Raw genomic sequence first — 72,089 nt, 5'->3', positions numbered from 1 at the left:
TTAGCAGACCTCAAAGCAAGCATCAGGCACATGTGTAGGTGCCCTTAATACCCATGAATCAAAGTCATAGACTAGAAGAAGGAAGCCACGATTAGGAAATAGAAGGCCTGGTTGATTTTTCCATTGGCAAAATCAGAATCTGGCTTTGGCGCTTTCCCTGTTATATGCCTAGACTTACCATAATAAACTGAGAGATGGGGATAGATCCTGCATAGCCCAGTGTCTCCTATCACCAACCACCACAATCCTGTGTTGGTCAAAGATACCTCATTGCAGAAAATATCCATGACGCTCACCTCACTGGAACTAAATAACTTCAGTGCACCTCTTGATTCCCACATGTACTTGTCACACTGAACCTATTCTTGTCCTTTAAAACCAAGTACTCCATCTTCCTCTATCCTTCCCTGGTTCTGAACTGGTTTTACTCCTGTGATTACCCAGAAACCAATAGCACATGTGCTGCTTCACTAAAAAACAGAGCATGCCCTTGTCCCTGTCCTAGGAAACCTTTAATGTTATTAAGGAAACCTTTAATGTTATTAGAAAGACAGCATAGTTGAAAAATGGAAAGTGACAAGAAGATGGACTTTACCACAAGGCTATTCAATCGTGTGTAGTGTATAATAATAAATAATGTGATAGTGCTCCTTTGTGTGGCAGGTGAAACCATAAGCGTTACAGACGAATGTGCTGAAGAGAAGACAGGCCACAGAAAGAAAGAGAGTGCCTGGCAAAAGGGACAATATATGGAAACAAAAGTGGGCCAAAAATTAAAAGGGTGAACTTGGGTATGAAACATCTTTATCTGAACTCCTCTCCAGTGGCTAAACACTGTCCTATATCCAATAGGTATTGCTTTAGTTAGGGTGTAGAGCTCTTCTCTCCCATTTCCATCCACTGCTTCTAAAAGAAACTCCTCAGACAGACAAAGGACATTGAAGATCCAGACTTTTTCAAAGCAGTGCAACTACCTCTCTTTCTCAGTATTTAACTGCTGACATCTTGGTTGTTGAATCTCTCTTTTCTGAACTTCTCTCATTCCACTGGAACTAGTTTCAGTTCTACCATTCTTTCCCTCTAAGCAAGAAACTAATGTTGCCTTCAGTCTCTCTTCCTAGGTCAAAACTGACCCCTCTTTTTTCATTTCTGCTGAAGGCTTTGAGGGCTCCGTTTCCTTTTGTTTTGCACTTTCTGTCTCATTTGCCCCTGTGTAAAATGATACTCTTCTAATCTGGAAGCAGACGACACACTCCCTGCATTTGGCTGGCACACATTTAAGTGAAGACACAAAGCCAGTCAGAGAAGAAAAGGACCCTCAATCTTTCATTCACCCCTTTTTTTATGGAGGACTGATGGCTCCGATCTTGGACCTTATTCCTGTCTGTAATTTTATTTGCAGATAAAATGCCCTGTGTTTGTACATGAACATGATTGTTCCTTCAGCCCAAGAATTGTGAGGTCAGAGGGCAGTGGTTATTCTGTCAATATACCTCCAGTGCTATTGCAATCAACAACACAACCACAACAAACCACCAGAATTCATTGATTCTACATTGGTCTTTCTGACCTCAGTCATCCTACTCCGGGGAAATCTATAAAATACCTTCAAAAGCAGGCTTGGGAATAAAAATCCATAACCTTACAGGATGCTAAAAACAATGCTCTAACCACCGACAGTGGCTTTATGCATCATTGCAGTCTACCTGTGGCTTCTACTAACCTTCATGGGTAATAACGTCCCCTTTGAATGGACTTGTTCTATATAATCAGGTTATATATTCAACTTCAGATGCTACTTCTGATCACCTGTCTCTGCTCCTATTTCACAGCCATTCTTCATTTCTTATATGACAGCTTTCATTAACATGGAGTTAAACACAAACGTCTGTTGGGAAGGGGATGGGCACTTCTTAGTTTAGCCTGTGTCTGCTTCTTTCTCAGACCTGAAGAAGGGTTCTTTGTGCCCAAAAGTTTGTCAAACATCTCTCCCAACTATATAGTCGGTCCAATAAGAAAACTTTGCTCCTTGTTCTTTACTTTAAATAGGATGTGACTGCCTGAATGGGATGCTGAGTGTTGTAGACCAAACAGAAGTGAATCCATGGTTGTCTGGTTCTCAGACACTTTCTTTTCCCTCCTAGATTTCAGAACTGGGCCACAGACAGCTCCAGCTGAGACTTTTTCACCCCTAGCAGGGGTGAAGGAAGAAATGACTTGTTTGGAAATGTGTGTTTTAAAGTACTTTTTTGGATAATCTTAATATAGCTACACAGCCTTGTATTCTTTCATTAGTGCTGCCAGCTCCCATTGTTTTGCTGGCTCATGTATTAGCTGTGTGTTTCTAATAGCTCTAGCTGCTGAAGCCTGAGAGTAGTGTGGTGACAACTTTTAAGGTGTTCCATGATGGCTCGCAAGCCATGAATTAAAGTCTCATGCCAGACTCATGCCAAAGTTCACAGCTTAAGCATCCAAGCACTAACTGGGTACACAGTTATTTGGGCTGGAGAATCAAAGGTAGCCAAAAATGATGCTGGCTATGTCATTGCCTTGTACGCTGTTGGCTACTGAAGCTGGCGTGCCTTAACAGCATTGGCTCAATAGAGTCTTGGCTTCAGGTGAACTTTTGACTTGAGTCTTATGATCAAGAGACCTTCAGCTTTCACTTAAAAACACTTACAGTCCTCCAAGGTGCAGAGAAAAGACTGGAAAAATATAAACCCTTGAACCTGGAAAACAAAAGGCAAGTAAAAACACTCCAATTAATTGTTGTTAAAAATCTTTTAATTGGTAGAGGGCCTGATGTAAGATTTTTAAATATTTGATATGGTGAAACTGCAATACATATGTTTGAGACAAGTAAATAGATCCACTATAGCTCTGTTCTAATTAAGAACTAAAATAATGCAAATATTTGATCATCAGTACAATGTCCTTCATAACATTTTTTCAACCAGCCCAACCAGTCCAGCACATTAAAACTACAGAAGATGAACTTCCATACTTTCAACTTCATTTTTTCCAGTGATGTCTCAGAAATCTATCGTCTGCAACCCCACGAATAAAAGATAAACCAATAAACCAAACTTACTGATGGGGTTTCCCTAATTAATCAGGAAACCACAGTGTTCTCGACAGTGACTTATTTACTCATATAAAATAGAGAGGAATTTGGGGGTAAGACTGGCAGTTTACTGGCATTGTTACCTCAAAAGCCGCAAGTGCTTCCTCCTTAGTTTTAATTAACCTGCAGGTAAATTGCGAATACTATACTTTGATGTACTTCCATTATGTACCACTAGCAGTGACTGCTTATAGCTCATAGTTTATTGGTACCTATTTATTTAGGCAGAGGACGGCTGGACATGATGATAAACACATGATGATAAATTCTCTGTGTGTAGTTAAGTTTCAAAGGTAAACCCATCTTTTTAATAGGCTTTTTATTAAATGAAGTTCAAATAATTATGCCACAAAGTAGAAAAGTCCTAAGGTCCTAATTCTGGGCCACAGCATCCTTTCCCATGGGAAAATAAATGGGAAATGGGAAGGAAATCCTAAGTATATCTTTATGGATTCCTTCCTTCTTTATTTGTAGAATATGGTTCCCTTCCTGAAACATAATGGGCCACAGATCACACACACTGTTCAAGCCTTTGAAGAGCTGCAGGGGGGCCCACATAAAGGCTCTCTATTTCGGACATCTCTGCTGCTCCAGTCTTACTACAGACTAACTTGCCATATGTGTTCTGGGATTCCCTGTTTGTAAACCAAGGAGTTTTGGTGGTATCTTTTATTGACTGTATAGTTGGGAGAGATGTTAGACAAGCTTTCAGGCATGAGGTCCTTGCAGAAAAGGAAACATAACTTGAGCTAAATAGTACATATCACAATGGCATATGTATAAGTCAATTTATATAAATGTTAAATGGAAACCCCAGAATAAATAATACCAGCTCCTCAGCCTCTCATAAATTACATTCCCCAGCCATCTAACCATTTTGTTGCCCTCTGCTGGACACTCTCCTATTTGTCTATGGGCTTTCTGTAGTGGAGGGCCCAAAACTGGACACAGTATACCAGATGTGGCTGCAGTAGTGCAGAATAGAGGGGAAGAATCATTTCCCTCAATCTGCTGGCAACACTGCTCCTAATGCTGCCCAGTATGCTGTTAGACTTCTTTACTGTTGGCTCATATTAAACTTATTGTCCACTGTAACCCCCAGGTCCTCTTCTGCAGAGCTGCTGCCCAGCCAGTCAGTCCCTAGTCTGTACCGGTGCATGGGATCATTCCATCCTAAGTGCAGGACCTTGCACTTGTCCTTATTGAATTTCATGACATTGCTTTTGGTTCAATCTTCTAATTAGTCTAGGTCTCTCTGAATCATAACACTACTCTCCAGTGTATCTACTACTCCACCCAGTTTGGCGTCAGCCTAAAATTTGCTGATGGTGCACTTCATCCCATCTTCCAGATCATTGATGAACATATTGTACAAAACTAGCCCCAGGACTGACCCTTGGGGCACTCCACTTGATACCAGCTGCCAATTAGACATTGTGCCTTTGATTATCTCCTGAGCCTGACAATCCAGGCTGTTATCTAGCCACCTTACAGGCCATTCATCCAACCCACGCTTTCTTAGCTTATTTGCAAGAATGTTGTAGGAGACAGTATCGTGAAGATACTGTACCAGTACCAGTATCAGAACCTGTACTCTCCCCACATCCACCAAGTCAGTAAACTTATCATAGAAGGCAATCTGGTTAGCCACGTATGACTCACCTTTGGTGAATCCATGCTGATTGTTTCTAATCACTTTCTTTTTCTCCAAGTGCTTAGAAATGATAAATTCCTTCAGGACCTTGTCCATGATTTTTCCAGGCACTGAAATGAGGCTGACTGATCTATAGTTCCCTGGATCCTCTTCCTTCCCTTTCTTAAAAATGGGTTCTATATTTGCCCATTCCCAGTCATGCAAGACCTCTCCCAAATACCATGAGTTTTCAGAGATAGTGGCCAGTGGCTCTGCAATCACACAGCCAACTCCTTCAGCACCCTTGGGTGCATCCCATCCTGCCCCCGTGGACCTGTACACATTGAGCACTTCTAAAAAGTACTTAAGCTGTTCTTTCATCACCGTCAGCTGCTCACCTCCTCCCCAAACTGTGCTGCCAGGTGCAGTAGTCTGGGAACTGACCTGGGCTGTGAAGACTGGGGTAAAAAGGGGGTTGAGTGCTTCAACATTTTCTGCATCATCTGTCACTAGGTTGCCTCCCCCATTCAGTGAGGGACCAACACTTTTCCCTGATCTTCCCCTTGTTGCTGACATACTTGTAGAAATGCTTCTTATTACCCCTCACATCCCTTGCTAGCTGCAACTCCAATTGCACTTTGGCCATCCTGCCTCCATCCCTGCATGCCTGAGCAATACTTTTATACTCACTCCTCCCTTGTTGTTTGTCCAAGATTCCACTTTTTGTAAGCCTCCGTTTTGTGTTTTAGCTCATTAACAAGTTCCCTGCTAAACCAAGCTGGTCTTCTGCCATACTTGCTAGTCTTTCCATGCATCAGGATGATTAATTCCTGCACCCTCAGTAAGGTTTCATTAAAGTACGACCAGCTCTCCTAGACTCCTTTCCCCCTCAAACTGGCCTCCCAGGGGATTCTGCTCATCAGTTCCCTGAATGAGTCAAAGCCTGTTTTTCTGAAGTCCAGGATCCTTCTCTGCTGCTCTCCATCCTTCCTTTCCTCAGGAATCTGAACTCAAGTCATCTCAAGGTCACCGCTGCTCAGGTTGCTATTCACTACTACATTCCCAACCAATTCTTCCCTGCTTGTGAGCACTGCCCCTAGTTGGCCTGTCCAATACTTGCACCAGGAAATTGTCCCAAACAATATCCAAAAACTTCCTGTCAATGTCAAAAGCAGCTTTAAAAATGAGAGAAATGCAAATGAATGGATAACCTAATGAGTGAAAGAGCAAGACCACTGAAGAGGAAAAAGGGTCATTATTACTCATGAAGTGTAGAAAGCTTAGCAGAGATAGCAGGTAGATTATAATGACAGCTAATATCTCTGTTTAGTCCCTGCTTTTTAGTGTCCAGTATGAATTTTTGTTCCCAAATCCATTTACAGGTATTTTGTAGATTGCCCTTGAGTAGGAGGATTATGAGGTCAGACAAGAAGTAGTGGTTCCATGGAAAGTGTTCTCCTGCTAATATTTGTCTCTTTCTGTCCTTTATCTTCTGCCTGTTAGGTTTCACCCACATAGATTCCACGAGGACATTTGGTGCACTAAATAAGACTGTACCAGCTTCTGGGATAGGCAAGTGTAGGATCCATGGATTCTGATGGGTGTTTTGTTGGGGGATATTGACTGAAGTGGCAGTGGACATGTGTTGACAGGTTTTGCATATATTGTTACGTCTAGGTTGTATCCCATTTGATGTCCATTGGTCAGCAAAGTTTGCTTCTGATGCTGAGTTGGTTGAGTGTGTGAGGTTGTTTGAAAGACAGGGGGTAGAGGCTTGGGATTATTTCACTCAAGGTTGCATTGTTTGGAAGCACAGGCTATAATTGTTTGATGATTTGTTTTATCTGTTCCAGGTTAGGGTGGCATGCAACAACCAGGGGTGTGCAGTTAGTGGGAGTTTTCTATTTCATTGTAGAACAGGGGTGGGCAAAATGTGGCCCATGGGCCAGATGCGGCGCTCCAGGCCATTCTATCCAGTGCACAGGGCCCCAAAATTTTTGAAAATTAATATGTATCTGCCTCTAGCTGCCTATCATGTGGCCCTCGATGGCTTGCCAAAACTCAGTAAGCAGCCCTCTGCCCAAAATAATTGCCCACCCCTGTTGTAGAAGGTTACCGCGAGCTATTTGACTGAGTTGTTCAAAGACACGATCTATTTCTCTGCTGGAGAATCCTTGCTGAGTTAAGGTATGTTTAAGGCTGGTGCAATGTGTATCATGAGTATTCTCCTCAGAGCAGCTCAGTGGTATCTGAGGGCCTGACTATAGAGCATAGATTTCTTGTTGTGTTTCAGATTATTGATGGTTTTTGGCCACGGGTATGACGGTCCATGGTTTTTTTGTATATTTTGGCTTGTAGATTGCCATCCCAGATGTGGACTGTCGTACCTAGAAAGCTGATATTAATGTATGAGTTTTTCAGGGAGAATTTGATAGAAGGGTGGTAATTATTTAACCTGTGTTTAACATTCCATCACTGACTTGAGGATGGCTGTGCTTAGACAGCAAATATTTAAACTAACTTCAGACTAACATAGTTACTGCTGTCTCTCTGTTGGAAGTCAATTTTAAGTCCACGTGTTCAATCTAGGTGATGAACAAATATCACCTATATAATGTAGATATAGTGCAGGTTTGATGGTGCAGTTTTCTACAAAGTCCTTTCCCACATGGCTTATGAAGAGGCTGCCATTTTAGGCTGCCATCCTTGTGCCCGTAGTTTGAAGAAAGTGTTGTTTGTTGAACATAAAGTTGTGGGTGTATATTTGTTGGACCATCATGGCTACAACCCTACTGTTGGTGAAGGTTTTCCAAGGCTTTCAAAGCTCAACAGATTCAAGTATCATAAAAACTACTCAAGCATTAACAAACATAAAAGCTACACTTGATGAGAAAGGGAAGTGCAGTGTATGATAGGACCAGAAACAAGCTCAGACAGAGGAAGAGGAATGTATTTTTGCTATCCAATAAACATAGCCAGTGTGTTAAATGGAAAGATCTTGTTCACTCTACTTCTTAGAATGAATCCACATAAAGACACTGTCAGAAACTGACATGATCTATACCATCTTTGTGGATCATGGAAATAAAAGTTGTTCCTTAACAGTTGCTTTTTATAAAAGTACATTAATAAGCAGGTAAATAATGTCTATGGGTGGACATTTGCAGAAGGGAGGCAGCAGGGACCAATTTTCCAGTGGAATTAATATCAGTATAGCAACTGAGTGATGGGAGCACTAATGTTACCACTTCGGGTTTTATATTGTATTCATTTTTATAAGTTTAACTTCTTGTCAAGCAACCAGAGGGCAACCAGAGGGTAAAAGGAGGAATTATTAAAGTTTGTTGGCCCAGAACACTACCCTTGCCCTTGGAGAAGATCCAGTCCTCCCCAATCCCTGGACTGCTCCTCAATACAAAGCCTCTATACTCAGGCTTTGCATGCAGGATGAGAGTTTCACATATTTCTTTTGACCTCTATTTTCCCTTGTGATTCTGAAGTGCACTGGCACACGTCACATACCTTCTAGTTACAAAGACACAGATTAAACGTTATCACCCAAAAGTTTTCTTCTTGAAAGGGGCAAGGATTTTTTAGGGTATCTTTTATGGACCAACTGCATAGTTGGGGTAGAGTTAGACAAGCTTTTGAATGCAGGGTATTCTTCATCAGGTTCTTGAAAGGGTCATCAAAATTATACTATTTTAATAATAAAAAGAGGCTAAATAGAAAAGGAGCTCTTAGATAACTGTGGGCTAAACTTTGAATCATCTCATCTGATCAGGGAAGCTTAAAAAAAATTCTACCAGAAGCATAAAGGTGAATGTAATTTTAAATGAAGGCCTTATAAAGATAGGCTTGTATATCACTATGTGGATGGTACATGCATTATTTCAGCTAACTGTAAAATTCAGCTGTGACCATAACTTCCACTTCAATAGTGTGAAGAGCCAACTCTTCATTTGCAAGCAGACAAAATTGAACTCAGTTATTTCAGTGATAAAATATATACCAGTAATTACTGTTGCACTTCAGCCGTTCATAAAGTTGTAACCAGCTGTTAACCAGACTTGCCACAAAAGAGCAGACGTACAGTTGTAAAAAGGGAAATCAAACTGCGTCGTTCCGCCTGTTTACAGTATCGACATTCTATACCATTATGAACTGCTTCATTGTTCACCTTTGAATTTAGAAATTGAAGGCTGGCATTTTTCATGGTAATTCTGAGACACGACTGGTCTATTTAATGACCTACATATAGCCAACTATATGTTGAGGTAGGTCAAGTGAACTGAAATTTCTGTATTTCCTGTTAATATGGTGTGGTTGTAATGCAGTGACTCAGTGACTTGGCAAAGTGGAATTACTGACACATATGCAAAAATAAACCCACTGTTAATGGGGGGGAAAGACTTTTGCAAATCTGGCTTTCAGTCTGAAGTTCAATGATACAGAATTACACAAATAAAGGAACAAGTTGATCATTGCCCACTTTGAGCTAATCTAAGACAATCAGTCTGATTACATGGTAACCCCAAGACGTTTTCAGTAATTAAAAAAATAACCTTGCAGGTACAGGTGAGATTATAAAACCAGATACATTTAAAGATACTTTAAAAACATGGTTATTGAGACACATTGGTAAGACGGAGTGAAGAGTTATCTTATGAGAAATAAGAAGAAACGCAAAATTAAAGGATATAAACATAGTTTAAAGAGTGCAATTATGAGGCTCTCTTGAATCTAACACAGGCTGTGTAGGCTGAAAAGGTGACGTGAGGCAAAATGAAAAACAAAATGCAGCTCTTGACCATTTCCTCATATAATTAAGTTAGCCTAAAATGGATGTGTTTATAATTCATGCACCTAGGTTAATTGCAGGTAACATTGTTTTTCCATCACAAGAGGCCTTCTTTGTACTAGGAAGGTCCACACTGGCACCAGCTCTACACTGTAGATGTCAGCTCATATCGCTGTGTTAGGGTGTGAAGAGGCATGATCTAGAACCAGCACAGGTTTCAGAAGCCTGCAGAAGACATAGTTATACTACCAAAAGGATGCTTTTATCAGCAAAGTTTTTTTGTTTTGTGGAGGGTTTATTAATACATGGGAACAATATGAAGCTTTTGCTAGTACAGTTACATCCCTATGACCTTTTTGGCTTCCTGGGTGAGCATAGCGCCAAGTTAATGGATTGGCTTTCCTACAGCAGTAATGTAATGGAGACATTGCTTGACATATTCAGAAGGCAACCTAAAGTAGCATAGAATAAATGTAAACTTGGAAAAATGGAGACTTCCTTATGATCAATTGGCATCACATACAACTAAGGAAAAAGCAATTAACATCAAACTAATTAGGGAACTTTTGTACCATGTTTTTTACTATTTAATAATGAAAGTTCAAATGCACCTTTATAACATATTTAACTGGTATATCATCTCAGAGCCACATAGCTTATATTAAGTTATACAGATATCATACTGTGGGTAGTTATTCTTTCAAAGCAGGAAAAAAAAAACAACAGTTCCAGATTTTTACATTAGTTGTTGTATACTGCACTCCTTACAGCTTTACATTTCTATTTCTATTTAATAAATACATTTAAATCATGTTTTCCTAATCAGTTATGGTGGAGAACAAAGTAACATATGTCTGCATCTACTAAACTTTCCTGTATTATAAAACATTAAAAATACTGCCGCATCGTCCTCATCCCATGTTACCAAGATACTCATTTCTGGAAAGGGTAAAATAATTGTATGGCAGTAGGATACTAATTTAGGTCATGTCTGTTGAGACATTTCTTGTAAGCACGAGATAACAAGCTGGTTAAAACAGTGTTAAAAGAATTTAAATACAAATTAGTGTTTTCCTTTTTTCAGTGTCATATGCATGCAACTGGTGGAAGTCGTCTGTTGCAGCCTAAGTGCTAAAATTTTTCTAAGATGTATTTACATTTTTATTTATGTCAGTGGATGATGGAATGGGAGCTTGCCTACAAACTGATCACTCTACAAGATGCTGTTAATTTATCTGATGTTAATATATGAAGTGTCAAGTCATGTGTGAAGAACGACCTTAGGGATGTAACTCGCTATTATGCCATGAAGCACAATGCCTGGCTTGGAAGAGGTTCAGTTACCTAAACTGTTTACAACAAGCTTATCTTTCTGTCAGCCAGGTAGCACTAATACAGGGGTGGGCAAAATGCAACCCGGGGGCTGGATGCAGCCCGCCAGGCCATTCTATCCAGCTCACAGGGCCCCTAAAAAGTTTAGAAAATTAATTAATCTACCCTGGGCTGCCTGTCATGAGGCCCTCAATGCCTTGCCAAAACTCAGTAAGTGGCCCTCTGCCCAAAATAATTGGCTGCCCCTGCACTAATAGCATTTCACAATTACAATGCTAGTGGATGGAATCTGGCTTCTCCTACCCAGTGTGCCTCACTGGTTTTTTCTGCCAGGAAGCAGTCCAAAGCCACTTTCAGAAGGTGAAATACAAGTACATGGACTGCTGCTCTGGGTGGGAGTAAGTCCTGGGTTCTAGCCTGGCACTCATTCCTGAGGGGGCAGAAACTTTCCCACTCCTCTCCATTCAATGAGTATTAAAGGCAAGAGGCAATCACTCATGTGCTCAATATGCTATGGACTGGCCAGACAGGGATGGGGCTATTTACCCAGTGTATGTGCATAAGTGAGAAAATTGTAACCAGACAGAAACCCCATTACCAGCAGAGAAAGCTCCTCCCATGGTTTAGCTGAGACATTCATACAAGAAGCAGCAGGTTTGAGTTCTACACCTCTGTGGATGGGGATTGAATCTCTCTTGGGCTTCCCAGCACCGTGCCACACATCAAGCTTCCTTTTGAAGGTGGTTATTTGGGCAGCCAAAAGAGGGAGCTCCATGGAGCAAGGAGGACAAGAACAAGCTAGAACGTGTGTGTGTGGTCCAGTGAGGTGACTGCTGCTCTGGAGGCGGGCTCTAGCCTGGAACTCATTCTTGATGGGGCAGAAACTTTTCTACTGCTCTCCATCCAATGAATATTAAAGGCAAGAGGCAATCACTCAGGTTTAAAAGGAGTGCATTGGAGGGGAGAGACTGAAAAATGCCTAACCTAAGGCAGAGTGATTACAGTACTTTGCTGAGAAGTCAGAGAAATAGGTATAAGCCCCCTTCTAGGTAAAATGTACTTTGAACCCAGGTCTTCTGGTTTCTGACCAAATGCGCTAAGCTACTGGAACTAAACACAGAATAGCTTTCCTTCTCCTCTTCCTGGCCAACACGTAGCCTGCTGAGCACACTCAGTAGCTCTGTGGATGATCTGCACAGGTAACATTACAAACAGGGCAGAAGTGCCAAAAAGCTGTGCGTGTTGGTAGGTGAATGCCATCCCAGAGTATAATGGGGTAAAGGAACATTGCCATTACTTCCTAACCTCCTCCTCAACCACAGAGGTCTGACCCTGCATCTCCAGCTTCTTAGGAAAGTGCTGCCACTGGACCATGGGTTGGCAAATACACTTGCATTTCTTTATCATTGTTAAACAGTATCAAGACTATTTCTGCCCCACTGAGAGGAGGAGTCAAAATTAGAACTCACACCTTCTCTTCTAGGCCAACAACTATCTCATGGAGCCACACATATAGCTGCTTCCTAGATACACATATCTCTATCTCCCTCTCTTGGCTACCCAAGGGTTGTCTTCAACAGTGAGGGGTATGGGCACTACCTAGTCTGTGGCCTAGTTTTGAGCTTGCTGATCAAGTTCTCTGAGACACGTTGGGACGGGGTGGGGGTACTAAAACCAGGATCTCCTACTTCCTGGGCAAGTGTGCTAAAATAGGGTTACTGGACTGAAATACAGGAGGACTATTGACCTCATCTTTGGACTCTTTCCTTATCATACGGTAGTTTTTGCCCATGTTAAACCTCAAGGCTTGCCTGGCCTTAACATATCTGTGGATGGGTCATGCTTGCCTACTGAGCAAGGTACTGATAGGAAACTAATGGGTTTTTTTAAACAGTCTTGCTGTTCCACTGATCAAAGTAACCTTTCTTAGGGCAAGTTTGCTGTCTGGTATCTGCCCCTTGTCTCCATCTTCCCTTTTTACAGCACTGGAGACTCTTTAGCCATTTTCAAAGTCATAGATCCACCTGTGGAGACCATTCGTCAGCAGCAAAGGTTTTGGCTTTAGTTAAGCAGGAAAGGGAAGATGAGTCAGCAAAAGCTTTAGGCTCCGTCTCTGCTCTGTGCAGCCATAACTTTGGAAAAATATTTTCTTCTTCATTCAAAAACAATTATGTAAGTATATAGCAAGAATTATATTCTGGGCGTGTTGTATGTCAGAAAATATGGTACTTAGAAGCATCAAACATCTTTGTGGCACTAACTCAATATTCTCAGAGTAAAATCTTTAGAGAAGGGAAACATGCCTTCCCTTAGAGACCCTACTAAGCAAAGGCTATTCCCATTTTTGCTTCAGTTGAAAATAATTGTTTAATTTCCAAGTTTGTTTCTATGCAGCCAGCTGCAAAATACATGAGGAACAATATTTCAAAGTTTAGTTTGGGAGTTTGGGTATTTCCTTCCCTTATGTGCATCTGACCACTATTACTCAAATATAGAAAATGCATTCAGTTTTTTGTGGCTGCCTTGAAGATCACAGAAAAGTACTTTTCAAAAACTTTAATCTAGAACAAGTAAAAATAAACACTTTTTGAAGAGAAAATTCTGACAAAAAATATTCATTTTTCTCTACATTTTTCCAAGACTTTTTTTTTCCACTGGAGCTGTTTAGTCAACAGCTGAGAAATATCCCACTGGAAAGCCTACCACAGTACCTCCGTTGGAGAGTTATTTGCACACTTCAACCTCCCATTCTCCCTTATAAACTGTAGGGGAATTTCTGTGTACCTTTCATGAAGCACAATGCTGTCCTCTCTTAAAGAGAGGTAGCACTTTATAAGAGTCTGTGGCTATGGTGCATCACAAACACTGTCCAGGCAGAGCCCAACACATGAAGAACGAGGATACGAGGCAATCAAACTACAGCTCCTATAAAATCCTCATGCTGCATCTGTAAATCAAAATATTTCAGTTTTCAGCCAGACATTTTTAGCGGCAATTAAACTGTAAAGTTTTAATTCTCTGAAAATCCAGCTTTCCTCTGAAAAACAGTTTGATGGCAAACATTTTTACCAGCCCTTTAAATATCATGTGTCCTGATGATCTTGATATAGTAATGGAACTTTTCCATTTGTCTCTTCCACAGGAACTCAGTCAGCAGGAAAAAAAAACCTATGCAGAACCTTCACCCACGGAGACAGCTGTACAAAAGCTACCTAATAAGATCCTGCTATTGATTTGTGAGAACCCAGTTCTGAGAAGGTCTCACTATTTCAATTTGAACTGTACTCCTTTGATGCGAGTCTGGTTAATCTTGATTCCAAGTGTTAACCTATCCAACGCTAATAACTTAGGTTTTACAGAGCATATTTCTAGGCAGGGGAGAAATTTGTTTTCCAAAAGGCCACTGGGAGTTAATTCTGAATAGCTACCTTCATCTTAAGCAATCAGTAGGACCCAATATAATGCAGTCTGCTCGATGCTTTGTTTGACATAACTTGTACAGAAGCAAGAAAAAAATTATTTTTATTTTCAGAAGTATACAAAATACAAACTCTTCATTGTACAAAATGTTAAGACCGCAAACATTATTAAAACTTGAAAGAGTTTAAAAAACAAACTGGTTATTAAGCAAACATATTTTTACCTGCTTCACATCAGCTTGTTTATATCAACAAAGAACAAAAACACAGTCTGTCAGCAAAAACCTCACTATCAATTTCACCTATGACAATCGTTCCATTATTCCATTCACTCACAGTCACTTAGAAAAAGGAGGTAATTAAAAAGTCAACGCCACGATAACACTCTGCTAAATTTACTTTAAGAACTCAGCTGTTCTTAAATACCTGAGTTTGAAATGAAAATGACCAGCATTTTAGGATTTTTCCCCTAGTCAAAGCCCATTTTTGATACCCCAGGAGAGACATCCATATGAATACTTTAGATAATGTTAACAATGACCATATTCACTGAACTCTCAAAATCATCTTGGTCAACAAATAAGAATGTGATTTTTTTTCATTACAAAGTCCTATAATCTGATACACTGAATATTTACTGCATCTCTCCTATCAGATTTCTTATGAAATATAGTGTTTTTGGGTAACAGGCTAAAAACAGCAAGTACTGTTAAGAGGCTTCATTACAATACAGCCCTACAGATATTCTTAATCCAGAAATGATTATGTACACACTCATAGTATGACTGTATCTACTTCAGGCACCTCACCTGAAGCACAGCTAAATTAAAACATAAGGTGATTATGGTGTTACTCTGAATACTGTACTAATTTACATTACATTCTGGTACTAAAAAATCTTTAAAAGTATTATAAGCGTGTACAAATAATTAGTTTCAATTTCAAGAGATGCACAAAGATTAACTTGAAGGCCATAAAATAGTGGAGTAGGACCCAGCTCTACAGGATACCAAATACCCATAATTTTCATGTCTCAGAGTACCAAATGCTCAGCATCTCAGTCAGCATTCATTCCATCATGTGAATGGATACAGTATGTTATTCACCAACATTTAAAACAAACAAACAAACAAACCAACAAACAAGATATAGAAAAACTAATCATTGTATAAAACGGTTTCCACTGAAAGCCCTCAGTGGAATACTTCATGTCTTTCCCCAGAAATTCTCTTTCCTCTTCTGAGCTCGTTCCAGAACCTGAGATGCTAGTGAGCTAGAAGCTGCAGAGCGAGCAGAAATCTGGGACAATCTGTCATCTGTAATGGAAAAGACAAAGAAAAATAAGTATATGCTAAATCCAGAATTAAGACATAAATATTTAAAAAAATAACAAAACTGTGGGTAACTTCTCAAATACAAAGGTTTAGGATACAATGTTTTACAGTAATGCTAAAATTAAATACACATTTAAACTATTATTTGTTAACTTTATTGTTGCAAGGGAATCTAATGAGAAAACTGTAAGGTTACTGGTGGCAGTTTTCAGGGAGTGTCAAGGCTGCAGTTTTCACTGAAATCCAGGAGTTGGACACCTAATTCCCTTAGGCTTCTTTGAAAATTCTGGCCATTGTGCATGCTTTCCTGTTGAGAAATATTTTCAATATTTCAAAAGGATTACTGCAGAAATCATCACGCCTTTATGAAGTGTTTTTCCTAGAACTCATGAAGTTGTCCCACCAATTTAAATGAGATAACCTAGTGAGGAGGCTATGGCTAAAACTACCAGAATTTTGCCCCAGTACAGAAAATGATGTGCACACACACATGCAGCTATTACTTCCCATTTTCTGAACAAAGTGACACGTTTAAATAAGAGCAAAATAAGCACATTAGAAGGTGCCAGCAGTTTTAATTCTGAATACAGGATCCACTTAAAATAGATTTCAAAATTTAGGGTCACATTAGCAGGCTGCCTCGAGCATGATACACCACCGTTTTTCCCTACTGCCGTTATTGCAAATGTTGACATTGCTCTATTAAAGGTGACCATGATTAGCAACAGCTTTAGATGCATCAGTTTTCCTCCCTATTATGAAGAACCAAACCATATTGTAGCTTTTCAGAAATCAAAACAGATATTGGGACCATAGCCCTGAACAAACTACATTTCCCATGTATTTAACTTAACTTATTTAATTTTTACTAGGCTCTCTAAAACTAGCTTTAAATTCTTAAAAGACTTTACCTGAAATAGTCTAAAGCATGTTCCCAAGTTGCACATACACACCAAAAAAGCTATATGAGCAAACTGCTAATTGCCACTGTGCACACTAGTATGTGATTGGACTGAATCCCAGTTTTGCAGGCCCAACAACAAATTTGCACATTCAAGATTTCTGCCAGTGGGCACAGTTGAGTCTATTTCTCAAAGTAAGTTCATACTTAAGTCCCTGTTTTTAGTAACAAATTTTGAGTTGCATACCAAGCTATCATCTAAAGCATGTGGTGAGTTTGTGGGAAGCTGAAAGCAATTATAGGATCTAGCATGCTTTATGTAGATACACAGATGCATTGCTGAACATTCTGAACAGCACAGCCCACACACTTTCCAGACAACTGCAGTGACTAAAATAGAGAATTGGCTTAGTCCTCAGCTGCTGCTCACAAGTGCAACTCAATGCAGCTGGCATAAAGGAACTTTATGCTAAAACTTATAGAAACCTGGCTGGGGCAATGGCAACGTCCCAGCTGAGAACCACTGATGTAAACTAAGGCAGTACAACAGTGGCTCTCAAACAGAGCACTACCATTTATGGACATGCTACTTGGCTGGGGTGATCTAGTTGGGGATGGTCCTGCTTTGAACACAGGGTTGGACTAGATGACCTCCTGAGGTCCCCTGAAGTAGCTTTGTACTAGGTGTCAAGAACCCCAATGGGCCAATGCAGCTGCCAGTGATCACCAGAATCATAGAAAAGTAGGGCTGAAAAAGACCTTACTCAAGGCAGAATCACCCCTAACTAAGCAATCCTAAACAAACAGGCATCTGAAGTATTCTTAAAGAATCTTCACAAACCTTCTGGCACAATTACGAGACATAATGCCCAAAACCTAAAAAAACACCAGGGCAGGGGGCAAGAATAATGCTGAACAAAAGGAAGGGAACACAACAAAGGAAGTGTTAGTCCAGCTCTGTCTTACTGGACGATTGTTTAATGCTATTCAGGCCTAAGATGGGATATCATGAGATTTGATCTCAAGAGAGTCTGGTACTTTTTATTACTAGTTGAATCAAAGACACCTGAACACAATAGTAACTAGCTGTGCACCCTAATCTGTTTCAGACTGAAACTAAGAAATAAAAGAACTTGTAAAAATGCGTGGGAAGGAATTACGTTTGAGTTTGAAACCAACTGGGCGCATCTACAGGAGACATTTACTGTGCAGTTGACTAATTAGCTGTGCAGTAAATGTCTCGGCATCTACACATGCGCCACTATTAGGCTAGAGTAAACTAATGCACTCCATAGCAGGATAGAATTTGTATGCCACCCCCCACCACCCTGAGCAAGTAAGTCTGTCATGGGGAAGATGTATGGGGGAGGCAGAACAAGGCTCCCACAGTGAGGAAGGAAGTGGGGCAGAGGCAGGGGCAGGAGGTGGGGTAAATAGAGCCCTGGGGCTGGGGCTGGGGCTGGTCCTGAGAGGCTTGGAGCCCAGGCAGATCATTCAATGGCATGGGTGGGGGGGGCCGAGTTCTGCCACTGTGCACACCCCGGGGGCAGGTATAGGGGGCATGTGCCCCCCCGATCCGTGTACAGGGCAGAGGTTGCTGCTGCTGCGGACTGTGTTGCCTGCCCAGTTGTGGGAGACACGTGGCATCCTGCAGCTGTCGGGGCACCGGCAGTGTGGTGGAGCATAGCTCACAGCAGCAGCTGCCTCTGCCCCACACACAGCAGACTGGGGGGGCATGTGCCTGCCCCAGGGATGCACATAGTGGCAGGAGCCTCTCCCCATGCTCCTGAATGAGCTGCCCACGACCTGCCCCACTCCCCACCCCCCGCAGGGGCTTCGATCTGCCCCCTTCACCCTTTCCCTCCCCTGTGCCCCTTCCCATCCACGCATTTACCTGCTCAGCTGGGCACTGCTCCACACACAGCCGGACTGGGCTGAGTTCCCGGCCTCTCATCTCTCTCTGCATGCGCCCCTCCCCCTCCCCAGTGCTGCTGCCTGGAGCTCATGCCCAGTCTGCCTATGTTTGAGGGGGCTAAGCCTCCTTAGCCCTGGCCTTCTACTGCCTATGCCTGAATCAAACCAGCCAGTTATCATCAATTTAATTTTTAACCACATTTCCTTTTATTCATGGTACAACATATTAACCAATCACCTTCCAGATAACTAGACTGAGGAAAATACTTAGATTCTTTTATTGCTATTTATGGTGCAGTTATGAACAAAGGTTTGGAAGTTTGACCCAAATTTGGAATGGCTGCATTTTTTCTTGGAAACAAAGACCTTCTCATTAGGTTTCAGATGAACAGGGATATTCATATAAATGATGCACTTTAACTTCCATAAAGAAAAATACCTTCATCTTCATAGTTTCTTTCCTGCAGAGGTAACTGGAAACGCTTCATCTTTGGACTCGCAACATTCCCTAAGAGAAAAAGGTCATAGGTTTATTTTTATACATCTCAAAGAGAGCTCTTCCTGTACAAGTCTGGAATGGATGACATTTTATATCAAAAACTAGATTGTGGGGGGATCTACATGAGGCACTGACTGTGCAGTAGCTGAAAAATACTGTGCAATAGCACGTCAGAGCACAGACACTGCTAATACACTATTGCACAGTATTATTAGACTACTGCACAGTAGCGTTGCCTAAAAGATGTTTGCTAATACAAGTACTAAATGAATGCATGGTAACAACTGCACAGTTCCACTAGCAAATGACTGCATTTTGGATCCTTTGCCTTTGAGGAAAGACTCCTGGCCGGTTATCAAACCTTCTGATGGGAGAGCTACTCCTGCTCCAGCACATAGCACTGCTGCGCTGGCAAAAATCTAATACAAGTACTAAATGAATTCGAGGAAACAACTACACAATAGCTTCTCGTGTAGATTCACCCACTTACTTCCAAAACCTCAGTCCTATGGGTGGCAAACAAGCCAGATCCTAACTGCAATTCTCTACTGAAATCCTCATTATAACAACTTCGGTTGTAATGTGTTATAGTGTGGTACCCTCAGGGCAGTGTTAAAATAAGGATGAAATGAACCATATTCAAGGCAGTTGTTTTTGGAAGCAGTTAGTGTCATCATAAAATGAACAACAAGCTAGTGTTCTCCACTCAACACCTCAAGTTAGGATAAGGTGACATTTACTGCTCCAATAGTGATGATGGTCCCTGGATTTAGATGGGTCAATCAATCAGTTTTCTCTGTGGTAAAATGGAGATGAAACACTCTGCCTACAAGAACTTCACTGTTTTTCCAAGAGCAGACCTTTAAGCATACAAATGAAGTCTTTCTACCATTGAGACATTAGCATTTACACTTACCTTAGATTATTATTATTTAAAACAGCTTTTGGGACAATTTTGTCCACACTGCTCTCGTAATGAAGGAGAACTTACACAGTGGACAGAAAAGTCTAGAAAGCTCTTAATTTTCCAAAACACCTTTTAAAGATAAAGAAAAACATTCAAGGAATGTGGTTCTTGTAGAGCCTCTGTCAAAATCCACATGAAAGCCTGGTGATTTTGCAAAGACCAGGACCAGCCTCACAAGAAGCCTTGGCTTTCTGTAATACCTCCATCTTTCACTTTGAATATGGCAGTAGAACTTCCTCTGCTAGCATCAGTCTCACGACTTCCCCAGTCGCACAAAGTTGGGGAAATTCCACAGCACTTTAAATGTATACACAAAGTTTATCACTGCCTCAGGCTGTATTAGTTGTTCAGCAGATTCATTGTAGCTGTCTATGGGAAATGGAAAAATAATGGGTGTAGTGCACACATCCTGCTAACCTTGCACTCTTCCCACAAGTCAACTGTGCAGTGATATAACATTGTAGAGGCAGCCAATTACCCATCTTTGTGCAACACCCTAGCTAGAAAGGTGCCATTTTCCCCACCACTATCCAAATAACAAATAATTAACATGACTGCTCCCACAGAACAAATTATTTACTGAGAGTAATAATAATTACCTCCTTGCTAAAAATCAACCAAAAAAGATGCCTGGAACTCAAGCATACAAGAAAGTACAACTCTTGCTATAGCAACGATAGCAACATAACTGTAAAGAAGCTCATTTATATTATAGACCAGAGATTCCAAAACTTTTTCTTATTGCATTCCCACTTCCAGATTTACTAGCTGCCCACATACCCAGAATACATTTTGTACTTTAACCCCTTAAATGCCAATTATTATAATGACAATTTAATTCATCATTACACAATTTCTCCCGTGTACTCCCCAGAGATGTTTTGCGTACCTGGGGTACTCCATGTACCAGTTTGGGAACCCGTTTGATTTTCCCAAGATTAAATACGCTGATTGAAGACATTTGCTCTATAACGAAACACTGTTATTCTCTGTAGAACTCAAACTGGTTGAGCCACGCACATTTGCCAAATAGCTAAAACCACTCACAGCAACATTTTTAAATTCAGGCAATTAAAAAAAAGTTCTGTAAGGAAACCAACCATTATGCTGAAACTCGGGATCCCTGAGAGTCCCCTGAATACGACGGGATGGACCCCAATAAGATGAAGTATGTTCTTTGACTGACTTCAGTACAGGAGATGTAATGGAACATTCTGCATGTGCTGGAGCAGGAGAAGCTCTCTCATCAGAAGCTTTGGTAGCAGGCCAGAAGTCTTTCCTCAAAGGCAAAGGATCCAAAGTTTTTAATCCAGCAGCAGGGGATGTAAGTTGTGAAACAGCTTCCACTTCTCCTTCATGCTGAAATGCCGCAGGAAAAAACAAAGAGTCAACGCTCAGTTTATTCATACCTGCAAGTTTTGTTTTTTTTGCATCATACCAAACTCCAGATACAGAGTCATATATTGGGTGCATCTTGCCAGTGCTTCCATGCTGAACGAAGCAAAAAAAAAAAAAAAAAAAAATCAAACCATTTAAAACTCTGAACATTTGTAAGTAAACTTATGTTAGCAGTGACAATCTAAACATTGTAAAAAAGTCTAGTCAAGTTAAACATGTTTATTATTAGGGTAAAGCATGTAAACAAGGATTTAAAAAAGAAAACAAGTTAATGAAACTATACAGATGCTCACAAAAAGTGATCAAATTAAAAAACAGACTCATACAACTACTCACAGTCTTAATGTTGGTGAGGCCCCATGCTAGGAGTTTTAAAGAGAAGAAAATTTATAGGACAATGAAATAGAAAATTCTCAAAAGCAGTGAAAGTGGAAAATGGAAAAAAACTGGCATGTTCCCCTATTCAGCCCAAGGAGTGTGAGGTTCTGCTTGACTTCAGCAGCCATTTGGGATGATAGCAGTGGGGAGATCAGCTACTCCTGGCATCATTTTAACCTTCAATTCCATATACTTTAGAGTAGAAAAATCAATCCATAGGGAAGCTAATGCAGCACTCACTCCCACAGAGTCCCTCTTAGTTTCTGTTGTTTATTTAAAGCATGCAATCACTACCATCTTCCTTCATCTCAGAAAACAGTGAAAATGTTAGACTGTATAGTATCAAGCCTAAAAAAATAACTGAGTTAAAATATTTTTTCAAAGTGACAGAAAAAGTACATCATCTGTGTCTTTCTAAAACTCCAATAGATAAATGCTTGTTTTATCTCACCCTGCTGGATTTTCTTTTTGAAGCTTCTCTTATGACTTGCTTGTAAGCAGAAGCATCTGTTTCTAATACCTCTTTCTTTCTCTGCTGTGGGGATGGAGACGTCACTTTGGGTGGAGATACTAAAACTGCCCCTCCTCATGTAACACAGAAAATAAAATAATACTTTGTTAAACAAAAACATATTAAATGAATTTATGATTTTCCCATGAATTGTTGCTTTTACTCTTAAAATACTTTACCAACAGCTGGTGTGGTAAGGTCATGGTGAGTTCTTTGACCACCACCAAGTTCTTTCAGCTTTGGCGTAGGGAGCCTGCCACCTTTTTTTGAGGATACAGAAGACAATTCTGATGCATCTGCTGAAGAATTCAGTAATGAGGCATTTTCTCTGCAAAAGAGAGGAAAAACAGTATACTGGTTAGGACACCAGCCTGGGACACAAGAGATTTGAGGTCAAGTCTGCTCTATTACAGGTGCCTCTGCATAGATCATTTATGGTCACAAAGCCACCATATCCTAGAGGTTAGGGCATTTACCCAGGAGGAGGTAGCCTCTTGTTCCAGTCCCAACTCCCAGGACTGTTTATTTATATTATGTAATCATAAAATACATACAATGGTAAGCTACAGAATCACAGTCCCTCATACAGTCGTTTTCTGATCCAGTGAACTTTGGATTCTTTTCCACACAATGGTATGGCTTCAAAAGCAGGAGGAATGGAGAGTGGCTTTACTGCAAAGGCTGGTTATAAGTGTACTACTACTCTCTTGGGAAGCAGGAGAGGTAGGTTTAAGAAATTAAGAGATGGCATACTAGGTCAGACCATAGATCCATTGAGCCCAGTATTCTGCATCTCACAGTGGCACAGAGTGAATGCTAAGGGGAAAAAGTATTTACATTAGGCCTATCCAGGCTACTCCTACCCCTCTTCCCTACCAGCTTCCAGTCTTTTCAGACTTTACGTGTAGGGAAAAAGTCTGCATGCATAACTATAATGCTTAATACCCACTGGCAGGCATAATCTGCATGAATTTTGTCTAATCCTCTTTTGAACCTGCTTAAATTTTCATCATCATCCTTGCCAACATCTTGTGGTAATGAGTTCCCTAAGTTAATTAGTTAGATTTAACCTGATTTCTAATAATATCTTCATGTGTCCCCTAGTTCTGCTATTGAGAGATCCCTTCCGGTAGAGAAGACAACTGAGCCCACCTCTTCCAGTTCTGAGGTGAATGCTCTAACCATTAGCTCTTATACAATGCTAGGGCACACCACTGCATTCTTCTCCAGCTGAATTTTAAAAGGTGGAGACTGCCACAGCATTATGCGGGGAAGCTAATCCTGTCAAGGTGCATTACGGAAGCTCCGAGAGGACCCTCAAGGGACTTACGCAAATGAATGTCAAGTTTCTAGAGTCCACGGATGCTTTAGCATGAGTTAAGCTCTGAACTGCTCAGCTCTACCACGACAGAGGAAATTCTGGGCGTGTGCAGAGGTGCAGCTCTAAGGCTAGAAATAGATACTGTGCTCCAATTCACTCCTACAGCTGGGAGTACATCAGAGCTGAGGGCTACCATACATCCTCCCAGCTGGGAGCCTCAATCAGTTGGCAAGCACTCCCAGCCACAGATGGACTGGGCACCCGGCTTGCTATTTGCTGGTGTAAGGGAAGCCCAGAATCATAATCCCAGTTGCCCTTGCACTGGCAATATGGCATGATCGGGATCTGAATAGCGATCTCAACAATCATGCCTCCTGCCATGCATGTGTAGCATGATTGTTGGGATTGTGGTTCAGATCCTGTGGTGCCTTTTAACTGATCATTTGCCAGGGGCCTTAAACTTCTATATGCTTGTATGTTCTGCTGGCATGATCCAATTGCAAGCAGCCTACAGTACAACTCTAAAAGTTTTGAATATTAATGTAAAAAAATTATACATTTTAATAAGTTGTGTGATAAAAAATGTTTTTAAAGTTTAGAGTTTCAAGTTTTACTTGATAAAAATAGTTTTCTTTATAACAGAATGCCACCAAGGATGCAAGCCTGTGAAACAGCTATGTGTCTAAAATCTCTTCTTCCATTTTGCCATTTGTACAAAGGAAATGTTGGTTAGATTGTATAAATACTTTTTACTTGTATGGTTAGTTAAGCACTGAAACAGATTTCCAATTGAAGCTGTGGAATTCCATTATTGGAGGCAAATGAAACAAATAATGTCAGGTCTGGCTTGGATATAGTTGATTTTACCTTGGAGCAAAAGAATGACTAGATAAATTCTTTAGGCACCTCAACTTTATTGTCTATTACTTAAACTGTACCTCAGTGGAGGGCTGATCTGAGACTCCAGGTTTGGGGGTTGGGACTAAGTCCTCACATGGAGAAGCCATTAGCTTCTATCTGAAGGTAAAATGTGTTTCAACAGCTATTAATTAATATTAACTAACAACAGTACATTCTAGTCTCACAACACACAAACACACACATAGTAGAGAGAGGGACAACCAAAATGACTAGGGGTATGGTGCTGTTGCCATATCAGGAAAGACTAGAGGCTAGGACTCTTTGGAAAGGAGAAGGCTGAGAGGGGGTCATGAGAGGTCTACAAAAGCATTAAGGATGTGGACCAAGTGAACAGGGAACTGTTGTTCACCAAGTCCCAGAATACCAGAACTAGAGGCATCCATTTTATGCAGCACATTGTTAACTTTTAGAATTTATTGCCACAGAAGATGGTAGAAGCAGACACATCCAGGTTCAAAAAGGGATTAGATAACTTCATGGAAGATATATCTATGAATAGCTGTTGAATGGAATGGTTGCAGATGTTTCCTTTGGCCTCTCTAAACCTATAGTAGTGGATGCCACAAAGAGTACTGAGTAGGAGACAGATCACACTAGAAATATCCTGTTTAGTGCTCTCCCTCTACAGGGTCTAGTTATGCCACTGTCAGAGAGAGGTCTGACCAAGTATGGTACTTCTTATATAAGAAATAAGTCCTCTTTCATCCTGCAGTTTAAGAACAGACTTTACTATACCACATTAAAATGCATTAGCATATGAAGGCAGAAACAGCAAATCACCCTGTAAACTGTTGAGAAGGGGGAAAGGGAGTGGAGAGAAAATAACATACTCCTCTATTTTGTTTTCCACATTAACTTCCTGATCATTTTCTTCCAATTTCTGAGCCCCTGCTGTCTCCTGCTTTTTTTCTTTTCCTTCCTCCTCCTTTACTGCTGGTAACTGATTCTCCATTTGTTCCTTTTTTTCTTGTTCACCCCAAACTAGACGTCTCCTAACTGGTACAGTAGAGGCATCCGACATGCCTAACTTCTCCGTGTTTTTCTGTTGGGTGTATTTGGCTGATTCAGGCTGCTGAAGTATAGCAGGATTTGGAGATCTCTGCTTTTCAAGAACTCTGTATAAATAGAGAGTAAGCAAGGTTTTATATCACATAATCAATTTTTTCAGTTTATAATATAGGTATGCATCTCCAAAAACTGTATGCATCCAAGTGGATCTAATTTGCAAGTCACAAAGTCACGCCTCCACAATCGTGCATGACAGGAGGCACAATTGTGAAATCGTGCATTAGATTCCATTGTACTTTACTGCCAGTGCAGCTCCAAGCCACAAAGATGCCCCATGCACCCCCCGCATGGGAAGACTGCAGTAAAAAACTCCTGGAGCTGGAGAATCATCGGACGGGTGATTCCTCCTACCTCATGGCTGCAGGAAACCCGTAGGGCTAGAGCAGGGGTGAGCAAAATGTGGCCCGTGGGCCAGATACGGCCTGCCAGGCCATTCTATCTGACCCGCAGGGCCCCCTAAAGAAGTTAGAAAATTAATATTTATCTGCCCCTGGCTGCCCCTGTCATGTGGCCCTCGATGGTTTGCCAAAACTCAGTAGGCGGCCCTCCGCCCAAAATAATTGCCCACCCCTGGGCTAGAGGATCGCCACAGGAGTGATTTCCCTAACCCTGGGGGCGCAGGAAACCCCCGAGCCACAGGATCACTGCAGAGGCAATCCCTTCCCCCACCCCACAGCTCTGGGAAGCCACCAGGGTAGGGGAGAATTGCCTCTGCAGCAATCCTCCGGCCTGGGGTTTTCCACACCACTGACCCTATGGATCATGGTACCGGCAATCCCCAGGGCTGCAGGGTTTTACACTAGGCACGGTACACCCTGTGGTTGGGAGCTGACAGGGCTCCCAGCCACAGAGGAAACCCTGCTACATTTGCAAATTATAGCTCAATAGCAACCAGCTATAAAGGTAGTACACATTTTCAAGGTGTAATTTTATAGCTGGTTGGAGTTTTTTATTGTGTGATAGCTAATTTGCATGTGTAACTGGTCTCCTGGTAGCCAGATAGTTGTATAATACCGATAATGTTTAGAAGCCCTTATTTGATTTCTGTATGTGAACCAGAAAAGATTTCAGTAGAGAAGATTTGCTCCAAAATATTTCATATATCACCTCATAAATATTAGGGATCTTGAAGTTGGGTTGCAACTCAATTTCATTTAATATGTTTTTCCAGTTTTTACATCTACCACATAACACGTTTCTCACACCTAGAATGATCAGCTTACCCAGCAAGATCTAGAGCTTTGATGTTGTTGCTGATGGTTTCTTCTGAACTGGAATTTGAGGACACGTCCCACAGACTGTTGTTATCTGACAAAATCTGATTTAGATGATACCGGGAGAAATGGGTTCCATGTACTTGTTGCCTGTAAGATTTTGCTTTCTCTCGAAGTTCCTTCACCTGCACATGGAGTTTTCATAGGATGTATGTTTGTTTGATTTAAATTTAACTCTAAAGTAGCGTGAAGTTAATTGTCAATTACTGTGGAAAGGCATGTAACAGACAGCACCAGCCCACAGCACAACTACTGCAAGCCACAATAAATGCAACAAAAAGGAAGCAAAAATGGCAGTGTTTGTATTTAGACACTATGTATTGGGGTTGTCTAGCCAAAGCACAGCTGCTGATTACTTATTCAATAAGCACAAAACAGTTATGAAGCATCTATGAACCAGTTTAGCTCTGGATTATAATTCTCTGGCAGTATTAAAAAACAGCATAATTTTTTCCAGGAATTAAAACAAGAACTTAGATGCAACCAACCTCCATATACCACACGGAGTTTAGGGTGTTTTGAAAACCCTAAAGGAAGAAATACAGAATTATCTTAATAATGCTTCTCTCCAACATTACATGTTAATGTTATATCTGCAAATTCATTGCAATCGAAGCATAAAAGGAACCATTTGAAAACCATCAACGTAACTCTATGCTGCCTCCTAGAGATTAGAAAAAAAACTAGAAGCCAAAATTCCACTATTCTTGTATTTAGCTCTGCTTTGTATTTGTTGCGGAGATGAATTTACATTTTTTAGTCTCTAGCTGTTTAATCTACATTCATCCGCAGGCTATCACTTTTAAAAGCTCAACTTTGGAGTAGTTAAGATGGCATTTTAAATCAAAGGACCTATCTGTGCAACTAAAATGCAAACATGCATGTGCAGTTGCAGGTTCAGGACCCTATACTACAAACTCTGACACAGCAGTATTCTCCTGTTACACATATATAAGATCTGATTTTGCAGGTGGCATCTAAGAGCTACTGACATACAAGTCATAATATATAAAGCATTCTTTGTAAGGCACTAAGCACTGGAATATCGAGACATGAAATGTATATCACATGTTTTAAGAATAAGATATCTTTTTTAACAATGGAAGTGGCGCCTTTTATTTTCAGACACTATGGCTAGGGACAGAAGTTACATATAAACTACTTTAGTTGATCAGAAACTGGTTTAAACCTGTAACAGAACATAAGTTCAGTGCACATAAACCAGTTTCAAAACGGCCAAAACTGGTTTAAGATAAAACTGGCTGAACAGAGTATCAGACTTAACTGATTTGGTTCAAACGGTTTATGGAACTTCTGCCCAAGACCCCTTTCTGGTTCAAATTAAATCAGAGTCCCCCAGCATCCCAGCATGCTTCTCAGGCCTGGGCTGGGCTGTCTGCTCCAGAGAGCAGGGCTGGCCCTACTCGTCTTCTCCCTAGCTGGAGCTCCAGCTGGCTGAGAAGGGGGTGGGGGATTGCAGCCAGGAGACAGCAGTGTCTGCCCTGCCTTCTCCCTGCCCCACTCTCTCTTCACTTGCTACTCAAGCAGGTATCCCTCCTCTCCCACAGCAGGGACACCAACCTTTATCTCGTCATGCCACCCACATGCTAGCTAATGCTGAAAAGTGTCTGTATATGTATCTCCAAGTTCAATGGGACAAAGGCAGACAGAACAGTGACTAATAATCAGGTCAACCAGTAATGTTCCTCCATTCCTTCCTTGGAAAAAGCTGTTTAAGCAGCACTTGAACTAATGAGAGAGGCTTTATTTTCTTGATGGGCTGATGAGCTTTGTGTTATCAGCTCCCTGCTGGCTTGCTTGCTTCAAATGTCTCAATCTATCAGTGTTCAAAAGGGGACAGAGAGGTGTGAGAAATGACCTGGTTTGTAATGCATGCAGTGCCTGTCAGTTTGCTGGAGACAGTATGAAGAAGCAAGGAGAGGGAGATTTCAGAGCTTAGTATCACACAAGCAGTCCTTTCTTCCCCCCTGCCTCACCCCGCCTTTTGCCTCAGAGTGCTAGCTGGGGACTGGGGTCTGGCATTACTCCCCAACCCTTGAGCAGCAAGTGTTGGGAGGTGGAGAGGGCTACCTCCCTCAAGGCACATCCTGGCTGGGAACTGTGCACGCCAGGGTTGGGGGGGTGTTAAACCCCACCCTAATCATGGCATCTCACTTGGGTCTAGCCACAACCCTCTCCCCTCAGCTCAGCACTCTGGAAGGGAGGGAGGGCTCACTCTAGCACCCCCCAGCTTCTAGTTTGAGACATGTGCCTGCATTTCCTGAATCAAAAGTGAACGTCTATCCACTTGTAAATAGATTCAGACTCTGCAGGTTAAACTAACCTGCAAAGATTGAATCAGTTCAGGCTCAGGCTTTTTGAATATTTGTTCCCAGGCTATACCACCATTTTTTAATCCCTATATTTTCACAAATTGATAAAATGTGATTTCGAGCACTTTCAAACACTCACTCATCTCTCATCCTTCGCCCAATTATGGATTCTTATTCCATTTCACATTAAATCTTTCCCAAATGTGTAATCCTTTAACAATTAAGCAAGTGAAAACTGCTGTATTACTACATGGATTGTGTTTTTCTGAAAATTCTTAAATAAAGTTAAATCTTTTTATTTGCTAAGAAGAATGAGAAAGCAAGTTTGCCACTTCTTCTGGCATATTTTAAAGCATATTTGTTTTATTCCTCCTTCTTTCCTATACTAGACTTCTATTACTTGTTAGGCTAAATTCTGCTTTCTGTTATACCCATTAACCCCACTGAAGACAACTGCTTAAAACTGCTAGATAGTCACTGGGGATATAATAATGTAACAGAGGAGAATCTGACCTATTTTTGAAGCTTAAAATCCCAGTGTAGAGCTTTTTTGGTCTGTTTTTTATTTTTTAATTTTGTCATTTTAAGATTACAGAATGCCTTGGTAATACAGTGCAATTTATGGGAGTATTCATTTTACTCAGAAGGATGAAAAGTTAATAATGTCAGCTGGTAGGGTACCACAGAAGAGTAATATGAATTCAGAGCAACAGGACACTGCAGAGGAAGGAAGAGGATACTGAGAATGCTCTTCTCCTAGTGAATTATGAAGACAAAGGACAGCCAACCTCCTTCAGTGACACAGAAAGGAGCATTCTCCCAGTGGGACACAAGCCCTGCAGAGTCCTATAAGGATTATGAACTGCCTACATTAATTTTTAAATGAATAACTGGAAGTGATTTTATTTTTTTTACTGCTGAAAAATAACTCTTAACAGTACATATTGGAGCAACTGTCTGAAGCAACTGCTGTAGCTCAGGCTAGAACTATGACTTCTATTATAACCCTTGTTTTCATATGTTTGAAACTTCAGAAAAGACTGTCCTTTGGAACTGTAGTTTTCCATGCCTGGTCTCTGATCGTAGAGGAAAGACATTTTGTGTAAATCCTTCAATTATTGAAATATTATAGAATGAAGATGTCAATGCTGAAAAACTGAACTTAGTCCTGAAACCCCTTAATCATCAGAAAAACCTATATAAATGAGAAACAGTCTGCCAGCTAAGGTCCTAAGTTTTTACTACTGCTGCCCTCTCTCGTTTTCTCAGGGTATAAACAGACATAACAACTGTACTGACATCAAATGATATAGATATAAGCTGTTATAAATGCAACTGTGATATCTGTATGATTTTCTTGTTATACATGTAGCAAAACTGTTTGAACTTTAACTCTATATCATCCAGGCTTACAATTCCAGCAATTTAGCTAACTTGCACCACTACAGGAGTATGCAGACATAACAGTTACATTGTAACCTGATGTCCACTCCCAAGGGGCAGTTCTCCTACCCATTAAAGTGGTTAAAAGTTACATTTGTCCCTACCCTTAGCTATGTTCCTTCCCAGCAAACCAAGCACTGAAGAAAACTTGTCTCCATGAAAATGCTGATAGGAAAGAAGATGTTACGATTTGCCTACGACACACCTTTACAAGGTATGAATTTCAATATCCATTTGCAAATATATACAAAAAAAAGAAAACACCCACACCTAATTTCTTCTCATTTTTTTAAACAAGCCCTCTAAAGTCACAATAACATTAAATAGTTTCATACTAACAATGACTTACATTATTATGTTTTAGATTATATTAAACACATATACTTCAATATAACTTATATTGTTCCAGCCTGCAAGGGGCTGCCAGGAGTGGGACACAGGGGACACCATGTACATGTGCATGCCCACACACATGCATGCGGCCAGGAACACAGCCAGACAGATAGCATAGAAAGCAGTTCCCTGCAGGTAAGTCTAGGGGGAGGGGGGAAGATTGAGGCCCTCATGGTGAGGGAGGGAGTGGGGCTGGGACTGGGGATGCTGCCCAGCAGGGCAATGCATGGGGCTGGGGTGTGGAGCTCATGCAGGAGGTGCAGGGCATGGGGGGACACATTCTCCCACAGATCTGTGCATGGGGCTGCCTGCTGCAGGCTCAGAAGTCTCCACCCTGCTCCCAGGGGCCCTGTACTGGCTGCGCTACCATGATAAGGCACCTGCCCAGCAGCAGAGGGGTGACATGGAGTTGTGCCCCCTGCTGCTGGTCAGGCAGGGGGTGCACAGTCAGCATGGGGCTCCCATGGGAAAGGCAGCAGGGCAGGGAGCCCTAAGCTCACAGTGGACAAACTGCATCTGCTTCTGTTTGGCTCTGGTCTGGCCATGCTGCCAGTTGCAACCACAGCACTGGAGGCGGGGAGAGGGGAGTAGCAGGAAGGTGACCACATGTCCTGCCTTTCCCTTTTGAAAAGATGGTCACCCCAGTAGGGCCTGATCCTGCAGTTTTAACTTATACAATGTTAACAATTAAATCAATTTTGTCTGAGCAACTATCAAGTCCAGAAGAAGTTTAAAATTTGCTTTAATAGTAACCTTTAGAAATTAATTTACCTCTGCTTCTAACTTCTGAAGCTTGGAAAACCTCAGCTTGAACTTACTTTGTAGCCTTTAGCACTGCTAAACATTTTTAATTAAAATGTATTATTAAAATGATTACAAGCCTCTCCAGTGTAATGAGCTCAAAGATAAAGTCTCATTTAATTGCAATGGATTATTACACAGATGCTAGGAATTTAAAAGAAAGAAGAGAAAAAAAAGAATGGCACAACTAGATTTAGAAGGCAATAGAAGAACATACTTCCAAGAGAGAAATATGGCTCTTTGTCTACGTACAAGTAGCCTGATGTGTTTACAGTTAGTGAGACCACGTAATAACACTGTTAAAAAAATTAAACTATTTTTAATTAATGGTGTTATAATGTTTTTGAGCAATCCAATCCAAACCCTTTAGTTAGTATGCCCTGAAACACTTCACAATTTTGTTCTAAATAAATAAATGTATCACTGAACATCCTTAATCCCATGCGACTTCCTATTAGTTTCTGGGTGCGTCTTCACATGCATTAGATCCAGAAGCAGTTTACTTGAGAGTAAACTACTCATGAGTAAACGCTCCTAGGCATGCATCTACATGAGAGCAACCTGCTCTCGCTTCCTGGAGCACTGCAGTGAGACCCTGCCACCACCAGGGGGAGCTGTAGGCTTTCCCTGGGTGCTCCCTCAGGCCAGTAGGGAGCTGACAGGAACCACCAGGCCAAGAGACAGCCATCTCCTGGCCAGGGCTGGGCACTGCTCCCGGCCCCCTGGGCACTGCCTGCTACCAGGGGAGGTATAATATCCCCTTGTCCCAGCAGCAGGAATCTCCTATCCCTGGCTTCCTGATCAGGGACCTGCCCCACCCCTGCACTTCTTTCTAAGCCCCATGCCTCAATCACCTGATAGGGGTGCAAGGCTGTGACCTGCCCCTGACTAGGACAGTTCCCAGCCCCTGCTCGATAACTGCAGGTCAGGGGCTGGATTGTGGAGCTGGGTGGGGAACAGGCTCCCCAGTTCCCACCAGCAGGGGAATAAGTATCTCCCAGCACCAGTCCTGTGACCACGGAGCTGGTGCTGGGAGATACAGGTCTCCCAGCCCCCCTCTCCCAATTGTGATGACAAAGCAGGGGCTGAGAGATAAGGAACTCCCAGCCCACTCCCTGATCATGACATCAGACTGTGGGCCTTGGAGCTCTCTGCTGCCAGGACAGGGGGGACACAGTCCTCGCCCAGACTCCAGCAGTAGAGCCTGCCCCAGCAGCAGGCAGCTCCCAGGGGCAGGGAGCTCCCTAGTGGCCAGCTGACTGGGAGCAGATTTGCTTCAGGTTAAGTGTCTACACAAGCACTACTGTGTAATTAGTAATCACAAATAAATTTGCTACTTACTTTTCCAGTTAGCAAATTTACTAAAGATTAGAAAGGTTTACTGTGCAGTAAACATGTACACGTGTAGACGCACATGCTTACTGCCCAGTAAACTAAGCTAATTTGCAGTAAAACATTTCATGTAGACACATCCTCTGGAACTTACCACATCGAGGCCTGGGAGGCCTAGTCACAACTGGAAGCACACATATTTGGGCCACCCTTGCGCACCCTGCCCTGATTATGCTGCCTCCCCATGTGTTCTCAGAGCTCCTGCCCAGCTCAACCCCTGTGTGTTAAGGGCAGGGGCCAAATTCCCAGACAGACCCAATCATGCAGGGGCCAGCCTAGGCTCACCTGGAGTTTGGTACCAGATCCCTTGCTGAGACCTGGGCACAGAGGGTGGCCAGCCGCACTGGGCTCCCAATTGCCAATAGCCCTGCCCCTCCAAACCCACCGCCCAGCACAATTTACCTGCAAAGGCTGCTTAACCCACTGCCAAAGGAGCAGTGTGTGTGCGCGCATGTGTGCACATCTGGGGTAGGGGGCACCATGTGCATCCATAGATTTCTATACCCCCTTCTCCAGATTTTTTTAAGTCCCCTTGCTATTCATTTGATGATTACCAATTAAAAATATTTCTGTCAGTCTGTGAGGAACAGGTTAAATCAATGTTTATCCATGGTTATCGATAAAAATTGGATTCTGCCAAGCCTGTGTATACTACAGTCACCTCTTCCAAACAGCAGAGTAGCATCCCTGATGGCAGTGGCAGGCCTCCAAGAACTGAAGCAGCAGGACCAGGGAGTGGGACCCAGCAGCTGCACATTCTGACAGATTATTAGTCACCCTCCCAGACTGTCCACCCTGCTCTCCCTCTCCCTCCCTCCTCCACAGAGTTGGGTGAAGAGAAAAGCAAAGCACTATGGGATTCTGGGGGTCTCCTCTCCCTGTACACACATAACAAGAACTGAAATGCTTCAAAGTAGTACAGCATTATGGAGTAACAGTTCCAGCTGTACAGACCACAATTATTCCAAGTATTTGGCAGCATGGAAACATTTGGGAAGGATGCATCTACAAAGGGAGTAAAACCTAAATTCCCCCAATGGGGGAATCCTGGTAATCTGACAAATTGAGCCTTAAAAGATTATTCACATGCTTAACATGTTTATGCAAATACTCACTTGATTGGGAACATTGTGTCTGATACGTGACCAGGCTCCATCTTTGTATACATACTGTGCTGGAGACAAAAATTTTGATCTATATTCTGTGTTCATCTTCCTAGGACATCTGGGGGGTGGGGAACAAAACAATTTCACAATTATGTGAACACAAAAGTGCTTTTACATTATACAAGATGCATGAAAACAATTAAGCTGAATTCCCAGACCAAGACATTGGAGGGTGGGGGGAGTGAAGAAATGTATCTTGAGTTAGGCCCAACCCAATTTCAAAGTGTCCAGCATTTATTAAAGACAATTTTGTCTTCCTCTTTTATTACATGCATAGACCCATAAAAAATAGCTTTGTCTATTGTTAAGAACTGCTGAGCACTTTTACAAGACAAACTGCTTATTTGGGTGCCTAATATAGACTGAGGCTTCTTTGAAACTGGCAGAAGTTGTTTCCTTATGTTTTACTGTGACAATGTGACTAAATCAGCCCAAAATACAAATCTGTGGTGCATCCACATTAGTCATTCTGTTCAGGAAACACAGCGTAAGGCATCTCCCCAAATCAGTAAATGCACATTACATGTTTGAACGTGATCACAATTTTGGTTTGCCTAATGATTACTTTGCAATCTTCTGTCCTGCACAAATAGCTGCACTCCTGAGATCACGTGAGGAATGGCTTCTGTTCCCAGTGTGGCAGATGCCATGGCAGAGGATCCTTTCTTCTCAAACCACTGCTAAATTAATTCTTTGCTTACTGGCTGATACACGAAGTCCAAGAAGTTAAGGAGTTTGTTTCCATTATATTCATTGATTTTTTCCCCCCACACTACTAATGAAATTAATTTTGTTGCTTTTAAACTAAACAAACTATTGTCTTCCCAGATCCAAAAGATAAGAATGATCCAGGCCTAGACTGACAAAACCTAGGCTTCACTCTCATCAACAACCTAATGCTGCAAAACGTCCAGAAAGATGCACGGATGAAACAGAACCATTAAAAAGCTCAGGGATTTACTAAAGCAGTGTATTTTAATATGTGGTCCGTGCACCCCTGGAGGTCTGCGGACTATGGCCATGTGTAGACGAAACAAGGGGCATGTGCGCACAACACATTAAAGCAGGCTAAATGCTTTTGCACTGCTTTAATGGTGTCAGTGTTCGCACACCTCAGCGGTGTATTGTGCATTAATTCCAGCCACTGTAGTAAATTCAGCGGCATAAGGCACCTTAAATGACTTGAGGCGCAGCAAACAAAACGGCAAGGAGTTTTAGTTTGCTGCGCCTACAGCTGCAGAGCGAAGCACTGGGTTCTGTGAAGCTCCACAGCTCTGCAGAAAGCCCTGCAGGCAGCCTGGCAGAAACCAAGGAAAGCAGGCTCCGCCCAAGAAAAGCGGCGAGCCTGATCTTCCTCCCCCCACCTCCACCAGAGTCTACCTAAACTACGTGGGGGCCTGGTGCTTCCCTCCGTGGCTGCAGTGCCATGGGGGGGGAGGAGGGGGAGGCGGGCTGTTGCTGCAGAGGAAAGTACTAGCCCCGCCCTTGCAGCCCAGGGACCTCTCTGCCCACCAGCAGCTCACCCTCCTCTCCCCACCGGAGAGGCAGGCAAGTCAGCAAGGTGTGTACACGACACGGGGGTTTAAAATCGGTCTTAAATTGAAGCCGTGTTTTATAAAACCTGCCACTTCAATTTAGGAACCCCGTTTCATCTACACACACCCTATGTCTCAGGGGTATGCAGAGGATGACTATGATCAAAAGTACATTAATATCCACACCCACATTCAACATTTCCAAAGGAATCTGCATCTCCATTCAAAATTTTTTAGGGGTACGCAAATGAAAAAAGGTTGAAAAACACTGTACCAGTATATTAAACAGATGTGGATTAGCATTCTGATTTTTGCTTGATGTAATTTTGGGGGGTTTTCTTCTCCTTTAAATCTGACACGTGAGCTAATGCAGTGCCCTGAAGTGCCATGGCAACCCGTACAAAGATTACTGGAGGGCATAAATTTGTTTGGATACCTTTAAGCACAGGGGCAGGCAATTATTTCGGCTGGAGGGCCGCTTACTGAGTTTTGGCAAGACACCAAGGGCCGCATGACAGGCAGCCATGGGCAGATAAATATTAATTTTCTAAATTTTGGGGGGGCCCCACAGGCTAGACAGAATGGTCTGGTGAGCCACATCTGGCCTGAGGGCTGCATTTTGCCCACCCCTGCCTTAGCAGCATCTGACTGAGGTTCCCCACCCATATTTTTAGGTGACTTTCCATAGGATAGAAAAATGTTCATGTTAAGCTGATGTTTCACTTTTATTTTTTTTCATTTCTTCTGAAGTTATTCTGTAAAACAGAATGTCCTAGAGAGTGGGCAAACACCACCTGGATTGATTCGGGACCTGTATGAGGCCAGTAAGTAAGAAATTGGACAGGTAATAGTGGTAAGAGCAATAATTTAAAAGTTGGGCAGTAACACTTGTAGATTGCACCAGGAGAATGAAAAGAAACAACACAGCTGCAAAGCTTCCATTTCCAGCATTGCAGTGGTGCAAAAGTATGCTGATGAAAGATGCTACTACTTCTACGCTTACCCACATAAATACAATCACAAGTCTGGTTTAGACACCTTGGGCTACTGCACTAGTGATTACTCTCTCAAAATGCTGAAGGCAGCCCACCTACCCCTTGATATATTAGATGGCTGAATACCTAAATACTAAATTAGATTTTCCTACATTATACATACCTAAGACTTGTATAGAAAGAGAAGGGTTTTTGAGTAACATGTTGTTTATTTTTTTGTTTAGGTTGTTTCTGTTCTGTTTCTGATTTTCCTTGTTTTGATGAATCTTCTGTTGACTTTAGAAACATTTCTTTCCTTGTATTCTGAGGCAAAGAATTTTAAAAATACCATATTAGCTAACAAATTCTGAACTCTGCAAACTCAAACTCTATTTGGCAGTGGCCATTACTTAACATAGTACAATACTTAACTTTCAAGTCATACACATATTTAATGCAACAATATAATGTTAAACTTGTTCTTTTTAAAAAAAAAAAATCTGTTTGAATAATATCACAATCAGAACCTTAATTTTAACTCAGCCATGCAATATCCCATACACTTTATGAAATAAATTTAACATGAAATATAGGAATAAAATTGTATGAGGCCTGTATAAGTAGCTAAATTTTACAAATCTTAGCACATGAATGTCCCAATCTTTTAAAAGTATTATAAAGAGTTAACACTGCACGAAAGTAAGGGAAAAGGTTGGACTTGTTTTATTATTTTTGATGTGGTCCAAAAAGAGACACAGGAGGACAATTTAGAAGAGTGGCTTTGTACCCTTGCTAATTTGCAATATACAAAAGGTTGATTTGCCCCCCCCCCCTTTAAAGATTTTTTTCCTGCTTATTTTTCTTTTACCTCTCCAAAATCTCAGATACATCAGTTCTAGTCACATTTGGATTTGCTGGATGCTTTCTGATAAGTATTGTGAGATAAGGCATAACAGATGAGTAACTGCTGTCAGTGCTTAACAGAATATTTAATGTTTGAACTGTACACTGGAATCTGTGTAGACTACAGTGTGTACCATCTTAGAACTGCATGTATCTATCGACTTAAAAGCAAGTAAAAAGTACTGAATTATCACCCTGCAGCCATTTTTACTTGAAGTATATGAAAACTAATGGTTTCTTTACACATTAGATTTGTTCTTCTACAGATTTAAATATACATAGCTACTGACTTCTGTTTTTCACTTCTGTTACTCCTAGAGACCAATAAAGCCAACAGAAATACAATGAACTCTACTTCTTGTGTATAACAGGACTGCACTGGTGCTAATAATCCCACAAACTAGCACGCAGAAGCCTTATCACTCGTTATAATAAAAAGGAAAGAAGAGTTTGAAACTCAGGTCATTTATACATGTGCTCTGGGAAGGGCAGGGGAGGAGGGGTGCTCTAATTAGAGTGGCTCTGAGGAAACGCCCAGAGTGTCGCGTATATCAGCATCCCCACATTGAAAAGTGATGGCACAGGCGCTTTAACCATTTTTTAGTGCAGGAACGCTGATACACATGACATTGGAGGCTGCTGCAGCACAATAATTACCACACTCCAGGAGACTCAATTAATCAAATCTGCTCTGATGCATTGTAACTAAAGAGCATTGGAGCAGCTTCAGTGTATAGGTATAGGCATCCTCAGAGTCAAAACTAAGGATTCAGGCTGCCAGCTAGATGGTTGGCAGGAAATGGTCCAGCCTTTTTACTTGCAGACTGAATGCCTGTGACACAGAAAAACCACTGAAACATACATGGAACCTCACAATATTATTTTTAGAGCTGCTTTTTAGAATAGGCCTTTTGCCAGTGGCTTGGGCTGCAGGATACAAGATATAAAAACCTAACAGACAAAAAAAGATAGAAACAACAATCCAAAAATATAACTAGCATATTAATACCTTTCCATCAGGTGAGAGATTTATTTGTTCACATATAGGCAATTTTTCTTCTTCTTCCAAATCATTTCTCACTTTTTGTTCCTTAGGTGGAACAGAAACTTTGAAACTTCTCTCATACTCAGTTTCAGGAGTAACCACAGGAGACTTAAATGTGGGGATGGATTTGCTTGCGTTATGAATAACCTTTAGATGGATGGAGTGGGGAACGTACACAAGGAAATACGTTAATCAGCTGATCTTAAGGCTACATTTTCAAAAGCAACCACTTACGAGATTCATGCATGCATGCAGATGAACAAAGAGAACATGAACATTCATTTTCTAAAATTAACCAATAGACTTGTAAGCAACACAAGAAAGATGCATTTGATTCTGGACCTAAATACTGTTCCTTTTTGAGGATTTCATAAGCAGAGCATATTTTCTTTGGTTAAGACAGTGGCTGGTTGATAAATCTGTATAATTTACTATACTGTTTTTTTCTCAACATCACAGATTTTTTAAAACATTTACCATGACCCCTCCAGTACAGCCATTAGAGTTGTTTCTGTCAACAAGTACCAAATGATTGTTTCATGGCTTAAAAGGTGACATGTTATATAGTAATTTGATCCATTCCCTGTTCTGCAGTTAATGTCTCTAATCTGAGATACAGGATTTGCTTAATTACAAAAGGTCTGACCCTCATCTCCTCACAGACTATTGAGATTTCATGATCATGCCATATGCTGCAGAGATAAGTTTCCACAGCTTTGCCATGTGGGCTTCAGTTAGACTTTTCTCAAATATACCTGCTCAAGGAACAGGTATTTCCATTAGTTTAACATTTAGATGTATTTTTCATAAGATTACGATCTTAAGGATGTAGCTGAGAGCAATCAAGTAAAAACAGTTTGTTAATAACTAGAATTGTATGATAAAATGTTGTCTTAAACTCTTGCAAATACTTGCATTTGTTTTAATTTACTATACAAAATAGTTCAATTGATTTAAGCATTTTGCATGATCTTTATTCAATATGAATAAACCATGCAGCGAAGTGAAAAAAAATAAAGAACAACTCTTATTGATAGACTTCCTGATCCTCCTGGAATACCAGTTTTCATAATCAAGAGTTAATAGAGTATTATACATGTTATTAATATAATTTTTATAAGGATGAAAGAGAGAACAAAATATCAAACTTGTTTATATGTATGATGCCACTGGAGAAATAAAAGATTAACAAGAACCAGAACAGCACAAGTCTAAGGGGAGTCAATTGTGACTGAGACTACTCTTGTAAGAACAGCGATAAGAGAAGGTGTCTCTACAACTCACTCATGGTGGAAGCCAATGCCATACTGAAACACTCACTCTATGTATGCCAACTCCTGAACTGGAAGCAGTGCGGCTATCTTAGGGTAGTTGCAGGTCTCTAAGAACAGAAGAACTACTAAAAGAAGAGTGTTTCACAAGGGTACTGTATAAAGAAACAACTATTCATAGAGTCATAGATTGTTAGGGGCTGGAAGAAATCTTGCAGATCGTCAGGTCCAGCCCCCCTCACCCCGCTCTAGGCAGGAGGACAACTGGGGTTAAGTGACCCCAGTGAGGTGACTGTCTAGTCTACTTTTGAAAACCTCCAGGGTAGGTGAATGCACCACAGTCTGGACACCCTGACTGTGAAGGAGTTTTTCCTGGCATTAAGTTTGAAGTGGCATTCCAGGAGTTTGTATCCATGGGTCCTGGTCTTCCCCAGGGGTGCCCACTAATCGTAGGAGACGATTAGTAAAACAAGACCTACCCGCAACAAAGCCATGCTGGCTGTCATTCAGAACCTTATCTTCTACGAGCGTATCACACATAGATTCTTTAATGAACTTTTCCAGGATCTTCCCTGGGATGGAGTTTAGGTTGACTGGCCTACAGTTGCCCAGGTCCTCCCTCTTCCCATTCTTGAAGATGGGAACAATGTTGGCCCTCTTCCAATCCTCAGGAATTTCCCATGTGCCACAAATTCTGAAAAAGCTTTGCCAGGGATTCCATGATGACCTCAGCAAACTCCTTTAGCACTCTCGGATGGAGTCCATCTGGACCTGCTGATTTGTAATGTCTAGCTTTTCTAATTGGTATTGCACCCACTCAGCATCCACAGTGGAGAGGCTGTCAGTCCCGGCACGTCCCCTATAAACCTTATCTCACTTGATTTTCTCCTTGGTCTGGTGAAATACCAAAGCAAAGTAGGCATTCAGGAGTTCAGTTTTTTCCTGAATGTCAGTTATGAGCTGTCCCAAGGTGTTAAGCAGGGATCCCACACTTCCATTTGTTTTCCTCCTACTGCTTATATACCTAAACAAGAACTTCTTATTGACCTTGACTCCCATAGCTAACCTGAACTCCATCACTGCCTTGGCTTATTTATTAAGCCTAAATAATTTTGATAAAGGAAAATGGGATATTTTTTAGCTATAAAGAATTATATTAAAGAAAGATTAAGGGAGTAATTTGCTGAACTTCTGAAGATAACATGGATAAAGATGAACAACATACATTCCAGACACGTGAGTTATTTATGGACTGTCAAAACACTAGGTGTTGTTTTTAACACCACTGAAATATTAAAACCAGAAAGGGTTAAGTTAAGTCAAAGACTTTACAAACCAATTCTTTTGGTTTAGAGGCATGAAAAAAATTCCAAGGAATGGAAGGAAGCAATCATATATCTAATTTTGAAAGGGAGTAGGGGGAAAGTGGAATGTTTAAACTGCTGTGGTGTTTCTTTCAGCTTTACAATGCAAAAAATTCTATGACTAATAATTTTAGGTAGAATTACCCATTATACCCGGGGAGGGGGCAGGGGAGGATATAATAGAATAACAGTGTGGGTTCCAAAAAAAAAAAAAAAAATAGGTTCACTGTGAGTTAAATTTTGAATTTGCCCACTAATCAAGAAAAGATAGCAATATGATCAGAATACATACATAGTTGCTATAGATTTTAAGACAACATGAGATTGTACAATGTAAGATGACCTTAAATAAAAGAATTTGAGTCCCTAATAGTTTTGTTAGTATTGTGTAATCATGTATTTGCAGCTCATAAAGCAGAATACAAGCAGGGAGTAAAATCTCTTCCTTTTTTTACATTAACATGCAATTATGACAGGAAGAGGTACCATCCCCAATGCATGTTCTTGAAAGTGGATTAAGCAATAAAGTTATTTCAGAATTATCAAGATGGAGTGAATCCTTTTTTTTGGAATGATGACAATTTGGTTAATCAGAGGGAGACACAAATAATGGCTGAAGACTTGACACAGAAAGAAAACTTGGTCTTAAGATCAGTGAAAAAAAAACACAAATAGATGATTACAAGCTCATGAGATCTTGGGCAAGCCCTTCCAGCAGATGACACTCACAGATAGCAGCAACTTGGATATTAGTAATTAATGCTCCTAGGTAATTTGATGAGGGAGGAAATTAAGTCAAGAGTATTTTTAGCTCCAAACAACAGAGCTTGAAACAGAAAACCATTACAGGACCTATTGTTTTATATGGATGTGAAACCTGGGCAGTTACTAAGAAGGAAAACAACAAAGTATCATCAGAAGATGAAAGTATTTATATGAATTGTTAGATCAATAAGGAAAATGATGCATAGAGAAGTTCCAATAAGAAACTCCAGGAGGTCAATAAAGAATCAAGCAGAGTGAAATTCAATGAAATTTCAGTGACTTCCAAAGGCACAATGTGAGTTAGGATGAAGACACCTAAGCACTGAAAAATGACGTTCCTATACAGTTCACTCTTCTAGTCAATCAAGTAGAAGATGGAAGGATAATGTTGAATGAGATCTAAGTTTTTAATATCAACTACCATTGATTGCAAAAAGAAATATGCCCTTGTCAGAAGGATGTGACAACAACCAAGAACTTCTAGGATGCATAGAGCCAGTGAGGAGGAGAGGAGATATGAGACTGTAGAATTGGACCTTATCATTATAAGGCAGAAGTCAACAAAATTTTAGAACAACGGGTCACTGTTTATGACCCAGCTGTCACCATGGGCCACTGATTACACCCACAACTTCAGGCCAGTGCTCCCCTCCCCAGTGTCTAAAGCCACCTGCTGCCACATCCACTGCTTTCATCTACAACGGCAGTAAGGTACGGCTGCATGAAATTTTGAAGGGTGTTTCATGTGGAACTGTTTTGACACATTTTGAGCTCGAAACAGTGAAATCAAAATGAAACAAAAGGCTTTGAAACAGCTTCGAAAAGAAACAAGGTCACTCAAAACGTTTCAAAAGTTTTGAAACATTTCGAGTTTCAAAGCAACACAGTGGTGGGAAGAAGGGCTGCGTTCTGAGTGGCTCCGCCAACCCCACGAAGCTCAGCCCAACAGTGGGAGAGCCAGTGGTGAAGCCACTCCAAGTACAGCCCTGGCTCTGAGCACAACCCTGGCCAGTGGCTCTCCCCTGCCTCGCACCACCAAACTCAACTCCGTGGAGCTGTGGAGCCTCCTGCCGCCACACTGCGCACACCAGGGTTGCACTAGCAGTGGCTCTGCCACTGGCTCTCCTGCCACCAGGCTGAGGTCCGTAGGGCTGACGGAGCTGCTCCGACTGCAACCCTGGCTCTCCCCCACCTCCCACCGCCAGGCTGCACTCTGAGTGGATCCACCAGCCCCACAGAGCTGAGCCTGGCAGCAGGAGGCAAGGGAGAGCCACTGACCAGGGCTGTACTACAAGCAGCTCTGCCACTGGCTCTCTGCTGCCTCCTGCCACCGGGCTGAGCACCATGGGGCTAGCAGAGATGCTTGGAGCAGCCCTGCCTCCTGCCACTAGGCTCAGCTCTGTGGGGCTGCAGAGCCTCTGGCCACCAGGCCATGCTCACCAGGGCTGTGCTCCAAGCAGCTCTGCCAGCCTCATGAGCTCAGCCCAGTGGCAGGAGGCAGCAGAGAGCCAATGGCAGAGCCGCTTGTGTAGCCCTGGTGAGCACAGCCTGGGAGGCTCCGCAGCCCCATGGAGGTGGTGGAGAAGCAGTGGTGGAGCCGCTGAGAGCGCATACCTGGCTCTGAGTGCAGCCCTGGCCAGTGGCTCCCCCCTGCCTCCTGCCACTGGGCTGTGCTCTGAACGGCTCCACCATTGGCTCTCCCGCTACCAGGCTGAGCTCCGTGGGGCTGGAAGAGCCATTTGGAGTGCACCCTGGCGGCAGGAGATTGGAAAAGCCAGGGCTGTGCCCCAAGCGGCTCCACCAGCCCCACGGAGCTCAACCTGCCCTCCCAGCACTGCCAGACTGCTCCCAGGGGTATGGGCCCACAGATCTGTATGTGGGATGACAGAAGGCTGCCACCGCTGCCTGGAGCCAGCAGCAGCACCAGGCTGTGCCCAGCGCTGGTCCCAGGCAACAGCAGCAGCCTCCTGTCATCCCAAGCTCAGATCTGGGGCCTCACATCCCTGGGAGGAGTCTGGCACATCCCCACAGCCCTCCCAGGGGTGTCGGACCCCAGACTGGCATGCAGGATGACAGCAGACTGCCGCTGCCGCCACGTGAACAAGTTTTGTTCTCAGCACCTTGAAGTGCAGTTTCCCAGAAACCCCTGGACCTCTCCTTGAGACTTGGCAGGCTTCGTGACCTCAGAAGGGGCTACCATCCCTGCAATTTTCATCCGAATCAGGCAAGAAATGACAAAGTTACAGACATTTTCATGATTCCCCATTATAGCCTATGGACAAAATGTCGAACACATTGAAACGGTGAAACAGTTTTGATGAAACAGAATGAAACAAAACAAAATGAAACACTGTCCTTTCGAAATAGCAAAACACAAGTCAAAATGAAACAGTGCTGTTTTGCACAGCCCTACAGTGAGGAAAGCCAAATTTGGCAGCAACAGTAAGCATTGACTGACACAGTAAGAGGAAAGAGAGGATAGATCAGGGCGGGCTGCAGAAGGAGCTGTTGCAGAGAGGAACAGCATTATGGTGCAGGACAAGAAGTGGGACATGCTGGGCGAAGTTGTGTACTGCCTCTCTACCTATTTTGCTGTAGGTCAGATCCAATTACTTGTCAAGCCATGGGTTGTTTACTTCCCTATATAAGGTAACACACATATGAATGTAACTATGAATACAGTGGTAATATGCTTTAATAGGTTAGAGAAACAAAGGAGCAATATAAATGCATGTCATTCTATTGCAACAGAATTACTACCCAGAAAAATCATAGTAATTAAATTACTTCCTTATTTGATAAAAACAGTACCCGTTCAGCTGCAAGTATTGGAGAGAGTTCTTGGGGAGTCTTCCATATAAACTGGCTTTGATATTCAGAACTTCTTGGGAAACTAGTTAAAGGGAAAATATTCATGCCTGCTTTCTTTTGCAGAACTCTGTGAAACTGTCAACAACAAAAACAAAACAAAAACAATGAAATCAGAAAAAAAAAAACATATTTTCATGTCTATCCCTGTAATTTCTTCTAGCTCCATCTGTTACAATCCACATCAGTGTTTATTTTTGTTTAGCCCGGGGGCATCAAACTCATTCAGCCCCACAGACCAGTCCCACATTTTGTATCTGGAGCCACAGCCACCACAGAGCCACTCCAGAGCGTGCCCCATGCAATATCATCTAGCGTGCCCTGCATGCTGCCTGTCAGTTACTCCATGACCCCATGGACAGCACTGGTACCCAGATGAAATGGCTCCACAAGTCATGTATTTGACATTCCTGCCTTAAACACTGTTATTTGGGTTCAGTAAAACCAGCATCTTTGAAGCCTACTATTTTTTTATAAATACTAATTAAGTTGAAGCCAAGTGCCAGACTTCCACTGACTTCAGTGCAATAGAATTCAGTACAATAGTCTAAACATAACGGAGATTAAATGTAAATGAATGTTAAAATACAGAGCCAAATGAACAAGAAATAGGAAAAAGAGAAACAGCCATAAGCATGAAATCTAATTGAACTGTATTTAATTTCCTGTAACTGCCAGATTACTAATTTTTATACCTTGGGCCACAAGAAAGGAAAAAAAGTCTTTAAATTCATACCCCATCTTCCACTTTATCCAAGTGCTTTTTTGGAGAGACAGATGCTGAATTATGTCTTACAGGAGTTGCAGGTGGCGACTTCTTCTTAGTATTTCCTGCAAGGGCAATGGCAGATTCAACTCTAGAATCTGCAGAGTGAGACCGAACGGTTTTAGGAAGCCTGGGTGCATCGGGTGTCTCAACTTTGTCTTGATTTATATCATTGTTATTGTGATCTGCATGCAATTCTGTAGGCCCAGGAACTTCGGCTTCTGGTAGGGCATTCAAATTATTGTCTCCTCTCCATTCAAAGGACTTTGAAATCTGTGGGTTATAGTAAGGCACCTTTCTCTTGGAAATGAAATTTGGTTCTCTTATGATTCCTACAAAAGAAACATCAGGATTGAGAACAGTAAAATATTTGTATTATGATGTTAAGACACAATGCCAAAATATCAAACAGGAAGAATAAAAATGAATGTATATTGTATTGCCGATTATTAAAAATGATTATTTGAGCAATGACAATTTAAGAACTATGGTTTTATCCCATTAATTCCAGGTACATGCTGCATAACTTCAATTCCCACTGGACTAAGTGGAAGATGTGGAACTTCCCCTGCTCACTGGATCATGACCTATTAAACAAATTTAGCCACAGAACACTGTTTTGCAATGGGAATCAGGAGTACACAGAGAGGGACAGAAATGTAAACCAAGATCAATGGAAAAAATGAATACGATAAAAGTAAAACCACTATTACCATCCAACTCCACTGACAAAAGTATCATGATCTCCCTCAACTACTTATTCATGTTGAAAACGTGCATTGCTGAACAGGTTCTCATCTTACAATGACTGGCAAGCAGTGCAAGACAGTAATACCTCCAATTTGATTCTGGACTATGATAATATAGATACCTGCACTAATTATTTCTTCTAAATAATCATCTAGAGTAACTTTTAAAACAATTTCATGACTTGTTATGCTTTTTAATTATAAAAATTGAGGAAACATCTTTTCACATATAACCCATTATACAACACTGATCATCTGGGACAGTTTTAAGGGATACAAGAACTAACCTCTTATATAAGAGAATAAGGACAAAACATACATACCAATTTAAGGAAGAAGATAGGCGATTAAACAAAAAAAGTAATCAGAAATCTGTTTGAATACCGAACAACTGACAAAAGATTATGCCCGGCTAGGAAGAATGGCTGCCAAGACTTATAAAGTACTCTTTTGGAAATTTAGGTGCGTCTGGTGAGACAACAAGGGTTTTATCCAACAGAGGCTACCATGTACACTGATAGATGCAGAGAATGTTTGGGTGCCAGAACATATAAACATCATAAGCAGCTTTTGAAGAAGCAACTGGGAAATGGTAGGAGGGAACTATGAGTGTTCCAACTGGTCTGTTTAGTTAAGTGATTAATTCTTAAACTGGCACAAACTATTAACTATACATTTCAGTGCAAGGAACCATAAGGGAGCCAAACATAAGGGAGATATCAGAATGATAGTGGCTTACGAAATGGTTTTGCACATGTGTGTGATTAAATATGGCCAGAAAAGAAGTGGTAGCAAAATAAAAGCAAAAGATTCAGATATGCAAACTAAACACAACAAAAAACCAACAGCTATAAAGCAGAAGACTGCAGTGTTGCTGACTCAAGATATCACAAATCAATGATATTATGGTGAGTCTTGTGATATTTGATGTTGAGTTTAAAGCACCACATCTGGGAGATATATGATTGATTACATGAGATTTTAGCTTCCATTTAATAAAAGGTTTCTAAACCAACAACTGCAGAGAACAGCTTGAAAAGGTAACCTGAATGTTATGAAGCGCAGATCACGAAGCAAATATAAAGAAACCTTTCTTATAAATCTGAAAGGTTTTGGCAAATCTCATGACTTTCTCGATGAGATGCATGATTTTTGAAAGGTTGGAGTTGACAGTACTGCAGTGGGAAAAAAGTGGGTGGTGAAAAGAATTACTTCAATATTCTTACCAAATGCAACCATACAATGACAACAGCTGAAAGACAGGTTTAGGTGAAGCAGTCAGGGAGAACCAACAAGAGATATTCTGATCTTTTGTTTAATGAACCTGACATGCACATACTAAACTCTACTTGCTAACTGATAACTCAGTGCCATTTGAATAACTCCACTTAAATACAGTTTGAAGAAAAAGAACTGTCTAACATGTTCCTTCACTCATTCCAGGCTATCTTAAACCCTATCTTCTGCTTCAGTCTCTTGCAAAAACAATGTAAAAATTACTAAGTGTAACTGTCATGCTAAAACTCTTTCCTAAAATAATTGTATTAAATAAAAACCCCAATGATATGGAAAGAACACTGAAGTAAATTGTAAATTGCAGGCACTAGTTTAAGAAATATATGGTGATTAATATATTCCAATCAAAAAAGAAAAAGAATCAGTAAACATTTTTACTTGGGTGAACAGAATAAAGAAAGGCAGATATAGATGTTGTGTTTCATTGTTCAAAAACATTGTGTTTTAGTTTAGTGAACTTATTTACAGTCCTTATTAGCATGAAGTTAAATTTTTCTGTAAGTGAAAAATCATGTCATTTTCCTAAACCATTTGGTATTTCACAAAAACTAAAACGAGAGTACAAAGTTTACTCTAAAAAAACCCCATGATGAGATCTCCGATTGCTCAATATAATAAAATAAATAAATAATAAAGAGGTGACCGGCACAGTTAACTTCCCATATTAAAAGCTTGATTCCACATGGAGCGCAGCTGAAAGTTTAACTGTACATCTTCCGTGAAACCACGGCCTCATATGAAGAAATTAGTTCCTGGCCTAGGCAGTTCACCACTCAAAACATCCCAGTAGTGTTCAAATCCTTGGTGCTTAATAACATAAGTCTCTCTTAATATCATAAGCCTCTCTTTACAAGTCTCCTTGGGAGCTAGGGTGACACATGCACCAAGGTGCATGGCTGACAGCCCAGAGGTTGTGAGGCCACAGCAGAAACACTCACGGAATGGCCTGTGAGATTCCAGTGAATCTGCAAATTCTGCTAAATCCCTTATCACAAGGACACAAAAAAGAAAGGACAAGTTTCCTTGAAACTCACTGCTTTCCTAGATACTATATTTACATGAACTCATAATGACTTTGAATTTGAGATGACCCTCAATTAGATTTGATGTATAGAAAATGTATATGCTTCCCCTCCACCTCGTACTTGGGGTCCCTTCCATGTTGAATGGGAAAGAACACCTTGTCTTGGTTCTGAGTAAACAAAGTAGGTTCCTCCTACTCTATACAAGTTCTTACTACATCAGTTAGCATGTTATATCTCAACACCTTCCAATAGCATATTATGCAACATGACTAACATCATAGTATAGATGTATTTTTATCCTCTCCCTAAGAGGGTATTTGTATAGTTAGGAATCCTTGCTCTTAAGAGTTTATTATTTCAAAAACAAAAGCTCCACACATGCACAGAGCTGTATCTTATGGAAAGCAGTGTCACACAAATGACCCATGCGTACTTATATCAGAAGGTGATGAGACAGGAGGGATCTTTGGTAAAATACTAGTTGTCCGATCAAATGGCCTGGTGCTTGGATTAACTGCAATTGGTATGTGGCTCTTATAATACTTAAGTTTCAAGCTCAGACAAGGCAAGCCATCATACTCTAATTCAGAGGTTCTCAAACTGTGGTCCACAGACCAGCACTGGTCTGCAAGCTCCATTCAGGCGGTTCACAGAAAGGTGACCGAAGGCTAAAGCAGACAAACATTACACACGACTTCCCAAAACTTTGCTCAAAAAAATAGACACATCCATCACATTAGAAAAGTAAGACTACTGATATTAAAATATGAGTTGTGCGCTCTGATTTGTAGAACAAAAAAAAGTTTAAGGGGTCCTCTGAGATCCCCAACAATTTTCAAGCGGTCCGCAAAAAAAGTTTGAGAACCACTGCTTTAATACGTACCCTGCAGACTAATTTGTATCTATACCCCTGCTTTCATCATTCTCCTTGCTATGCAGAAGTTCAAGCTTTTCCTGCTAGTCTTCCAAGTACTTCAATTGCCTCTGCCAACATTTTAGCACTTGTCTTCTACATCCCTGCCTCTCTTTGACTGCCACCTAAGGTTTTGCTTTCTAAGTAATGTCCTCTCATTCCCACCTGTCTGTCACACTAACTCCTAATTCCCCAATTCAGTTTTCAGAAGTGAAAGGCAGTGATGCGCTGATCACTAGACCATATTCACCAGACCAGTTGGGCCCAAACTTTTTGGCAGGAAGACAACAAATTAGCCCTGTACACTCCCTGAGCGCCACTCCAATCCCTTCCCTGAGTGATCTGTTGTCCTACCCCATCTGCCACAGTGCTGCCTGTCCCTTCCTATATGCCACACAGAGGTTGCCTGTGTAATTTTTCATATGCACGCCATAGGCTAGCCATTCCTGCACTAGACCGTAACACATGGACTTGCCCTTTCAGATGTCTGCTGAAAGTCTCTCAGTAACAGACTTCATCACAATCTTGTTATTTCATACCAGCACGGACCTTCCATCACGAATAAGTGCAACTCATTACCTCCAAGTTACACTAACTCACACATGTGCCACCCTGCAACACAGCATCTCATACTAACTCTGTGTCCACGTATTGTTTGTGGCTCAGTTTACCATACGTATTTCTGGTTTTATGTAATATATAAGTAGAGGCTCCTCCTCTGCCAAACTGGTATGTTGCACAGAGCCTGAAACTGATGGCTTTGCACCAGCAACTTCCAGTTCTTTACCTAGTTGATCAGAGCGAAGTCCTGCCCAAGAGGACGTCTGTTCCTGCGAAGGTCTACAAGACTCTTGCAGACCCGACTTCTTCCATTTGAAGTTCCTCTTGTATTCACTCAATCCCTGCACCAGAGACAAAGCACAAGTTACAGGCAATGCCACCCTTCCTCAGCACTCCCAGTTTCACTCCCCACACCTGAAAAAGGATCAAAGGAGGCACAGAGAAGGGCAACAAGGATAATCCGTGTTACAGCAGTGCTTCCATATGAGGACAGATTAAAGACACTAGACCTAATAGGCAGTAGTAGGCATATCTCACAATACAACAGAACTGCACCAAGTGAGATACTCTACTGTTTCCCATCTCACCTGCAGCTTCCTAGACCTTAAATGCAGGAGGCTGCAAGTAAAACAAGAACAGTGGGGGAAAAAACGTAGTCATAACCAGTTCACTGTGGTTTTCAACAATCACTCTATGCTACTGTGTGACTCGGGCCTACTGGATATGCATCAGGAGCATAGGCCATTGCCCACCAAGTAAAGCTAAAAGCCCCCCTTAATCGAAGGGGAACACTAAGTGCACATCAAGTGATTACAGGGGACAACTAAAGAAGAAAACAGGGATGGGAATGAAAGTTGAAAGTCCAAAACAAGTGTACAAAGGGGGACACAGAACAGAGGACACCAGAAGAGCCCTTGAATGAGTCCAAGATGCCAGCAGACTGTGTGACAGGACTTTTCTTTTTGTTTATGTACATCTGTTACTCCCTCTGCTTCTCCAGCTTCTTTTGGGAAATCTATTTCTTTTGCACATCTTCCTCTTCCAGTTTACGAACAACCTGCTACTTCACGGAGAGAGAGGAAGGATCCTGTCAGTGACAGGGGAGCTCAAGCACAGGTTGATCTGACCACAGGTCCTGGAGGTACGGCTGCGTGTTTTAAGGGCCTTGCCGACCTGGATGTGCTAGATTAGGGAGAGTCCACACCAAGACCCTCGCACTCAGTGCGAGTGTGGGCATCCTCGGGCGCGTGCTGTAAGAATTTTTTTTTTCTTTTTTTTTTTTTTTTTTTTTTTTTTTTTTTGAGGCTAGTGGTCCTGTGTCCAGTCCCAGATGTGCCCGGCCTGGGCACGTTTACCAACTCCACGTTAGGCTTCGTTAGGGCCACGTCCCGCCGGAGCCCAGCGGCTATCCAGCTCTGCGAGCGCCTGACAGCTCGGGCAGCTCCCGGGAGGCGGCTAAGCCCAGCGCCGAGCGGGATAAAACAGGTCCGGCCTGTGCCCCGAACTGTGGTAGGTCGCCCGGGCCGCGGAGCCCGAGCCGAGGACCAACTCCCACCACCCCACCTACGCCCGCCCACGATACCTCGCGCCCGGCCCCACAAACCTTGAAGCGCACGGGCATGGCGGGCGGGGCGGGGCTCGGCAGCTAATGGCCGCCCCCAAACACTCGCGTTTCCCTGGTAAAGCCCCGGCCCGGCCTCCTCGCTCGGCGCCTGCGCGGCTGCGGCCGAATGCTCCGCCTCGGGGCGGCCTAGTCTGTGGCCGCGCCCCCTCCCCCGCTGCGACTGGCGCGTGGCCGCCAGCCCCCGTCGCCTCGTTACTGCTGGAGCCGCGGGCGCGGAGCGGCCTGAGGGGCGCAAGGCAGATCGCCCCGGGCCCCAGCCACAGCTCGCACAGCGCCCCCGGACACGGGCCACGCACCCCCGGACTGCCACCAGGACCTCACGCGCAGTGACGTGCCACACCAGGTTGCATACACACACACGTATGTTCTCTGTACCTCACTATGTCACACACACGCACCACGATCCCAACCCTGATCTCTTTCACATACACGCTGAACCAGGTACCTTCTCAGACCCCCCCACCCCACCCTCCTCCAAACCAGGTACAATTTTCTCACATGCACACAAACCAGGTGCTATTATCTCTCACCCCCCACCCCCCAACCAGGTATCATTCTCCCTCTTCCCCCGCCAACCAGGTATCATTCTCTCTCTCACGCACCACACCCCAACCAAGTATCATTCTCTTGCAACGCATCTACACCCAAGCCAGATCCCACATGCACGCATGCATACAGGTTGTGGGGCTTCAGCTGCACTAGCTGCAGTACGGGCCAGCAGAGCCACATGGGAACACCCATGCCCTGTTCTGGCATCATTTATTCCCCTGTGGGAACGGCAGCGAAGCCCCTTCGCTGGTGTAGCTGTACTAACTCCACCAAGGGATCCTACTGGATTAATTGGATGGACTGAAAACAAATCACATCCCTCATCAGTTAATTCATTATCTCAGTGCAAAAGCTATGTCTAGACAAGCTCTTAGAGAGGGAAAGCAAAATGATGTTTCTTGCCTTGCTAGCTGTTTCAGTCCATCAGCTGTTGTTCCTTCTCTGTAAAGGTGATCTTTCATTGCACCATGTGGAGCCAGCAGACCTTAATCTGTCTCTTTTTAAATCTCCTCAAGGCTTGCTTCTTCTGACTAGGTTTTCACAGTTAATCTCCATTCTGGCCTGATCTGTACCTGATTATATTGAATTAAAATGAATAGATGTGCTAAACAAAGCAGGACATCACAAGTATCAAGCAAAAGGACATGGGCAATCTGTTGTAGATCCTCCTGATCTTCACTCTTGAATCTGGCCACTTTCTTACTTAGCATGGTCAGCTCCTGTTCACGGGTTTATCTAATTTGAATTAAATTTTTGAAGCATGGGCGTTGTCATGAATATACTTATAAAGTGTCCTACTTGCCAATGGAAATAGGGCCCAATATAACTCCCATTGATTTAACTGGAAGTTCAGGCAGAGCCTATGTAAAAAATAAATAATCATTCCTGTTAATGGAAGGAGGGGAGTACACGAGTTTATCCTAATTTATGTGTAATAATATACCATCTGGATATTTTAGTCTCTTGAAATCAAAGTCCATTAAATCACTAATAATTCTAAAAAGGCTTGTGATCATTTAAGATTTACTTTGAGCTGCATTTCACGTAAAACATTCAATTTTTGATAACTGAATATTTATTTCCTCTACCTAGGAGCAGAGGAGCCTCTTTATAACTCATAACCCATGTTGCTTATTAAATCAAGTAACCTTTCTAAAAGGGATGTTCACAATCAGTAAAATCTAATACTGTTTTCTTATATGGCAGCCCTCTTGCCATCTTTCAAAAGCACCATTTCTCAGCAATCCTCCCTCCAGCCAAAGAGAGCTAGACACAACTTGTTCCGGAGCCTGTCAACTCCAGTCTGGGTGTCTGCCAGAGGGAATCAATTCAAAGTAATGAAACCTGTTCCCATCTTCTGGAGGCTATAACCTCCAGCCCAGTTTATTTTATGCTCATTTAGTAACTGCAGTTTTAAAACTAGTTCCATTTTTACTGTCTCTCTCACAATTCCTTTAAAGTTGTGGGGCCTCTCCAGAGTCAGCAGAAGAGAACATTTTACTGCCAAGGCAGGAGCCTGGATTCTCAGAAGTGTTTGTTCCTGGCATGATAATCTAAGATTTCCTTGATCTTCAGGAGAAAATGCAAACGATTTTATTTCTCAAATACTCTGGTCCAGCTGATTGAGCTGACTCTGAATTTTAGAAAAGCCTTCAAATCCTGCTTTTTTGGCTGCTGGACAGGTAGAAGGCAAGGTAGATTTGCACCTTATAGACTAATCAAAGTAGAGATAGATAGACAGACAAACAGATATGCTTTGATTTATATATAGTACAAGATTTTGTGAACTGAAGCTCACTTCACTGGATGCTGTGAATGGAGGTGCAGAACGCAGAGTATATAAAAAGGAGAGAAAAATTAGAATACAAAAGACAAGGGACACAGAAAGTGGGGGGCAGGGGGCATCAGCGCTAGGAGAGAGAAGCAAAAAAGCAGGAAACCCATGGGGACAAAGGAGTCACAAAAGCTAATCTGGGTAATGGTATAAGCATCAATAGTCCCTGTTTAAACCATACTTAACACAATCCAGTCTGTGAATGATTTCTTGTTCTGCAGTTTCCTGTTAAATCCATTTTTAAGTTTGCTGTCTGAGAATATCCACCCTTAGGTCAGCAGTAAAATGTCCAGGAAGGTTAAAGTGTTTGCCACAGTTTTCAAAAGTGGCTTCTGATTTTGGGTGCCTTCAGTTTTAGGCGCCCAAGTTGAGATGGCTTGGGCATCATTTCCAGAGTTGCTGAGCACTCACTGTTCTCAGTAACCCCCACTGGAGTTGTTTGTGCTCAACAATCTTGAAAATCAGATGTAAAGTGTTATGAGTTGGGCCCCGAGAAATGGAACTCCCCAACTCAGTAGCTGCTTTGTGTTATCTTACCAGTAAAATGGGGGTAATATGGCATGCTTAATCGTGTTAAATAAACACAATATCTATGAATCATTTGGTTATTTTCATTACTTCTGTGTAAGAGAGAACAGTTAGAGCAGGATTACATGCAATCCCAAAATAAGGGAGGTGTGGCTCAAACTTCTATGGTATGGTAGGGCCTGATTTCATTCCTGAAGGCTAAAAGAGTACAGACAGTAAAAGAGAGCTAGTAAATGATGTGTCAATTCTTGTGCTAATGTTTGCCATGAGAGAACAGCAAAACAGCAGCTAAGCATCCTTCATCAAATAAGCCTATACAGAACTTATAGCTATAAAAATGTGATTGCTGCTTCTGTGGGAAGCACAGGGTATTCACATTCACATAGGGCATTGTAATATTTACAAAACATACTGCATGCTTTCTTATAACCCATCTACGAGACTTCCATGTAATGTAGTAATGGATCAGCTGTCTTGGCATTGACTTAATTCTAAGTATTGCAATGCCTAATTGGAAGCACAATAAATCCTCATTGTAATACACCCTGTTTATAACAGCCCCCTGCTTTTCACAGCTCCTACAGTTATGAACCAGTTTTTTCATTATGATGATGCAGCACACTGACTAACCCTGTTATGTAGAGTACACCTTCTTTGAATGAGTTTTTTTTCCTGTCTCGTAAGTGTTGGTTATAATGAAGTTGTACTGTATGTACAAGAGTTTATTTAGGCCTCACCGACTGTTTAATTTACTATGATTTTAGAAGTGACCTGCAGCAAAAAATATGCAAAAGGCACCATGCCAGATTAACTGGAGGATGTTCAAGAAGCACACTCTTTGAGAGAGAAAGTGGGCTGAGTTCCCCTGAGATGGGTGTAGGTTAGTGAAACCATGCTTTTTAATTGTCTCAGCTGCTTTTTGTCTATACATATATGTGTGTACAAAGAAATTAAATATTTACCAGCAGAACCGTTTCCTAGCACCTTCTCATTGCAGCCTCCTGGGACACTCCTCTACTATTGTACTGTATAAACAGCATTTGAGCCAAATCCTGATCTCCTCACTTAAGGCAAAGCTGACCTCACTGTAGCACATGAATCTCAAATTTCCAGATAAAACAAACCACATGGAGAAATTCAGCCGATTTGTGACACCCGCCAGGTCTCAGCCAACTTCATTAAAATTAATACAGATGTTTTGGTCAGCTTCACTGAGGCTGGATACTAGGTGAGTGATAAGCCTTCCCATGCCCCTGATGTTGAGGCTAGACATAGCCACTGTGTTTCTAGCCTGCAGGCGTCAGAGCCGAACACAGGCACGGGCGAACTGGGCAGCTGCCCAGGGCCCAAAAATGGTAATTTTTTTCCATTGTCCAATTATTATTATCATTATCTCTAGTGAAGGGGCGCCTGATAACTAAAAGTTCACCCGGAGCCACCAGGAATTTAGGTATAGTGCTGGAAGCCACCCCCACACAGGAACCAGGAAACAGTCCCTATAGTCCATAAACGGAGCAAAACTGTATTTCCATAGTCCCACCTATTTCTACACTAGTTAGTAGGGCTGGCCAGTACAAGACAGGGATAATTTATACTTTTACAGGATATTAAAGTAGCTCTGATAGTTTATGTTTGTCTAGCATTTGCAAAGGTATCTGTCTGTGTTTGGCCACACTTCCCTCATGGAGCAGTTCTTCCTTCTCCTGAATGTGAATGGTAGTTTCAACCAGTGCAATAGACTACTGACAGCAGTGGGCAGCTGCTTAAGAAAAGCACAACACAGTTGGTTCCTTTTGTAGTGTTGCTCATGCAACGGACCCTTGGGACATCAAAGAATGAGTGGTCCATGGTGTAGGCTAGAAATAGACTACGTTTAACCCATGCTTCAGGCAGCAAAGGGAAATAAATACTGTCTGCTGATAGTGGATAACTTTACAAAATGGATCGAAGCTACACCAACTTGTAACAACACAGTCACAACTTGTAACAACCATGTGGCAGTGGAACAGATGTTCTTGGGATGGGAGGGGCGCTCCCCAAAGAAATTGATTTGGATCAAGGGTCTCATTTTGTTGGAGAAATCACACAGGTTGTCTATCAATCTTTTGGGATAAAACAGAGATTGCACATTGTTAAACCAGAGTTTAAGTCAAATGGAAAGGACAAACAGAACCATAAAACTGTCTTGCAAAAAGTGGTCAATCAACAAGGGAAAGACTGAGATAAAAAATTATCCTTAATTTTAATAGCACTAAGAGCAACTGTAGCTGCACATAGAATCACCCCATACAAAGCCATGACAGGGTGAGAGGTGCAGATACCAGAACAATGGTAGCTAGGAGGGGAGCCTCCAGCCTCATATCCTAACAGATCAATGTATACAAAACCTGTTCCAATCAGTGGCCACCACACAGAGGCAAGTGACTATAGCCTTGAAAGCCAATATCCAGAAAATGTATAAGCAGATAGGCCCCATAATAGTATCCTCAGGAATGGGAAATTGGGGAGAGATGAAAGAAAAAAGTCACACACTCAAGCCCCTATGGATGGGACCAGTCAGAATTGTTAACAAAGCGAGTCCAGCTGTATATCAAGTGAAAATACACCACAATTCCAAACGTAACCAAAAATAGTTCATTCTTTGCAATTAAAGGCCTGGAAAGATCAGTACTTGGGGCGATGAGCTCCTTTTCTTTGTTTTACAGGAATAAGAGTCAAGACAAGATGCTAATCCTCCTGATGTTAATAGGAGCAGTGGGACTTCTTAGCATATCCAGACACAACCTATAGTAGGAATCACCACTAGCAATCACCACCACCATAGCCGAGGCTGATGTCAACAAGAACATGAAGTAAAGATAAAACAGCAATGAACGTATAGCCATTGAAAGTCATGAGCAATGTGTCTTTCTCTTGCAATGTAACGATGACATGAAATTACACTGGAGACTGAGGGTGAAATCCACAGCCATTAGCCCCATGGTTTGAAACTTTGTTATAGTTAGAAACTTTACATGGGAAGGAGATCCATGTATTATGGCAAACTCTTTGGGAGACTATCAAAGTGTTCTACAATCAGTGACAGACAACACTTGATGGAAAAATATGCTAAGCTCCAAAGCCAGTTCCTTTTTCAGAGGAATTAGTTTTGGCAATCCCAGCAGTTCAAAACAGACTAACAAATTGTATGTTTACCATGTTAAATGATATAGGAATTTAAGTAGTTTTAATGTTAGTAATATTAATAGCTCTTAGCTCAAATGTTATTGGCTATAACTGTGTTTGTTATGTTATGTTATATGTGTTGCTTGTATAATCAACTGAAAATGTTAATGGCCAGGAAAGTCCTCCTGTGTAAAGAATAGTGGCTGGGTTGAGGTAACAAGACTGCCACAAAGAAGATCAATCTCTGCTAATAGTTGCCACCCACGAGGCATATGGAGAGTGGATTTTGTGCTCAACACTAGATCCTTGCCATAAGATGATAACAGTCTAACTAAAACCTCAATCAATCTCCGCGGACGTTTCCTGGAAGTTTTGCAGAGGTGGCACCCGGTGGCACCTCAATCAATACCATAACAGAGGCTGGGGCAATCCCAAGTCAAGTTTCAATTAATATCATCTTTCATGCCCCTCTAATTTCAAGACAACATTTATGATACTCAGCAGTAAAAAAAAGTTGCAGTTGAATATGATAAGTTGGATTCATCTCACAAAACCTAAGTGGCAGTAGAGCATTTCCTTTGCTAATTTCATTAGGAAGTCTCAGGATGTTTGTCTGTAATGATAATAGGGCTAGATCCTTTATTCCCATAAATAGTCCCATTGAATCAGTGGAACTGATGTCATGGATAATGTCTGTAAGATCTGGCACTGTTTTTGTAAGCAAAAAATTAAACTGATACTGCCTGCCAGATCAGGCCTCTTGTACTGTTGTCTCTGGTGGTGAATATTTATAACTTGCGATCACTTGGGTATATTTGTAGTCGTCTTCAGTAAAATGTCTAAACCATGGCTGTCGCACTGGCAGTCCATGAGCCAAATACAGCCCCTGAAATTTTAGCATGCAGCCTGTGGGTTTCTGCCCAGCCACCACTCCCCAATCCTAGTCACTCTTTTGGTAGTGATTGAACGGGGACTAGAGTGCCCAAGCTGCATATGTGGCAAAGAAGGGAGCTGGGCTGCCTTCACTGCAGCTGGATGGTGCTTGTGGCTGGCAAAAGGAGGGTGGGTGCTGAGCATTTGGTAGGGGGGTGGAGCAGAGCCACCTGTATTATGGGACTGCCCCCACTTCTCCCAGTCACTCACATTGCACACCGCTGCCTGTAGTTCAAGGGTTGGAGGAGAGCTGCCCGCATGATATACACAGCTGAGAAATGCAAGCAGTGGGGAAGGCAGGGGCTTCGGGGGGGGCACATGTCCACCTACCTACACAGCATGTGGCCCTAGGTCTGCGGTTCACATGCCACATGGCCCCCAGCTGCCCAGAAGTTGGACAGCCCTGGTCTAATCTAAAAAAGGTCACCAATACAGCAATAGTATGAGATTAGCAGAGGCCTATAGAATTAATAATGAATATAGAACCTTCACTTCTTGGTCACTGACTTGATCCTGGCCCAACCTGTTGGTGTTTTACTTCCATTTCCAGGCACAACCAAGTCTGCAAGAATTCTGTGCAGTAACTCTGCCTCTTAACATTTATGGAAGGACTTATACCTGAATTCTTAGTCTCAAGGTAGGGGTTTTGGGCATTTAAACATGTGTTTTGGAAGTATGTGTGCGGGGTGGGGAGCTGCTCTAGTTAAAGTGCCTGGAGCATCATGTGTATCAGTGTCCCTGTGTTGAAAAAATGGGAACAGGGCACTTTAACTAAAGTTCTTTGAATGAAAAGTGCCCCCACCACCATTTTTCAACACAGGGACACTGATACATGTGAGGCTGGAGTTTGCTGGAGCGCAGTAACTACCACGCTGCAGCAGACTCAATTAATCAAGTCTGCTCTGACAAGCTTTAACTGTAGTGCGCCAAAGCAACTTCACTGCACATGAATAGATGCCCTTTGTGTCCACACATGCAAATGGGGAGGTTTTTTAACCAGAAAATAGGCAGGATTTCAGTCACATTTTCAGAGATCTCAGTAATCAGCAAAATAATGTATTTTAAGTTCATTAGCGAAACCAAAAAAAGGGAAAAACAGGGAAGCAAAATGAAAAAACAGAAATATTTTGTTTTGGTTCAGTCCAAAATGTTTTGTTTGACCCCAGCCTAAAAAATTTGTTTAATTTTTAGATTATTTGATCCTTTCTTCCCCCCTTTTCTTTTCCTTCTTTTTAAACTTAGGAAATTACTCATTGAAAAAAACTGTAAAAACATCAAAATGAAATACTTCAATTTTAATTTACAAATATTTTCAGTCCCCTGGAATATAGATGTTTTCTAAGAATCCAATTAGAAAATGTTGCCCAGCTCTTGCCAGTTTTCTTCATGCAGTTCTTCTAATTCCAATATCTAGGAAAGAAATATGAAGTTTTTAGTTAGTGTGTTTCCATAAATTACTCCTTCTGAAATACAGGACAAAATTCTTGACTTCAAGAGGAAAGAGATCACAGTTATAATACCACAATACACTAAAAATAAGGAACAGAGAATCAATGCAAGGGGGAATAATGTAACAGAAATTGAATTCAACAGTGGTGATACTAATGATTCACAGATATTTCATTAGTCTTGGCATCCACTGGAGGACAGCAGGAATAATAGATTATTATAGATAACAGTTGTTCCTCTGTTGTTTCTTCCAGGAGCTGGTTAAAGGCAATCTTTATCTCCAAATAAGTGCCCCCAGTTTAAGGAGGAGGAAAGGAGCCTGGAATATATAATCTCTACATGTAAATCAAGGGAGGCCCATCTTCACATGCTATTGATGCTATAAAGTCTTACTGCATGGAAAAATACTGTGCAGTAAGCTTTCCCTGGGAGCATGCTCCCTTTTGGGAGTAAATCAGTTCCCAACAGGAGAAGCCCAGTACAAGGCTGCTTCTACCCCACTCTGTACTCCTGCAGCAGCCAAGGGGGAACTCCAGGCTCCCCTCGGGTGTTAGCTCAGGGGAACATGGAAAGCTTTACCAGCTGCAACAGCAGCTGTCTCCTTGCCCTGTACACACTGGGAGGGGTCCTGATGTACAGAGTGCCAGGAGACAGCTGCCACTGCAGAGCTGTCTTGGCACCCTACACATGGGGACAAGCCCTGTGCCCAGCAGCGCTTCCCCTGGCAGGCAGGGGCTAGCTGGGAGCTGTCCGACTTCTGGGGCACCTCTCAGCCCCTGGCTGGGCAGGGATTTCCCCAAGAGGTATGCAAGGATGGACTTTATTTTCAATAAATTCCACCACTTTTACAGTATTATCAATATCTCCTTCGGTTTCCCTGCTATCCTTTTTTCTGCCAGTTTCTTAATGAACTAAACAGCATATTCAAATGGCTTTAGGGGCAATAGACTGGATTTCAATCACAAATCTGATGTGTTTTCCTGTCACAGCTTGGATCTCATTATCACTGTTGCCAATGCAGTGATGCCAGTCAGTAGAATTACTATGGGGGAGGTAGGGATGATGAAGTAAGGGACCAGGGAAGGTTGGGTGGATGGGGTGAGGGTGGGCAGGGACAGAAACTGGGGCCCCAGTCATGGATGCCAGCTTAGAATGGAGAATGTAAAAATAACAGCCACCATCCTGCTGCTCTGGCCTAGCAGCCATTGCCTGTATTTGCATGAAACCATTTACCCAAAGATTCCCCAAATCCCTACTTCAAACCTTCAAAGCCATTGGAGCTCAATCTACTCAAGCAGGCCAGGTGCTTGTAACCCAGCTGTTTTGGGGGCCATCACTCCCCTCCTATAGGGGAAATGAGGAAGGAGTGAAGAAGAAAGAAGGCCAATGTTAGAAGGAGAGAAGGGAGGGGGGAGACAGGGATAGGGGAAGGAGGCATAGCATAGAGAGCTGCAGGTGGGATCAGCAGAGCACAGGACAAGGGAAGCTGTCTGCTTGCTGCTGATCCCTTATGCCACAGGCCAGATCCAGGCACTTTGGCTAGGGACAGATATTCAAAAAGCCTGAGCCTGAATGGATTCAATCTTTGCAGGTTATTCTAACTTGGCTAGGCTGAGCCAGTTTGTAACTGGACAGACATTCTCCCTGGACTGAGTAAATTCAGGCACATGCCTGCAGTGGCTCAGGCTAGAAGCTAGGGGGTGCTAGAGCAGGGCTTTACAGGATTTTACAGGGCTGAGCTGAGGGGGCATGGCCCGGCCCTGGCAGGACCTCTGATTAGGGAGGTCTGCCTGCACCATCCCAGGCTTTTCCCAGCTGGCTGCTCAGGAGGCAGGAATGTTGCACTCTGAGGCAACGTGGGGTGTACAATGTATATATCTGTTGGTAATACAGAGCTTTTCAATCTCCCTCTCCCTGCCTCTTTGTACTGTCTGCAGCAATCTGACAGGCAAGCAAGCCAGCAGGGATCTGATAACAGTGTTAATCACCTCATCAGCAAAATAATAACCTCTCTCTATTAATTCAAACTCTTAAACAGCTTAACAGCTGACCTGTTGACTAGCTCCAAATTCCCTATCTCCCATGAAGCTCTGTGGTCAAGGGACTGCCAGGACTCACTGTGCTGATTCAACCAGAAGGGAAACTGGTACGCTGTGGGGAAGAGCATTCCTTTCATAATATAGTATGCAGAGGGACCCAAACTACTACTTCTGTGAAGCAGGGAAGCAGATCAGCTGGACACAATTCAATGCCAAACTGACCAGCTGCTAAGTATTTCCTATAGATTTTATTGACAAATAACTTTTAAAAAATGGATAATCAATATTTTGGGGAGAGAGGGGAGCTGGCCAATGGCTTGGCAGCTTTGGGTTGGCTGCGGTGCACTTTGCCTTCTGCTCCTTCCCACCGTGCGAGACAGAACAGCCCTTGCAGCACCCCTGGGGACTGCCAGTATGGTTGCGGCAGCCACAGGGCTTGGCCATGGTGAAGGAGGATGAGGACAAAGTGGGTTCAGCTGCTGCCACCTTCTCCTTGTTGCTGCACTCACGGCAGTGCTTGTGGTGCTGCTCGTGGGAGCAGCCGCTGCCCCATGCTGTGCCTGGCTGCCGTGCTCTGCCTCCCCATAGAGCTGCCACAGCCAGCCCTGCACCTGCTACTGCAGCCACTGTCACAGCTGTTCCTGGCCACCATGGGCACCTCAGTCTGCTCCAGGGACGGCACCAAGTGCAAGCGCCCACGGGGCAAGCAGTGCTCAGGCTCACGGCAAGGGTGCGACCACAGTGGGGGCAGCCTGGCTTCATCACCCAGTGGCAGTCGCCCGCCATTGCAGCAGCAAGGTGGAGCAGCCCTTGCAGCGCACCCTCGGGTGGCCGGTGTGGTTGTGGCAGCCATTGAAGAGAAGGAGGATGAGGCGGGCTCGGCCACCACCACCTTCTCCTTGTCACCACACTCATGGTGCCACTCACAGGAGTGACCAGTGCACCGTGGTGCTCCCGCCATGCCTGGCAGCTGCACTCCACCTCCCCATGCAGCTGCTCCTGTGGCAGTGGCTGGCTACTGCCAAGCTGCCACCACTGCACCGCTGCCACAAGCCCAAGCACCACTTGCCCTGTAGCCGCTTGTGCTCAGCGGCATCCCTGCAGCAAGCTGAGGTGACAAGCTGAGGTGTGGGGCCAATGGTGGCAGCCGCATGGGGAGGCAGAGCACAGCAGCCGGGTGCATTAGGAGCACCACGGCACCATGAGCACCACTGCGAGTGCAGCGACAAGGAAAAGGCAGTGGCAGCCAAGCCTGCTTCATCGTCTTCCTCCTCCTCCACTGTAGCCAAACCCCACCAAGCAGCATGGGGCCCAGAGCAACAGGAGCATGAAGCCCAGACTTGCAGGAGTGCTGGAGGAGGCTCTGCCTGCCACTGGTGTGGCGAGGGGGCAGGCTGTGGGCAAACCCTGATGCTCCACAAGCCACAACCCTCCCCAGCCACCCTCCCCCACACTCCCAGGCCACCACAAAACCCATACCCACCCACAGCCCACACACCCACACCTATCCACACCCCCACAAATCACACACACACACACTATACCCACCCTCCTATCCACACCCCTCCCACAATATACAAGAGTAAGATTTCATTTGAAGCTATTATACTATCACCTCTATGTACACTATACAAACACATGTAAATAAGGACAAAAATAGTTTTTGAAATTAAATTAATGAATGTTGTAGTACATGTTTGAGGTTTTTTTAAAATATAAATTGTTATTTTTCTGGTTCAGAGATGGCAAAACTCCTTGCTGAAAGGAGTAATTCCAGGGGTCAGGGGTTAGAGGCTAGGACTTCCAGTCCCAAGATAGCAGAGCAGGCCCAGGCTGGAAGCAAGCTTAGGGGGTCACCCCTGGGCTCCAGGTGGCAGCGTTGGGCAGCAGAGAGGCTGGCTGGAGCACAAGAGTGCCAAAAGTGCAGAGGCGGGTGGCTAGGGCAGCAGGCAAGAGTCTGCTCCCCTGATGCCTGGAGTGACTGGGCACAGTTCACACCTGCAGTCACTGTCAATTCCTCAACAGTACTATCTTATGGCAGAGCTAATTAATTTACTGCACCCTAATACCAGTGTGTATGCAGGCAGTGATGGTTTAGTGTGTAGCTAATTAGTCTGCTCCACAGTAAAGCACATATGTAGATGCACCCAGAAGCTGCATACAGATGAACAAGGGTGTGCACTTTCAGCAGCACAAATAGTAGTGGCACAAATTTGTGCTGCTACTTTGTGCTGCAGTCTCTGCCCCTGCACATGTGCTTTGTTGCAGGACACATTGTCCCACTGTGGGCAAACTGCCTGTGCCCAGCTCCTCCTAGTTCCTGGAGTGTTGCTCTGACTGGGCTCCATGTGCTGTTCAGGGGGCTGGCTGGGGCACAGGGTGCCTCAGTGCAGGGCTAGCCAGCAGATGACCCCTGTGCATTGAGGTACCCTGCACTCCGGCTAGTCAAGGTGCGGTACATGGAGATGAGGGAGCAGGCAGCCCAGAGCAGCCTGCTGCCCTGTCTCCATGTGCCTCAGTGTGGGGGCTCTGCCATAGAGATGGCAGAGCAGACAGCGGACAGGGGAGCAGGCAGCAGAGCCCCGCGCTGAGGAACACAGAGATGGGACCAGCCAGCCCAGGGATACCTGCTCCCTTATCTTGAGGCATACTACATCCCAGCCAGCTGTGGAGCAAAGCTTATAGAGCAGCTGGCTGGAGCAAAGTGTGCCTCAGTAGGGGGCTCCACAAAATGCAGAGATACGGCCTTCGGCTGCCTGCTCTCCATCTCCACATTTTTCGTGCTTTGCGCCCCTTTTTTTTCCAGGTCTTTTTTTTTTTTTTTTTTAACTACAGGGAAATCCTGGTAGCAAATTTTGCCCCCGTGCTGCAAACAGTTTAACATGCAATACATGCAGCTTATGGTGCCACAAACCACATATGCTTGCATGTGTGGATATGGCCAGGGAGGCTAGGAAGGGAAGCTTCTCTTCCCGTAACTCCCCACAATTCCTGAAACCTGTTTATGACTCCCCAAAAGAAGTCCCCAGAAGACCATGTCACTAGTCAATAAAAATAATCATCATTCTATGTAAGACTAAGGGCAGAATCACAATCAAGCAGATTTCTTTGTTCAAGTAAAATTATTACTAAGTTCATATGATGACAAATGTCTCAATTATCTGAGGATAATGGATAACGGAAAGCTTTTTCTGCATAGTCACAACTTGCAGCCTTCTTTTTAATGGATCCTTTTCAAGTTTACTTTCTGTATTTTTTATGCAGTGTCCTTTTCAAATTAGTGGGGCACCAGGATGTGACAGCCATACCATGCATTAGCTGGTTATTACTGGTGCTAGGATGAGCTGTGAAACTGTAGAAGCTGAGATATTGTTATAAGGAACCCTTTTGTCCTCTCAGCCTGGCACTAGCCATAGCTCCTCCCTGCAGCATCCTGCTTTTGCTTAAAGGTAAATGACCCTAAATGTTTTTGGATATGGACAATTGAAAACTTATGCTTAGTTAACTGTAAGGGGGTAGCGGACTTACCATGCTTGAGCTCCCCACACTAAGTGTGTCACATGTCCACTTCTATTCCATGATAAGTGACAGCTATATCAGGCAGTTAACCTCTGAATGAAAAAAAGTTAAATTTCCAGAATCTGGCATCCTCTTATTGTAGGATAGTAGTAGACACACAAAACAGTTACCACAGCATATACAATGCACAGTAAGCTCTTCTTCCCCGCTTGCTTTAACTCGGTATAATCTGTTCCTCTTGTTCATACCCTTAGTATGGCCAAGCTTGAGGATGCTACATTGTACTGGAACAGATATTACAAAAATGATTAAATATTGGCAGTTTAGTGGTCATGTTTGATGCCAAAAGTAGCATATCTTTAAAGTAACAGGGGGACTAACACATCACTTCGTCTTGTATCCTCTTTATGATTGTATCAAGGATGCAAATTCAAAGATACTTCTAATAACAGGAAGAGTAACAACTTAATTTTTAAAAACTGTTCAGATTCTAAAATAAAAGGTTTACATTACAGTAAAAATAAATCCATGGTCAGAGTACACGGGGCCTTTTAGAAATAAGCCTCAATAGAGACAGAGTATACAGAAAATATAAAAATCATTGTCTCTTAGTTGATCAATAATCTCAGAAGAAACACCGTTAGTATTCTGGACTAGGTTCAGGAAGCTATCTAACCAGGATTCCTGGTCCTTTAAAATATTTAGGATCTCTGTAGCTGCCAGCTTTTGAGATCTGGCAATGCAGTTTAAGAGTGAACGCATCCAATTTTCTCTGAATTCACAGCAACATCTCTGCTCCAAGCACAACTGTGTGATAGGCTGTACAGATTGCTGAACACAAAAAGATTTGTTGGTAATACAGTTAAAACAAGCGGCGCCTTTTCCTCCTGGTGACAAGTTGCTTCTTTCTTAAATATAATATAAAACTACGCTGCCAAGGACCAAGCAAAAGAATGTTCATGAAACAGCACTTCCACAGCGATTTTTGCAGTTACTCCCTTTCTAGCTGTACACGCTCCTCCGCCCACTGGCATTTACAAACTATGTGCTACAAGCCTGATGTACATCCCTGATTAGAGAACATTGGCGACGCGTAGGGGTGCATGTGGGTGCATATGCACCTCCTGAGCTTGGCACCCCCAAGCAAAAAGTGCTGCTGACACTACCACCAGCACCTGCTGACAGTCAATGCTTGCCACACCCCCCCCTCCACTGATACCACCATCGGCATCTGTGGGCAGTCCCTGATCGCCACTAAACACTGCTGATGCTGCCAGTGGCATCTGCAGGTGGTCGCCAACTGCCAGTTGACACTCACCCCACCTGCCACTGACACCACCGCAGTGACCTGCAGGAGCTCACCAGTCAGCCTGCCTCCACCGCTGACACTGCTGCGGCTGCCTGCGGGAGCTCCCCACTCGCCACCGCCATGCCCCTGCTGCCAACACCACCTGCAGGCGGTCACCATGCCCCGCCGCCAGGCTCTGGGGGCATGCGGCGTTCATGCTAGAGAACACAGACATTTCTTTTATTTTTATATATTTAATTTAGAATAACTGGCACTTATAAGCTATGTTTTATGCACTAACCTTAGACAACTCACAGATTTTAGTTTGGGCTGAGTTATTTGTGAAGCAAGTGTAAAATGCTTATGATTCTGAATCCACTCAGCTTAATTTCTGCTGAAGCCAGGTGCCTGAAAAGCTTCCTTGGGGGAAGGCCTGCAAATAGTTCATGCATCTCCAAGTGGGCTGAACTGTCTGACAGGAAACTAGTATATAGGGATATTTCCTAATCAGTCCTTGTACTTGCCAGCCTGTATCATCAGAAATCATATATGAACTTGGCCTTATTTTAAAGTCCTTCTCCCAGCAGAATTCCCAGGGAAGAGTGGTGTCTGCAACATACTCTTTATTCACCTGGGGCGTGTCTACCTATATCACTATGGTGACCTTGTTACTGCACCATGATTTAGTACTTCCTTTTGGAAGTACTAAATCACGGCACATAACAGCCCATGCTACGTTGCATATGCAGTGCATGGTTATTTTCAGCAACTACTTCACTGTAACAGCATGCTATACTGGGGAAGTGCATCACTATGACAAAGTAGCTGCTGCATCACAGTTCTTGTCCATGGATGCTATGTCACCGTAGTGCATTGCAATGGTGATGTAGCATCATGTATAGATGTGTCCCTGAGGGCACAACCTCTGCAAGACCTAATAATTTCAGACTGCATCCTTTCTCCTTACCAGAGTGAATCAAGTCTTTAGACTGATAATAAAAGCAATGCTGAGATTCACAGCATAAAACATTCCCTGAATATTTGGCTGCTGATTTACTTCTTAATATCAGAATGAGTCTATTAAACCACCAGTTCCTAAATGTACCGTACCACAAAGGCCTTAGTGCAGTCTAGTGACTGACATTGCAGTCTGTTCAGCGACTGGGAGGGCTGTTAGTTGGATGCAAGAAGGTTAACTTTGTCTATTTTGCTTTTGTCAATAAACAAATTAGTCCCGATTCATCCCTGGTATAACTACAGTAAAGCCCATTGTGTAACACTAGTGATAAAGGTGGCCATTTTAAATTTGTTCCAGAATTAAGTACAGATGACATTACACGATCAATGGGATGGCAAAGCTTGCTGAAACAATTAATTTAAGCAGGCCAGAAATGTTGCATCAAAATAACAGCAAGAAACATTTGCATTTAAATCATCTTGTACCTTTGCTAGTAATTAGCCCCAAGGTAGACCTATCTGGTGTCAATTTTAATACATATAAATTATCATACATTAAAAATAAAACTAGATACGAATTTTAGCATTAACAGGCATGAAGTTATTCAAACAGCCTTCAGTGGCTCAAAAGAAAATTTACACTCCTGAGTCTTACTTCAGCAGATGACAAGGAATGATGGGGAACTATGTGAATGGAGCACTGCAATTTCTTCTTCTCCTGCCCTTGGTTATTCATGGCTTCAGCAAGGGAAGTAGAGAATGCCCTAGTGAGCATGCCAGTTTACAGATGTTAATACTTGCCTTTAGAATTTTTTATTAAGAGCCATGGACTTGTCTGCACTGTTATAAGAATTATATGAGGAAGAAAGACAACATAGGTTAGTGATGGATTAATAGCATAATAGGCATTGTTCTGCTGTTCAAAGGTACATTCTAATTTACCTGCATGAAGAGAAGTTCAGTTCTACCATCTAACTTAATCATTAGAATAAACTAAATATGCCTTACCACCACTAGGTGGCATTCACTTGATACAGTACAGGATGCTTCTAGTGGAAATGTTGAAACAGCTAATGAGCCCCTGAACAGCTGATATCCAGTAAGTCTAAAGAGTATCACAGACAAGAGTCATCAGGACTCACTTAGAGATCCTACTTTATTTTGCTTTGCAAAACAAATGGGCTAAAGGAAAAAGAGGAACTTGTTTGGAAGAGATCTGCTGTACTGCCACCCTCCAAACAGAATTAAACAGAAAGATCATGTGCTATTATCAAGCTTGTACAGTATTCTTCTGTAGCTAAATCTTTTAAACATGTAATGTGCTCAGTTACGATGATGTGAGCAGCTAGGCCTACACCATAAAAGTAGGAGAGTTGGCTGCCATAACTCTCTTCTATTCCCTCTAGCCATGGCAGTATGCCTCATTGGGTACAACCTTGCCTTTAGTCACAAGGTCATAAATTTAAGTCTCACACCAAAACTTGGAATCCAACCCAGTGCTAACACTGCATTGCAGTTCCAAGGAGCGCTACTGTCACATAAGAGGTGTCCTTTGAACATGATGCAAAACTGGAACCCCTGGACAAATTAAAGATCCTAAGCTTCTTTTAAAAAAAAAACAAGGAATAGTATAATAAATCCTGGCTAACATCCTCTTTCTTTTGGAAAACGAGTTCCAAGACTTTCCGCTGGATGCAGAGTATTGCCAAGTACCATTGTCAGCTTTACAAGCATCTAACTCATTACTTCATAAAGTACTTTCAGATAATTAAAATAGATAATCTCTCTCCTATAAAATACAGGAAAAGTGATCCACCTAGCTATGGCAGATCATTTTGACATTTCTGTAACTATATGTTAGTTTATAAAACAATCTCTAATTAAGGATGAGTGACAAATTATACTTCATTCAGAGAAACTCAGATGGGAAAGTAGTGTTAAATTATAGAAAATGACAGGTCTCTATTACAGAAAAAACCTAAGGTTTAAATGAGATTAAACACAGGGTAGGAGGACAATAAACAAAAGGCTAGATGAAAGGATTGCAAGAGTGAACGGTCATATTTAACGAAATAGCCATATCTTGTTTCCTCTTTGAATTTTTCTAATATGGTAAATTTAGTGTAACAGGGTTTCTGGACAGCATCCACAAATGCAGGCCAGGGGTGGAGGTTAGCAATAGAAGGCTGACTAAAAGTGAGTCATGTGGAGGGATTTTAGGGAGGAGTCTGAGGTTGCAGGGTGCAAAGACCAGAGAGAAACTCCTTCAAAAATACAGCTAACAAAACTCCCAGTTTGTCTCCAGATTGCATGTTTTAATAAATTACTCTTACATAAGTTCCTGAGTCATTTGTGTCAAATGTGAATTTGGTTTAGTTTCCTGGAAGTGGTGGTGCACTATGACGATGAGACTGTATAGCTTAGAGCTAGTCAGAAATTGTGTAATGGGGGAGGGAGTTTCCTCACAACAGGAAACTTAGGAATTTTCTTGAAGCGCTGAAAACTTCCCTGTGACCACTGCTCAGTAGCATCTTGTGTAGACATGGCTAGGAAGTAGCTTCTCCAAAATAACTAAGAGAAGCCTGCCCTGTGCAAATTGATAGGAGCAGGGGTTGTGTGACACAATCCCTATGAGGTACTGAGTCCCTTCACTTCCTATTGAAATTGCAAATGTTAACAGTTGCAGAACAATTATAGAGAGCAAAAATGGAACTGGTTACCTGCAAATGCAGATGCTGGAAAGGAGTAGGAATTCATCATCCAGCCAGTTAGAAAAGAAAAACATACTATGTAACATGATCCACGTGTCCAATCAAAATGAGTTAAATGTAAAATTATCTAGTACACAGACTGTACCTTTTTAAATAGGGATTGGGGTATCCGTTCCTGCATGCACCTGATTTGGAGCCTCTGGAGAATTCTGGGTGAATTACTCCTGGAGTTGCAGCTTGGGCCTTAAAAGCACAGTTCTAGCCTTCCTCAAAGAATCAGCATGTACCCATCCAAGCACCTTTCACATACCCCACCTCCATCATCACCATCTGAATACAATGCAGTCATGCAGTATGTCTTTCTTTCCACAACTTTTCTGTTGTATTGGATGAAATTGCTTATTGAATATTAATGGAGCATTCATTCTGAAGTGATTAATTTTAACAAAGTTTTTATGTAAGAATAACTCTGTGGATGGGATACTATTATTTCTCAGTTTTTGTTCTTCCTAAAAATGCATGCTGAAAGAAACAGTAAAGTTGTTGCCTTAGTAGCAGGAATTGCTTTTATTAGTATTGCGTTCTCCTGCAAGAAAACATTTTCTAATGCCTAAACATGTCACGATAACAACATCTGAGGTGCTACATGAAACATCTGTAATTGTTATTTCCATTAACTGCTCATGTACCAGATCAATATTCAAGCAAACTTGTTTGTTCTGTACTGTATTGAAAAACATTTCCAAACTCTCTAAAACTGGGTGGTTAATGTGAACCAGGCATTTTTAAATAGACCAGTCAGCCCACCCGTGATTATGTCTGAACATAAGGGAACATGCTTTACAAGGTCAGCTCCAATTAAAGCTTTTCTCCCTACCCAAATATCTTTAATCTCACAAGACTACTTGTGTACATCGTATCACTTATGTAAGTCTGTTTTATGATTACCTCCAGTTATTTCCCTTCCCACATATCTTTCTCACCCTCACCCACTATGGTTACTAACGCACAGTAAAGATCAAACTGGCCCTCATTTAGTACTGCTACATTTCATGAGCTGCTGTTCTGCAGAGCAGTGTTCTCCTAATGAGTTAAAACCTTGGAACAACAAAGCAAATAGGGATGTAAAAACTGC

The 72,089-nt window shown here is 42.5% G+C and overlaps 1 protein-coding gene across 4 annotated transcripts; it reads right to left on the bottom strand.

Moving 5' to 3' along the window:
* Positions 1-14,394: 14,394 nt before the first annotated feature.
* MDM1 (Mdm1 nuclear protein) lies at positions 14,395-52,037 on the bottom strand. 4 transcript variants are annotated; one of them, XM_019543254.1, is made up of 15 exons: positions 51,962-52,037; positions 50,585-50,699; positions 45,785-46,146; positions 44,992-45,126; positions 38,745-38,927; positions 37,017-37,156; positions 34,273-34,381; positions 27,284-27,322; positions 26,745-26,920; positions 25,284-25,568; positions 22,391-22,539; positions 22,152-22,285; positions 21,025-21,283; positions 18,898-18,966; positions 14,395-15,625 (listed from the first exon to the last, which is right to left on the bottom strand). In XM_019543254.1, exons 1-15 carry the CDS (start codon positions 51,977-51,979, stop codon positions 15,516-15,518), a joined length of 2,283 nt encoding a protein of 760 aa, XP_019398799.1. In that variant the 5' UTR covers positions 51,980-52,037; the 3' UTR covers positions 14,395-15,515. The 4 variants fall into 4 exon arrangements, with proteins under 4 accessions (XP_019398799.1, XP_019398800.1, XP_019398801.1 ...); XM_019543255.1 differs by having other exon boundaries at positions 34,273-34,372; XM_019543256.1 differs by lacking the exon at positions 27,284-27,322.
* Positions 52,038-72,089: the final 20,052 nt, after the last annotated feature.

This window comes from Crocodylus porosus, unplaced genomic scaffold, assembly GCF_001723895.1.
Source record: "Crocodylus porosus isolate Cpor-Errol unplaced genomic scaffold, CroPor_comp1, whole genome shotgun sequence".
NCBI lineage: Eukaryota > Metazoa > Chordata > Crocodylia > Crocodylidae > Crocodylus > Crocodylus porosus.
Note: the sequence above shows the minus strand (reverse complement) of the source record. Positions and strands in the feature narration are given on the sequence as shown.

Coding starts and splice junctions, on each gene's coding strand:
- MDM1 (XM_019543254.1), bottom strand. Junction 45,127..45,784: donor TGGATAAAGTGGAAGATGGG/GTATGAATTTAA, acceptor TGTTGTTGACAG/TTTCACAGAGTTCTGCAAAA. Junction 18,967..21,024: donor TCCCGAGTTTCAGCATAATG/GTTGGTTTCCTT, acceptor TTTTTCTCTTAG/GGAATGTTGCGAGTCCAAAG.